Source organism: Cryptomeria japonica, chromosome 4 (assembly GCF_030272615.1).
Source record: "Cryptomeria japonica chromosome 4, Sugi_1.0, whole genome shotgun sequence".
Classification (NCBI taxonomy): domain Eukaryota; kingdom Viridiplantae; phylum Streptophyta; class Pinopsida; order Cupressales; family Cupressaceae; genus Cryptomeria; species Cryptomeria japonica.
In genome coordinates, this window is record NC_081408.1 from 137,740,417 (window position 1) to 137,812,505 (window position 72,089).

At 35.6% G+C, this 72,089-nt stretch overlaps 1 protein-coding gene across 2 annotated transcripts; it reads left to right on the forward strand.

Annotated features, from left to right (window-relative positions):
* Window positions 1-31,437: 31,437 nt before the first annotated feature.
* LOC131046673 (probable disease resistance protein At4g33300) lies at window positions 31,438-41,520 on the forward strand. 2 transcript variants are annotated; one of them, XM_057980455.2, is made up of 5 exons: window positions 31,438-31,725; window positions 38,897-39,303; window positions 39,605-39,960; window positions 40,042-40,253; window positions 40,468-41,520. In XM_057980455.2, exons 1-5 carry the CDS (start codon window positions 31,467-31,469, stop codon window positions 41,289-41,291), a joined length of 2,058 nt encoding a protein of 685 aa, XP_057836438.2. In that variant the 5' UTR covers window positions 31,438-31,466; the 3' UTR covers window positions 41,292-41,520. The 2 variants fall into 2 exon arrangements, with proteins under 2 accessions (XP_057836438.2, XP_057836439.1); XM_057980456.2 differs by lacking the exon at window positions 31,438-31,725 and adding an exon at window positions 36,983-37,529.
* Window positions 41,521-72,089: the final 30,569 nt, after the last annotated feature.

The following is a 72,089-nucleotide window of genomic DNA, read 5'->3' on the forward strand; positions in this document are numbered from 1 at the left end:
TCTGCATTGTGTTGTGCCAATAGTACACCCAATGTTGTACTTGTTGCTGATATATAGAGTAACAGAGGTCTACTTGGATCTGGGGGGATCAATAATGGTGTATTCATGAGATAGTCTTTAAGCATCTAGAATGCTTGTTGGCATCTGGTATCCCACTGAAAGTGGATGTTCTTGTGTAACAGATGTGTAAAAGGATGACACTTATCTACCAGTTGTGCAATGAATCTTCGGATGGATTGTAGCCATCCTTGTAATGTTCTTAGCTGACTGATATTCTTTGATGGTGGCATGTCCATGATTGCTTTTACCTTTGCTGGGTCGACCTCAATACCTTTACTTGAGACAATGTATCCTAGAAGCTTCTCGGAGGTTACTCCAAAGACACATTTCTTTGGGTTGAGTCGAACATGGTATTGTTCTAGTCTATCAAAGATTTTATCTAATATGTCGAGATGACCTTCTCTAGTGAGTGATTTTGCTAGTAAGTCATCAACATAATCTTCCATCATAGTATGCATCATGTCATGGAAGATGGTGGTCATTTCTCATTGATAGGTCACTCCTGCATTCTTTAGACCGAAAGGCATTACATTCCAACAATATGTGCCCCATGGACATGTGAAGGTTGTCTTATGTTGATCCTCTGGTGCGATCTTTATCTGATTGTATCCTGAAAAGCCATCCATGAGTGAAAGCCTGGCATGTCCTGCTGTTAGGTCCATTATGATGTCAATGTTTGGTAGGGGGAAGTCATCCTTAGGACATGCCTTATTTAGATCTCTGAAGTTGGTACAAATGCGGATGCCTCCTTTTGGTTTGCCGACAGGCACAATGTTGGATATCCAATCTACATAATCAATTAGTCTAATGAAACCAGCATCTAGGAGTTTCTTGAGTTTTGTTTTGACTAGTACTGCAATCTGAGGATGCATCTTACGAAGCTTCTACTTGACAAGTTTGGCGCCTTCTGCTATGATGAGGTGATGCATGACTAAATCAGGATCAAGCCTAGGCATGTCTACATATGACCATGCAAAGTTGATCTGATGCTTTTGGAAGAATTTGACAAACTTAGGTTGTTCCTCTGGAGTTAGAAGAGATGTCAGATGTATGAGGCGAGGAGTTTCAGGAGTCCCCACATTGTATTATTTGGTTTCCTTGATGAGAATCGTTGATCATTCCTATTGTGTACTAGCAGGGAGAATGTCAAACCCTTCATCCTCAAGCACCTCAAAGAGGTTTTCACCGTTGGATACGCTCTTTCTTTTTACTTTTATTGAATCAAACAGTGCCACGGTGTGGTTTTCACTAGAAGATCCATGTTTTATTGTTATATTTTTGCAACTAAAAGGTTTGGCATCCACCCCGAAGTATGTTGTGCTATTAAGTTCTATGGCAAATCCATCTTTGTGATCCCTGCTTGGTAGGTTATCCCTTAATTCCAAAAAGTCAATGATGGCCTCATCGTTTTGGAAGAGGTCAAGACATGGAGGATTTGGTTGGTTCCATTCGATGAGTTCAGGATGGATAATGGGCATTACTTCATCAATTAGGTTAAGTTCGTTAGATGTATCAGTGAGGGTTAAGACATTATGGTGAAGGTCATTGATGGTACTCTCCCTGTCAGGATCAGGTGTAGGATGGGATGTAGGGTCTGTGGAAGAAGTTTCCAGCTCAGGAACCCAAGAGGTCTTTATTTGTGCTTCTCTGTAAACAGGGATGTCTTTGCGAGGTGGAGGTGGTGATGTGTCTTCCTCATCTGAAGTGTTAAGCTGTATGGAATCAAATTCCCATTCATGTGAGTCAGTCTCTGAATCACTTTCCAGCATCTAATTACTATACCATACTGGGATGTCCATTGTGTTAAACATTGCAGGTGTGATCGGTTGATGTACCTTTGTAGATGAAATAATCAGAGTTGTAGGAAGGATGATAGGGATCAGGGAATCTAATACGAGTAGTATCGGTAGTGTTGACTTAGTTGCTTCTATTGGAACCGCTGGTGTTGTAGATGTTGTTGTGGGTTTTGATACAGTTGCTACTGCTAATGGTGCTTTTGATGTTATTGTTGTTGCCGATGGGATTACTGGTTTGTTTGGTGGGATGATTGGCATTGTAGATGGTTGTGTTGGGATTTCAAGCCTCGGTGGGGCAGTTGCGATGGTGTTTGATGTTGCTTTGATAATGAAAGGTGTCCTCTTTGTAATAGGCTGATATAGTGGTTTGCTAGGTTTTCCTTTGAATCGGAGCTTAGGAAAGATCTCCTTTTCAAAGCCTAGGCCTGTATTACCTTTGGGCTTTAATTCCGGCAGCAGAGGTTCATGTCTTCCTTGTTTGCAAGTTCCCAAAGCGCTCTAACCATCATACCCCATTCTTTGCATAATGAGGAGGCCTTTACCATATTGATCCATAGGAAGTGTAGCTTGTGGTATATCAGTGGTGATGGGATCTTTATAGATCCATTCCGCTAAGTCCTCAACTTGGGTTTCTTCTTCTTAACTCTTTCCAAGGATGAAAGGCATTAAAGCACATGCTGGCATGATCAGTGGTTGCTGGAGTAATTGTTGCGGTTTGCCATATGTTCTAGGAGAAGTGGGCATTTGTCCCACACAAAAGAGTTGACTCAAATTGTATTCCCCAGGACCTTCCTCTGCTATTTTCATCTTAAGATTTTCTTGCTTGGGTATAGTGGTGTTTGAACTGGTAAGAGAGGCTAAACTTATTTATGATGTGGAGGAAATGGCTTCTCTATTATTAGGAACGGTAATCTCTGGTTGATGACTGATGTTATGACAATATGCAAAGGGATTTGCATCGCCTAGGATTGTGATCTCTACACCATTATGTGGGAACTTGATACATTGATGGTAGGTAGATGGAATGGCTTGCAGGGCACATATCCAAGGTCTTCCCAACAATAGATTGTATGGCAGAGGAAGGTCCAGAACCTGACAGATGATGTGTTTCACCACAGGGCCCACTCGGATTGGTAGTACCACCGCTCCTTTGGATGAACGCTCTGCATCATCATAGGCTTTAATTGTGATCTTCTTATGGGGATCCATGGATTCAATGGCATATCCCAATGTTGTGACCAACTACAGTGTACAAATATTTAAGCCTGCTCCATTGTCAATCAAGACTCGCTTGATCCTATGTTGGTTGATAAAGCCTTCAATGTGTAGCGAAGCGTTATGAGGTTTCTGGAAGGAAGAGTTGTCACTTTTGGAAAAAGTGAGACAAGGTGATGACTTTAGACTTCCAACCATGGCTTGAAATTGGTCTATATTTAGGTTAGCAGGGACTGACGCCTCTTGGAGAGCTTGATCCAAGATTGTTTTATGAGATGGCGATAGGCGCAATAGCTCTAAAATGGATATAAGCGCGGGCGTTTTATCTAATTGTTCCACAAGATTGTACTACTTTGGTATGGAGGTGGTGCCTTGTGGAGCTGCCTTTATGGTAACCTTGCCGCGACATGTAACAACATTGCAATTTGAGTTGGGATTCTTGATGGTTATAGTTGCAATTTGTTCACTGGCATCATACAGGTAATTTACAGTATAATTATACGTAGCCTGCGTATAATCAGTGGTATCAGTGCCTCTCCTGGAAGTGGAAGGACCCCTTTTATCTTGTGATGGAAGTGGATTTTTGAACATCAGATGATCATTGTTTGTTGTTTTTGGGTCATGTCCTTCGATTTCAATTTCACCTCAGTCAATAAGATCCTGAATAAGATCTTTTAATCTGTGACAATTACTTGTCTTGTGTCCTCTCCCTTGGTGGAAATCACAGTGTTCAGTATCTCTCAACCATGCAAGTTTGACCTGAGGCTCATAATTTGATGTTTTAGGTAGAGTTACCAAATTTTGAGAAACTAGTTGTCACAACACTGTTTCGATGGGTTCCCCTAAGGGAGTGTATGTTCATTTTTGTTTTTGCTGATGAGGTCTAGGTTCATCGTGAGATGTGATGCGGCCTTGATTTGAAGGAACAATTGTGTTATTCTGAGGTGGAGGATTCTGTCCTGCAAACCAAACCACAGGTTGTGCAATTTTGATAGTTTTGGCATCCACAACCCCATCGTTGACGATATTCTTATTTTTGTACCAAAAGCTTGGTTTATCACTATTGAAGCATGGGCGAGGACCATCCTTTGGTTCATTATAGATTTTGATAAGTCCTTTCTTGATGAGGGCCCGCTCACATTTCAAACCCTTGGTGATCATGTCATTAAAAGAGTCTGTGTCTTTGACATCCAAGTGAAATTCCATTTCTTCGTTTAAGTTGGAAATGAATATTTCCACTAGTTCTCATTTAGGTAACTGAAGAGAATGTCTACTAGACATTTGATGCCATCATTGCAAGAATACTGAGAATAGTTCACCTGGTTTTTGTTTAGTGTTGCACAGATCAGCCATGGTGATGTCGCGTTCAATGTTATGAAAGTAATGCACCAAGAACTTTTGGATTAGTTCTTCAAAGGTCCTAATGCCACTTGGTAGCTAGGAAAACCATGATGTGGTCATTCCTCCCAAGCTTTGAGGAAAAAGGTGCATTAGGTATGTGTCTTCATATGCCATTTCGAGGCAAGCGGAATGAAATTCTCTGACATGATCACGAGGATCTCCCTTTCCTCTATATTTTTTGAATTTGGGTGTTTCGAATCCTCATGGAAAGGGTGGCATATAAATATTCCTATCAAAAGGATAGGGACAGATGTCATTGAGTGAGAATTGGTTAGTCTTGACACCACTATGAAGTTGTTGGGCGAGATTCTCGACTTGTTGCCACAACATCTCCATTTCATTTGGAGGAGGAGGTGGTGGGTTACCTCGAGGAATGTTATATCTAATGGGATCTCTACCTCTTTCCTCTTCATGGTGACTTTGTCATTCCGATGCTTGTCTTAATTGGGCAAGATCAAAGTCAGAGGGGAGTTTTGCTCCTTCTTGAGCGAGCTTTAAAAAGTGAGCATCTGCATTGCTCCTGAGTATTTTGTCAAAAAGTCTGTTAAAGAGAGGGTTATGTTGGGCCCTTTCAATTGTTGCAGGAGTAGGAGTACTTAGGTTTTCATCATTCGCATTTCCTCCAAGTGCTTCTTGAAATTCATTGATGTTTTCCTCCTCTTCTTCTTCAATTTCTGCTTCTCGTTGCCTTGAGTGTGATCGAGTGTGAGCCATTTTGTTTACAAGTTTTTGTTGAAGCTGAGCGAAAATGATGGTGAGCTGTTGATGAAATAAAAGATTGATGTTTGGTGAATTATGTTGTATGTGGATCTCTAGCACTTTTAAGGTAGATGTAACCGAAATTCCTTTTTTGAATTGCTTGTTTGTTTTTTATAAGGTTTGATGTGATAAGGTGTAAAGAAATCTGAGATGTGTTATAGATTTAACTACCTAGTAATGAGAGGATTCACTCATGAACTAGTTTTAACCTGCATAGATATGTCTCTTAGGATGAGCTTATCCTAGATGTAGAAACAATCTAAAAAGTGATGTGATGCGTTTGATTCAAGCAATATCTAAAAGAGAACTTAGGACAAGAACCTCTTAATGTTTTGAGAGTTGGAATGGATTGATGATGAAGTGATGATGTATGAATGAGGTAATGGATGAAATGTTTTAACTTCAATAAAAGCTTTGTGTCACAAAAGGGACAAACTCTACCTCTTCCCTTTCGGGTGTTGGTGGCGTTTCTCAAGTTATGTTGTATGTGATACAAACGTTTGGGAAGAAGTTGGGATTAATCTTGCCTCCTTGGTTTTTGTGATAACTCAAAGTTCTATATTGCATAAAAGCTCTACGGTTCAATGACTCTAAATCAAATTCATTCGTTTTGCCTTGAAGGTAGAGACGCATGTGACGTAGAAAAACTCTATGAGAGACAAAAATTTGTCTATTGAGATAGAAGAATTTCCTCGTTTTGATCAAAGCCTTTGACCTCAATGGTCTTCTTTTCAAGTTGATGTTCTGATGATGATTCTTCTTTCGCAAGATGTGAAGAATGGTCATAAAGTTTTGATACTTTGTTGTTTGCACTTTGTTTTTGTTTTTTTGTTTTTTTTGAAATTTTTGGTTGTTTTGAAAGATGTTTGGTTGGATGAATACTTGTTTTAGAATTGATTGTTGATTCTTATTTGAAAAGAAAACAAAGCAAGCACACAAACACAAGAATGTTGCCTTAAAAAGACACAAATGAGTATGGGTCTAGATCAACCCAATCTTTGGACTTTGTATGACTCTTTCCTTTAAGTGTATTTTAGGTGTTTTCTTTACAAAGCCTGAAGTCGGCTCAATTTGTACTTGGTCTTGACTAACACGAAGACACTTCAAACACTTTGTATCCCTGAGGTCAAATGGCCAGTTGTGATAAATTCAGCCCACATCTTGATATTTCTTTGACTTTGGTACTACATGTACCTTATGAATCCCGCCGTGGCAGGTAAGGATGTGATATACTAAGTCTTGCGCGAGTATAACAAATAGATGATCCCTATGAAGGGGGAGCCACCACTTTTATCAAGCCACAAGTGACTTTTCAAAAAGCTATGTTTCTGCTCAAGGAAATATGTATGGTGAGTATCTTGGGAGCAAAACCATCTATGCTCTTGCACTAAATTATATCTCAAATATTCTCAATCAATAGAATAGGTGGGATACTACTTAAAGGTGTTTAGTCATTTTCGATGTCTTTAGACATAAATTTATTCTACAGTGACTCACTTAAGAGCCTTATAACTTGTGGTGGGGCCCATTTGTCCTTTTGACAAGTTACACTGTAGGAACAGCTATACCCAAGGCTACAGCTTTCGCTCTCACCTGATTTCTATAGTGGCTCGAAAGATTTACCACGCGAGGTCGTTCCCAAGAGTGATGTGTCTCTTGGCAGACCTCTCTTAAAAAGATAAAAATTTGAGTGTTACTAACACTTTTCTCTTGCACCTAGGACCATGAAAGCCAAGGGAGAGGATAGTGTGTGTTAGAAGTAGGACCACTCAACCAACTTTTTGCACAAGTGTGCCAAGCACAAAAAACACTTGTTCTTTTTAACTTGTCATTGCAATGATTTTCTATCTACTTGGAGATGTTGCTCCAATCAACCATGATGTTCTTTTTAACTTCAAAGGCAATATGTTTAAGTAACTAGGAAAATGAAATCCTAGCCAACTTAACAAAAAGCATGTTTGCTTGAATTAAATCGCTTGCAAAAATTGAAACAAGTGGATTGTAAGTTTTAATTGCACCAAAATTTGAAGTGTGGCTTGTAAATTTTTGCTTAAGTTTGATGCTAGAAATGGATTTGTTTTTGTTGATTTTAAGCACCAAATGAAAATTGAAGCCTAAACTTGCAATAAACAAAAGTTGTTTTGTTCAATTTTATAGCACCAAACACAAATTTTGATCTTAAGCTTGCAAAAAAGAAAATTTTGTGGTGTTCAATTTTTAAAACACCAAAAGGAAGTTTTTGATTTTTTAAGAGGTTGGTTTTTAGACCTGCACAAGAGACAAATAGTTAGTAAAAATCGAACCTATGGTGGGCTTCCACAAGCCTAAAATTTTTTCTTTTTTTCGGTTACAAGGTCATTTTTACAAAATTTTGTTACAATAGCGCTACTCTATGTTTAAATAGAAGTGCTATTTAACACAAACACGCTAAAAGAAGAAAATGACAGAGAATCCAAACGCGCTCGAACATGCTCAATAGCGCCAAAGAAAGGTCAAAAGCACTCAAACAATGTCAATAGCACTAAACTTGGTACAATAGCGCTAGAACAACAAGTTGCAATAGCACTACAACGTGATCAATGGTGCTAAAGCGCAACCTATGTGTCAAGTTCAACAATCAAACATGTTAGTTGTCAAAAAAAATTATTTTTTTAGGTGTTTAGATTCACGTCGAGTTCACCAAATGATGCTCTACAAAAAGGGCAAAGGTTAGACTAAAACCTGTGATAGTATAAGACACAAACAACAAGAAACAAGTGTTAAGGTTAGTGTTATTCAACCAAAGATCAACCTAAGCAGGCATATCAAAAGAGACACCAAGAACAAAGTAAAACATTTAACTACGAATGTAAATGCAAGAAGACATCTCCAAATGCCTTCTACCATACTCTTGGCTCCTTCTCCTTTGTTCCTCTCCTCTCCAAGTTCCAAAATAGTGTAGCTCTCAGTAGCTTTTTGCACTATGGATGCTTATGGAGGTTTGAGATTGAAGTATTTGCTCTAAATGTGAATAAAAAGCTAATACTATGCTATTGATACTAAAATGATTTGTTTTAACCAAAATGACAATATTATTAGTTGATTATGCTAAAATGCTCTATAGAATTCACTATAGCTTAAATGCATACAAGTTTTCAAGATCTAGATTATGAAGAAATGGGCTCTATTTATAAGAAAAATGGAGCAATGGATGGTTGAGATTGAGCAATCTCAACAAGGGTCAGGATTGAATGATTTGAGATCCATGTGAGGGCTTTCAACCCAATCCCAGGATGACAAGTGTCAATGTGAGATAGGTTGAGAGGAGAGGGAATAAGCATTAAATGTTTGACATGACTTTGGGAGTTAAGGTTTAGGTTAGTTGAATGAATAAACTCTTTATTCAAAGAATAAAGCTTTTATCCAATAGATAAACTCTTGTGCAAAGGCAAGAGGGATAAATATGGTCAAAGCAATAAATGCTTGAGGAGACCCATGAGTGTAAGTTGAAATAACCATAAATGGTTATGTAAGAGCCATTAATGGTCATGTAAGAGCCATTAGTGGTTTTGAAGACTTTGGAGGTTAAATTGTTGAACACACAAAGCATTTAATGATTTTCAAAGACTTTGGAGTCTTTGAGAAGTGACTTAAAGTTGCTTAGGAATGTGACAATAATTAGGGGATGGATTAGGTTAATTAGGAAGGGGTTAGAAGAATCTAGAAGGGGTTAAGGAATGCAAGTGGGTTTGGTGGGTGAGGGAAAATAGGATTTTATTAAAATAAAAATTCATTTATTTCAATAAATGTGTGCAAGTTGCATTTGTAGGAAAATGCAAGTGGGGGGGGATAAATGATTTAAATAAATATTTTTATTTAATTTATTTAAAAGAGGAAAAGGGGGATTTAATTAAATAAATAGTTTTTATTTATTTAATTGATTTGAATTGGGTTCAATGAATTAATTAAAAAAAAATTGAATAATTTATTTAATTAATAGGAGAATGTTTGAAGATGAATTAATTAAATATTAATTTAATTAACTGATGGCTAGTGGATTTTTAATCAAATAAATAGCAATTATTTATTTAATTAAGCTGGATAGATTTGTGTGACTACAATTTTGATCATGTCATTTGCATTGTTATTATAGGCATCTAGCTTATAGTTTATCATTCTTAGCAATGTTATCATGCTCAATTTAGCTTAAATCTTAGCTTAATCATGCTAGATCAATCATTCATGTAGCTTAATCATGCTATTCTTGCTAGATCATGCATCTTAATCATTCAAATCCTCCATCTAGATGTAGTCAAGTCACTGGTATTTGCCTAATTAGATCTGAGAGCATTTTTCATACTTGCATTTACTAGGAGGCAATAAGTCGATTAGCTATGGTTTTGTCTTTCATTGTTTCAATTTACTAACCATTGCTTGTAATGATTTATTGAGTGCATTGTGGTTACAAGTACAGGTACACTTCATAGAGCATGACAGCAAGAAGGCCAATATCCTAGAGCGCACTGCTAATAAAAAAAGGAGCCTCACTGACTACAAAAGAAATCCTGACTACAATCAAAAAGAAGAGTGAACTGCAAAGATAGCATCTCCTATGTCTTAGTAGAGTTTCGGTTAAGCTCGGCACTAGAGGTCTTAAACCTCTCTTACCAGCCCAATTCGATCACCTATGATCGACCAAAACCTATACATATGATTACAACATTATTCGCACATAGATAATCTCATAACCATCCCATAACCATGATCTACAAAGAGATCTAACATCATATTTATACCACCTCAGGACCTAAACAATTAGGTTGGCCACCTAAAACATAATACAATAAATTCATAACATAAACCCACAATCCAATGATCAACCAAGTCGGCCTAAGACCGAAGCAACATAATCCAATCAATGAAACCAACAGGTAATGCATTGGGATCATCCACTAACACGTTACATAAACCAGTCCATAACCTAGCAGAATAAGACCGGACCAAAAATAGGTCACCATAAACCAAATCCAGAAACATTGATCAACAGGAACATGAACAAGATAACCAACAACATCCTAAAAGCCATCTAGAAGTCACACCACCACCACTTATCATGTGCATCAAAAGATCTTCAACAAAGCTCTATCGATAAAACCCTTACTAGTGACCAAAAGGCTTACTAGAGCAAATGATAGCATCTGAGTCATCAAATTCCGAACCAACTAATCATGATATGCATCAGGAACCCATGAATGACCAATCCAAACCAATTCCACAAACCAAAGCATACCGAATCAATACCATAATCCAACCACTCTACCAAAACCAACTGGAAACCAATAAACAACAAAAATAGTTGGTATTACCATCAATGACAAAACATCAATACAACACATAATCAATTCCTCCAAATTGCCAACAGTTGTGTCTACTGGTTACCAGTATCTTACATGGTGTTTTGTGTTATAGGCTACAAGGCGGGGATGTCCTTCATTGGATCTCCCTACTTTGGCTACATCAATAAAGAGTTTATGATTTACATTAAGGTGGTGCTTTTGTAATGTACCAAATCACATAGTGTTTTAATAAGTTCTCATTATATAATTTTGAGTAAAACTTTCTCCATTCATATTTTATGAGTAACAGTCCACAATAACTTATCTTCCATGAGTATGAATGGTCTATATGTGACTAATTTCATATAGGTGATGCTTATAGAGGCAAATCAACCATCCTAGTACTACTTTGACTCAAGTGCACTTCACCATGGATTTTTCCCAAAATCAAGGCCACATTACTTGCTAGGGTAAACCATGCTTGTCGGAGTAGTATTAGGATATGTTCGACCTCCCAAAAAATCCAATACTTCACCTATGTAAGCATCACATAAATGTAATGAGTGTTAAATAGACTAGGCATCCTCATGAAAGATAAATTCATATAAACCACTACTCATAAAATATAGATTAATAAAATTAAGTCAAACCTATGTAAGTACACTCTAATTAAATACATGATATAAATGTTTTTGACATTGAAACTTTTTTAGGAGATTCTTTGAAATTGAAATTGAAATTTCCAATAAAGATTTTAAAAGTAAAAAATAGATTAAAACATCAATCAAATATAAAAAAAAATGTCTACAAGTTATATCCACAAGCCTACTTTGGGGAAGATCAATCTCTTAATTGTAAAAATAAAACTAAACAAAAAGATGAGAGATATTCTAATGAAAACCTCCCTAATGCACTCTTAAATGCTACAAAAGTTAAAAATTAAAAAAGGGTGCATCTTTTCGTGAAAAACTTTCCAAGGTGCTAAACTATGGAGACATTCATCTCCCTTATGGGTAGCCACTAGCAAAACAAGTCTACAATTTTGATGAAAGAAACTAAAGAGATCAATCTAGGAACTAAAGTGATCAATCCATGAACTAAATCAACACAAAAGATCACTTGTGTAGTGGCTTCCCTATTAGTGAAGAGTATCAAACATTTGCTAATCTTCTCCAAAGAGAATCCATGAAATTTGCATGGTCAGTGTTGGTAGATATGTTTGGGTTAGACATTGCATTTATGGTTCATCATTTAGTTCTTGATGCAAGATAGTTAAGAAAAAGATTGTTAAAAAGCATCCCTGGGTAGCATTTGTAGTCAAAGTTGGGTTGGAGAAGCTACTTAATTTGGATTCATCCATCCAACAAATTGACTCCCTTGAGAGGATCTTTGATGTAGTTCTAGTTGCCAAGCCAACTAGGTGCATTCAAATTAGCACACACTTTAGATATTTGAATAAGGCTGGCTCGAAAGATTATTTCTTGCTTCTAAACATTGGCATTCGTATAGAACTTACAATTGGTAACACTATGTTGTCACTCATGGATGACTTTCCAGGCTACAATCAAATTTGAATTGCTACTAAAAACCAACATCATACCACATTAACCACTCCATGAGGTACCTTCTACTATTGAGTCATGCCATTTGGCCTTAAGAATGTCCAATGAGAGAAGCATATCCAATTCTCTTATTGACAATTTTTTTTAAATAAAGATTTTATGATTTACATTAAGGTGGTGTTTTTGTAATGTTTCAAATTACATAGTGTTTTAATAGGTTACAATTAGATATTTTTTAGTCAATCTTTCTCCATTCATCTTTTACGAGTCGTGGTTCACAATTATTTATCTTTCATGATTATGAACGATCTATTTGTGACTCATTTCATATAGGTGATGCTCATAGAGGTGAATCAACCATCCTAGTACTACTTTGACTCAAGTGCACTTCACCATGGATTTTTCCCAAAATCAAGGCCACATTACTTGCTAGGGTAAACCATGCTTATTGGAGTAGTCTTAGGATAAGTTCGACCTCCCAAAAAATCCAATGCTTCACGTATGTAAGCATCACATAAATGCAATGAGTGTTAAGTAGACTAGTCATCCTCATGAAATATAAATTCATATAAATCACTACTCATAAAATATACAATAATAAAATTACGTGAAAACTATGTACATACACTCTAATTATACATCATATAAATGTTTTTGATATCAAAACTTTTATAAGAGATCTTTTGAAATTAAAAATTCCAATAAAGATTTTAAAAGTAAAAAATAGAATAAAAAATCAATTGAATATAAAAAAAATTAAGAAAACTCATCGAATCTGATAAAATCATTCAAATGAAATCTGATGAAATCAATCAAATGAAATCACCAAAATGCATCTTCATTATCAAAAAAGAAGTCTAATAATTAAAATTTTAATCTTTTCTAAAAAAATTTATAAACAAATATGTATAATATAATGGGAAAAAAAAATTTAAAAATAAAGATTAAAGAAGCTTTTAGAAGAATAAAGTTAAATTAAGCTTTAGAAAAAGTTATAAACAAATCTCTATGGTGGAGTAGGAGAAATTTTAAAGATTAAAAAGCCCTTTTAAAGAATAAAGCTAAATTAAGCTTTTCCTGGAAAGTTATAAACACATCTGTATCGTGGAAAAGGAGAAACATATTGGAGGATATCGATGAAACTTCTTTGAAACAAAGTAGTTTAAAGCTTCCAAGTTCAAAGAAAAATCTAAGTCATTTTCCACGCGTAAAAACAGTAACGAGCATCTTCCCACGTAATAAAAGAGAATACATTTTGTACAGTTTGTTCATCGTACAGCTTCATTTACGGTCCGTAGTTTAAACGATACGACGGACCCAAAGGTTACGCTTTCCAGAAATCGATAGGCTCTGTTTCTTAACTATTAAAGAATTGTGTCATCATCCACCCCAAGTCCAATGTCCTTCATTGATACGTCAAGGTAATTTAGTAGCACTTAAGTCATTGTTGGAGAGCCACACGTCATCAGATAAGGAGGTCAGTAATGGAGGGAAACTACATAGGGTAGTGCTAATTGTAGTACATGGTGTCCCATTCAAATAAGTGGCTATTAGAATTACCTGGCCACTACTTATTTGTTGGCTATGGTGGTGATGGATGATTGGATTGCATGGTGCTCAAAGTCAATCATGAGTTATGATCATTGATAATGATTGGTTATTGACAAGTTTTATTTCTTGTGGCTAACCTAGACTACCAATGGATAACTCGATAAGATTAGTGGAGTTGTTCAAAAGGCAAGGGGTCTCGTTCAAGTGAACTAACCACTTGTAGAGAATCAACAAGGATTTATAACCCGAAGCACCCAAGGGCTACATGGTCACTTAAAGAGGTATGGTTTTGTGCTCCACCAAGGAAAAGATTTATGACCTTGCTTAAAGTGCTTTTGTTAGGATTTTTTACCCATAGAGTAGACTTAGTGCCCTCAAAGTATATAAGCTCTATTAAAATGCATAGTGGCCCCATTAAAATAGATGATGAAAAATCTTGACACATAAGACATGATGTTGATACACAAATAAAATTTTGACATGTAGGCCTAACTTCCCATACAATTACAAGAATCATATAACCATATTAGTCAACATTTTATACAACCTAATTGGGACACATGATATAATCAACACCAAATCATTTAGGCGGCAAACAAAAAGTTGCCAAGAAACTTCAAAATAATGGTTTCCCTAATGCTTTTATAAATTAGAGAGGGTATTGCAAATGCATAAACAAATGGCAACTCTCAAGTTAAAAAATTGTAAAATGTTAAGAATCCAAAATGTGAAAAATCTATTACAATTACTGATTATTATCATCCTATCTTTGATAGATTATTTGAGCAACAAATATTGGAAAATAACACAACTGCAATTTCACAAACTCATATAAATGTGCAACACAATGAACACAATATTTTCAGACAATTGTCCCTGGAAAAACCCCGAAGGGAAAACCAGTACTGCGGATGAGAACTATATTAAAACTTCAGCCAATTAAGAGATACAAATACGGCTTGCCTCTTACTAGCAGAGTTTCGATGATCTCCTAATCCTCCTACTGAGATTCCACCCCACTACTATCCCAACGCTATCACTGCGCCCTTGCTAACACTACAAGACTACTTGCTAACACTGCAAGTTCTTCACACAATTCATTGTTTACCAAATGCCCCCTAACCCCCTTATATATTACTCTCATTGGAAAACCAATGACCGAGATTAATTCTCAATCAACGACTGAGATTAAAAACAACTAAACAACCCTAACCAAATTGGTTGCTAGAAGTTTCTAAAAAGAGTCAAATAATTAATTAAAATTGTTTGAACTCTAACTACATTTGTTAGCAAACAATTATTTACTAATTATTTAGCAAATGGACAAACAGTTGTCCAAGCTACCAAACTAATACTCCCTCTTAGCGAGGAAGTTGTTTTGCATGACACCCAACTTCTTTCTGAAGAAGATGAATTTTGCCTTCCCCAATGCCTTTGTCAGAGTGTCTGCTACCTGGTGATCTGTAGGTATAAACTGTAGTTGAACAACTCCACGTTGTACACAATCTCTGATGAAGTGATACCTGATGTCTATATGTTTCGACCTATCATGAAACACCGGATTCTCAGTCAACTTAATGCAACTCTGATTGTCGTCGTGTATCATTGTAGTCTCCACCTTCTGACCAAACAAGGCTACTAGCAACTTTCAAAGTCATATGGCTTCACATGTCGCCATGCTAGCTGCTATGTATTATGACTCTACAGAACTCAGAGCCACAGACTTCTACTACTGAACCAAGAGACAACTCCTAATCCCAGACTGAAACAACACCCTGAAGTGCTCCTCTTGTCTATTGTACTGCCTGCCCAATCTGCGTCAGTATAGCCCATCAACCTGATTCCTTCACCTCGAGCATATCTAATCCCATACTTGATTGTACCTCGCAAATAACGCAACACATGCTTTATCGTTGTCCAATGCACTCCCTTTGGCTCAACCATGAACTGACTAAGAGAGTTAACTGTAAAAGCTATATCTAGCCTAGTGTTGACCAAATACATGAGAGAACCAATCAATTGCCTGAACAAATGTGGGATCTACATCCTTCTCCCTGGATGTATCTACCTTCCTCCAATTCATGATTATAGGTGTAGACATGGCTTTGCAATCTTCCATCCTGAACCTTTTCAAGATTTCAATGCAATATTTCCCTTGTCCAAGGAAAATCTCTCCATCTGTTTGCCATACTTCCATGCCTAGAAAGTAGTGCATAAGTCCCAAATCCTTCATCTTGAACTCTGCTGCAAGGTCCCTCTTGCACTCTTCTATGAGCCCTAGTGAACCTGTTACAAACAAGTCATCCACATATAGAACAAGAATGATAATCTCACCCCCAATCACCAAGTAGTAGAGATTAGCATCCGCCTCACTCTTCACAAAGCCCATTTCCTGCAAGTAACTATCAATGCGTTCATACCACACTCTAGGAGCCTGCTTGAGTCTGTACAAAGCTCTCTTTAATCTACACACATGGGTCCCTTTGTTGTGTGCTACAAAGCCTTCTGGTTGTTCTATGTATACCTCCTCTTTCAACTCACCATTGAGGAACGTTGTCTTGACATCCATTTGATGGATCTGCCATCCCATTTGTGCTGAAATTGAGATTACAGCTCATATAGAAGTATACCTGGCAACTGGGGCAAATGTCTCCTCATAGTCTATTCCCTCCTTCTGAGAGAACCCTTTTGCCACAAACCTTGCCTTGTATTTCTCGATGCTACCATCTGCATCATGCTTGATCTTATAGATCCAATGTGATCCAACCACAGCTCTATCCGTTGGTCTAGGCACTACCTCCCAAATATCATTCTACATAATTGAAGTATACTCCTCAACCATAGCATCTTGCCACACTTGATGTTGTGCAGCCTCCTAATAGCTAGAAGGTTCACTATCTACCAACTGACTAACTAATGCAACATAGTCATCAAACTTGGCTGGTTGTTTCTGTTGTCTACTCCTCCTCCTAGGAGTACCCACTAACTCCTGAGTATTTCTTTGTGTCTATTGAACCTCATGGTTGTTGCTGCCAACTGTAGAAGATGAAATATCAACCTCCATGTCTTCTTGATGCATCTCTTCTTGCACCTATTGCTCCATACTCTGAGAACTCTCACCACCTGAGCCTATGCTTGTACTAGTAACTGTACTAGAGCTTTGCTGACCTTGATTTGGTTGAGTGATCCTTGGAGCTTGTGTTGGTTGCTCACTCTGATCATCTACTAGCAAATCTTTGGACCTTCTAAATGCCTTGTCCTCCATGAACTTGACATCACGTCTAACAATAATCTACCTGGTCCCTAGAATGAATATCCGATATGCCTTTGAGGTTTCATTGTACCCCACAAAGTACCCTCTTTCTGTAGTCTGATCTAACTTGGTACATGTATCCTTTGGAATGTGACAATATGCCAAACTCCCAAAGATCCTGAAGTGACTAACATCTGGCTTCTTCCCAGTGAATGTGTCCTCTGGTGTCATCTTCCCTAGCACCTTATGTGGAACCCTATTCTGTATGTATACTGATGTACTACATGCCTCTACCCACAGATAACGAGGCATATCCTGGTCATGCAACATAGCCCTTGCTGCCTCTGATATAAACCGATTCTTCCTCTCAGCAACTCCATTTTGTTGCGGATTGTAAGGAATAGTCCACCCTCTCTTGATTCCTTCTCTGGTACAGAACTCCTGGAACTCATTGCCTTTATACTCGCCTCCATTCTCTGACCGAAGAACCTTTATCTTCTTTCCTGTTGAATTCTCTACAAGAGCTTTGAACTCTTGGAAGCGACTGAAAACTTCATCCTTGGTCTTTAAGAAGTATATCCAAGTCTTCCTGGAGAAATCATCAATAAAAGTAACAAAGTACTCATACCCTCTGAGAGATTTCATCGATATTGGTCCACATACATCTAAATGTGCTAGATCAAGAACACCCTTGGATCTAGTGTCACTCCTTGGAAAAGTTGCTTTCACAAACTTCCCCAACACACATCCCTTACATACATCATCATGCTTTGTGCTCACCTCTGCAACACCTGTCACTATCTCACGAAGCAAATTAAGTTCTCCATGATGTATAAGACCCATTCTCCTATGTCATAGCTCTCCTCGATCTCTAAGATTGTTACTACTCATGAGTGCCTTAGAAATATCAAACTGTAGCCTATAAAGTCAACCACTCCTAACTCCAATAGCTATGGGTGATTTCCAATCCTTATGCTTAATCAATACATGTGCCCCTCTAAAGAGTACATTGTACCCTTTGTCCTAAAGGATAGATACAGAAATCAAATTCATCCCTAAGCCTGGAACATGCAACACATCATGAAGAGGAATCATCTTACCATTCTCCCTCTGAAAGTGAATAGTCCCTTTCCCAACTGAGTTGAGTTTGGACATGTTTCCCATAGAGATCTGGATTCTGGTGCTCTCCTCCTTATAACTAGAGAAGTATTCTCTAACTCCTGTCATATGAAATGACACCCCACTATCTATGTACCAAACACTCTGTGAGGTTGAGCTAACCATACATGCTATGAGTGCAAACTCATCTTCCATTCTATTTGAGAGCTCATCTGAACTTGCTGAAGCTGCAACTTGCTTCTTTCCTTTCTTGTCATTATTCTTCCTTTCTGGGAAATCCCTAACATAGTGGCCAAACTCGTGATAGCCGTAGCACTTGATCTTCGACAAGTTTTTCTTCTTCTTCTCACCTTGTGGATTTGATCCTTTGCTGGACCCCTTCTTTGCTTTTCCTTTACTCGCTAGGGCAATGTTCTCCTGTTTTGCCTCACTTTTCTGACTCTTATTGTTGGCTCCATTGACAAGGCTTAGTCTAAGCTCCTCCTAAGTGAAGTCACTCCAAAGTCGATCCCAACTTGGTAAGGTGTCTCGTTCATTAACAACTTGAACAAAGACATCCCACTGCTTAGAAAACCCATTTAGGGCTATCCGTACCAACTCATCATCACTTGGTTTATCTCCAACAACCGCTAACTCATCCTTGACAAGTCTGAGTTTGGTGAGGTAACTCATCATGTCTTCTCCCTTATTCATTTGGGTATTCCTCAGCTTTTCTCTGAGAATCAGCTTCCGATTAGTGGTAGCATTCTGGTACAGATTTAGAATGGCATCCCACATCTTCTTTGCAGTATCTAACTCTGCAATATGTGGAACTATATGGTCCTTGACACCATCAAGGATTAGCCTCCTCACCTTGGAATCATCCTTCTTGTATGCTACAAGTTGTGTTGTATCTGTAGGTATAGTCACAACAATGGTAACATATTCCTTGATACCATTCTCTTCTAGCAATAAAGAAATTCTGGCTTTCCAGACACCAAAATTAGAGGCTCCATCCAATCTGTCCTGATCTCTTAAACCAACTGAGGCCATCTCAAAGGTTAAAGCAAATAAAAAATTCTAAAGGGGTTAAACTAGGTTTTATAAACCCTCAGTTTCCTTCGCCTAGGGTAAATTTCTTCTACCCTTAACAAAGCTCTAATACCATGTGAAAAATCTATTACAATTACTAATTATTATCCTCCTATCTTTGATAGATTATTTGAGCAACAAATATTGGAAAATAACACAACTGCAATTTCACAAACTCATATAAATGTGCAACACAATGAACACAATATTTTCGGACAATTGTCCCTAGAAAGACCTCGAAGGGAAAACCAGTATTGCGGATGAGAACTATATTAAAACTTCAACAAATTAAGAGATACAAATACTGCTTGCCTCTTACTGGTAGAGCTTCGATGATCTCCTAATCCTCCTACTAAGATTGCACCCCGCTACTATCCCAATGCTATCACTGTGCCCTTGCTAACACTACAAGACTACTTGCTAACACTGCAAGTTCTTCACACAATTCATTGTTTTCCAAATGCCCCTTGAACCCCTTATATACTACTATCGTTGGAAAACTAACAGCTGAGATTAAAAACAACTAAACAACCCTAACCAAATTGGTTGCTATAAGTTTCTAAAAAGAGTCAAATAATTAATAAAAATTGTTTGAACTCTAAGTACATTTGTTAGCAAACAATTATTTACTAATTATTTAGCAAATGGACAAACAATTGTCCAAGCTACCAAACTAACACAAAATCTCTAGCAAAAGAGATAAAATAAATAAGGTAAAATGATAACACAAGCTCTATTATGAGTATTTGAATTAAACCTAGACTTAAAGAAAGAGTACTCTAGGATCAATTTATCAAAACATGTATATGCATGAGTTTATTTACTACTTTCTAAGTCTATGAGAGTCATCATTATGATAAAGGAAATTATCAAGTGGATAAATGTAAATGGTCCAATGCATGTTGATTGTTGGCCTATTACTAGCCAAGTTTTCATAGCCTTGATCCAAAGTTATCTCTAATCTCATTCATGGAATAGATCTACTACTAGCTAGGCATCCATAGTTCTAGCAAGAATTCTATAATTACCTAGAGAAATTGAATTTCTATGATTTTCAAGATTATTTCTTTTTTCTCAATTTTGTATCTTTTGTTTTGACTTTTTCATTTTCACATTTTCTTCTTCATTTCATTGGCACTCAATCAACAAGCAATGAAGCTTGCTACCTAAATTGGGGACTCTAGCATTGACATGTGGGAGGATTGATTAGGAAAAGAAAACTTGTTGCATAAAACCATAATATACAAGTACAATACGTCCTTAAGTGATTTAGTAAAATGGTGGTTCATTGTTAACAATATAAGCTCAATTTGGATAGGCTTAATAAAGCATAAGAATTGGTTTTGTTTTTCTCAATTCTCCTTTATAAAATAGAAGGATAGATCATGAACATTTAGACATACTCTCTCTAAATTTTTCACATGGTAGCCTAGCAAAATAAAGTTAAAATAGGTGGAGAATCAAAACAAAATAACCTCAAACTAGAAAATCAATCTAGACTACCCAAAATTGCTTAGATGTAATAACAAGAACTTCTACACTCAATGACGTAGGGTTATGAGTTCTAAAGCTACATTTGCTCCATCTTTTCCAAGCATGAAGAATAATTAGCTGGATCATTTGAGTATAGAGGTATGTTAGAACACCTTTTAACTCAAAGATAAGGTCTAGGAACAATGAACACTCCTAAAAACAATATAGATAAAAAAAATAAAAAACTTGTGGTAGTTATTCATGGCCATACTCTACTCATTTAATGTTTAATTTCCTATGTTGTCATATTCAAAATAGAAATCATGATATAATAGGGGTAATGACAAAGAAATAACCTAGCTTAAGAAGCAACTAATTGGATGTATAATTTATTCATCATATAGCATACCATCTCCAATATTTTTTCTCCCCGAGGACTTTTCCATGATCCTCATGTCCATGCATGCCATAAGAAAAAATATATGTTACAAAATATTAAGAAATATCATCAATTAATATCTCTTTTATATTAAAAGAACATTCATGATAATTCAAATTGCACTAGCAAGTCTAAAGTATTCATCATCATACTCAAAAAACTTAAGATATTGGTTGTGTTGGATTGCATTAGTTTTGACCTAAAATATTTCTTTTTATGCACCCTTTCTTGTAATATGGTTTGAACTCCGTATCAGGATGAGTTTTTCTCATAAAGCTCCATTTTTATTCTTTTCATGCTCAATTTTCATCCATTTTTGCTCATGTGTCATTATAAGAGTGAGCTCTCCCAATCTTTGTTGTTGATTTCCTTTAAATTTTAGTGTAGTGTCATAAATTGCACCCTAAGTAATTCCATGCTACGTAAACACCTCTACTTTACGTTGATTGGAGAATTCATTCATCACCTTATCTTTTTGTCCATTTGGCTTGCCCTAACATCCTTTGTTTTGTCCTTTTCTCGACTCTACTAAATGGTTGACTCGCAAATGAATGCATTCCATAGACATGTCCACATGTTGTGCTAGTGTCCTATGAATCTATAATCTAAAGGTGATTGTAGAAGCGTTACACCTACACATAACGAATCTCATTATGAGTCCTTCTCCGTCCACCAATGTTGGTTCCCAGGCTTCATATCTTGCCTTTGGAGCTTCATTTTGGTTCTCTGGACTCTCTCTATTCACTCTAGTTCACTCTTTATTTATTTTATGCTCTCTGGATGATCTTTGTTGACACTTTCTCTTGTATCCTCTTGCATTCTTATTATTCTTGGTTCTCTCTCGCATTTTGGACACCGTGGCTATGCTTTGAGGACTTCATGCTTCATCTTCTTCATCCAGTGAGCTCTTTGCCTTAGGTGTGGAAGGGGAGTTCTCATCTCACTTTTATCTCCATAGCATTATTATTATCTTGTTTAATATTTTATCTATAAATCTATGTTGGTTTTCCATTGAGGTGGAAAACACCAAAATAGGGGTCTAATTGTGGAAAGCCTTCAAAACAAAGCCCCAACATTTTCTTCTCTAGTTTGTGTGCAGGTTGTTGAGAAGAGTATAGTATTGGAGGCTTCATTCATGGATTTGTTGTGAGATCTCTCTTATTTTCTCTTGGGTTTTTTGTTCCACTTTGATAGTCATTTTACCTTCTATTACACCTTTATTGTATTTAAAAAATCTTTAAGCACATATCTATCTCATTGAGTTTTCTATGTGGAACACTATACTCTATCTGTATGGAATGCCAACGTGCTACACTATCATCTAAGACCTACACATTTGTCCCTGGGAAGAGAGTTGGTGGAGGTTATCAAAAAACATTTTTGACCCATACCATATTATCTCTAGGGTACTTGACAAGATTAGGCTTTGTACTCATCGTGAGTGGAAAGTTCGATTAGTAAATCCTCAAGAAATTATCATCTATCTATCAGAGTGGTTCATTTTTTCCCCTCTACATTTTGGTGAACTTGATGTGAATAATTTTCTTGTCTTTGTGTTTCTTTAGCAGCTTCTTTAACTTTTATTTTAATATCCCACCTCATTCATCGAACTTCATCTCTACATCATCGGACCATAAGCCAAGTTGTAGCATGTTTATTAAAATAGTTACCATCACTTTGATCATGCCCCCCTAGTAAGAGGTTGATTAGATAATAATTCAAGAGAACTTTGATAGTATTGACACAAGTAAGAATGGAAAATATCAAAAATCTAATTTTTGGATATTTTCTAGGTTTGAGTAAATTGCATTTCTGGAGGCCTTTGGAGTGGAATTTGGGGTCAAAAGTGTTGTCGGTCACTTAACTTGATAAGACAAAGGCCATGGTGTTAAGGGAATGAAATCAGTTCTCTTGGAGACCATTCCAATGATGTAAATGGTTCCAGATTTTGAGCAACGAGTGAAAAGTTATGACCTTGTGAAGTTGGACTAGTAAAAATATGTAGTTTTTTTTAAAAAGTTTAGTTTTATTGTAATAAATATTATTTAGACTATTCATTTCGAATTTCAAGATATTCTTGTGACTCTTGGGACCAATTAAAAACTTTATAAACTCAAATTCAAAATGGAAGATGATACCTTTTTGAGTTGCATTCATCTCTTTACAAGTTTGTTGTCAAATCTTTTGTTGTCAAAGGTCTACAATATTGCAGTTTATAGACTAGGTGTTGTAAAAAAATGACATATCTTTCACACCTCTAGATGGTCCTTATAGTGGAGAGCTATCCCTATTATACATCCCAGCTAAGATAAATAGCCAAACTATCATAGGTGTGATGGTAGATCTCACATGCCTTGTCAATGTCCTTTCACGGGAAGCCCTATTTATCAATGGTTTGCATAGGGAAATATATGACAAGTGTTGTACCTTTGTTTGTACACATGACATGCTATCCATTCCTTCTCTAGGAAACACCACTTTAACAATCTTTATGGGACCCAAGGCGATGTTGTCTACCTTTGTTGTTATTGTGGAATCAAACTTTTTCCAAGTTAAGCTAGGTGCTCCCCAACTGATCACCATGGAAGCAATTTCTTCAGCCATTGACAAATGTTTAAAGTTCCCTCATGAGGGAGCAATGCATGTTATCTAGGACATTGGATTTCAATCACTAATCACCCATGGGGGGTTTTCTTGGGTCACTTCTGGCTTGCTCCAATTGAGCTTATGCTTCTTTGTGGGGAATTGTTATATAAATCTCACTATAAGTATAAAATGGGGGAGTTGGCCTCTACATTGGTTCAACCTATATTTTCTTTATCTCCCCTTGCATTAGTTTTTTCTCCTCCTTCCTTGTTCACTTCTATGCTAGAACAAGTTGTATCTTCAATCCCTTCTTCATTAGAGGCTAAGGATAGATTTGTTCCTTATGGTAGACCTCCTCACCTACCTAGGACAACATAACCTCTTGTGATGTCTATTGTTCTTCCAATTACAACTAGTGTAGGAAAGGGAAAGACACCTACACTATCCAAGTCCACAACTTGCACTCCATTCGAGCTTTTGATCATGATCGATATCCCTCATCCTGCTTAATACATGATAAAAACACAAAAATGTGTCATGTTTCAGGCCAATTTAGCAACACAAGTGAATTTTAAGTAATTCTAACTAAAAATTAATTTTAGTCAAACATATGCTCTATAGAGAAATTCATTATAGCTATCTTATTTATGGGCCACAAATTTTCCAATTGGAATGGTCTACTAAATGTATATTTATACCACTTTAGGTCTAATTACCTTTTTTTATTTTTTTATTTTTGAAAATCTCGATGTTTCAACAACTCCTACTCTTATTAAAAAAAAAAATTTGAAACATAAAAATACCATTTTATAGATCTATAAGTGAATTCTCCAAAATATATATCTTTTAATATTTTAATTATATTTTATATTTTATTGAAAGTAGGTCATCAACACTAAAATATAAGGTTGATTATCTTTTAAAAGAAAAATACTTAATATTTATTTTTAAAATTTTTTAAAAAAATGCACTAGAGAAAAGAGTCTATGTCAAGATGGTATAATTCTTTTCTAATTTTGATAAATAATTAAGAAAAAAGGTGACACCAAAAGGTAAGAGTTATATATTAGTACACACAACTTTTAAAATATATTGTCTATATATATATATATTTGCACAAAAGTTTCAAGTTATCAATATATGTTAAAAATTTGAAGAAAAAAAGGTAAAATTTACTATATAAAATGTGGTGCCTCGTGTAACTTCAATTTCAATATATTATCAACGACTAAATTAAAGTGTTTACTTTATAAGAAAGCATATTCAAATAATTCTTTAATTTTTTTTTAAAATTACAAATATAAAAGATGCAAAAAAATATATATTTTATTAGTATACATCATTTCAAAATTCAAAACATATATTTCACTTTCTATTGATTCAATTTAAAAATTTGAATCAGAATTGGTCATTTTCTTTATAAAAATGTGACACAATTTTGTGCTTTTACCCTACAATAAGTGTAGGCATTCACCTTGAGCTTGTCCATCAACTCTAGCTCCCTCATTACAAACTCTTAGGGTACCCCCTATTCCTCTAACTATTCCTAGAGAAAAACAAGAAAGGATTCTCATGACTATGTTTGCAAGACCTTTATAGTAGCACCTCCTACTCCATCAATTGGGCCTTCCCCTTTATCAAGAGTGGATTTGGAGGCCTCTCCCATGGAGTGTGATGTCGTTGAGCCTTCTCAAACTTTCAATCCTAGTCCCCATTTGTATCAAAACCAACTTGTGCATGAGTGTAAGTTTTTCCAATGGACAATGGCCCAAAGTGTGAGGCTTCTTTGAAGGCTATGGATGGTTCATCAGCGTCTTTCCCTATTCTTGTTGTTATTGAGCCTGCACTTGCTCTATCCCATGTGCTACTTCTTGTGACTCCACGGACTACCGATGAGCCTTGCCCTAAAATGGTATAGGTTTTCATTGCTCCCTCATTGTAGATGCCCCTCATCACCACCTTGCTTGATGTTCCTCTATTTTCTGAACCCATTGACATGTTGCATACACAAATTTTATCCAGTGTAACATTGTATACCTTACCTTCTTTATAGCTTCTCGACATCAAATTTTTCCCAGGGTACTTAGACCTACTACAGCTGATCAGAGGCCTTTACCTTTGTGGAAACCTGAGTAGAAGTTTGAGTAGGGCCTTGAGCCTGAGTTGTATTGTTGGAAGCCACCTCCAATGACATTTGTTTCCATTTCATTATCTGTTTCGATTCTTGTCTCTTTAAGTGTATCTATTTGTATTGTTGAGAAGGGCCTACCTTCTTTAGAGTTTATCTCTATCCCTCTTCCAAAGGTCGGTGGTCTGACTCCTATTTCATTGCCTTGGGCTGAATCACCTCCCTCTTCTACTGAGGGGAATTTGTTTGACTCTTTAGAGGATATCACAACATTGTCTGTGATCTTCATGCGATCATTGTCTCTCACCTCTTAGGATCTCTGTGATGACGATGTGGAAGATGCAAAATCCCTATCCCTTGTCATTGGTGAAGCACCTGGTGTTTCCCTTATGTTTTTCCCTCTTCGGTCTTGTCCTCCCTCACCATATAATTAAGATTAGGAGGATGATGACCTGATGGTGGAAAACTTATAACATAATACCTCCTTTTCTTTATATTGTAGATTAGGATGTGTCTATTTGTGCTCCCTCTTACTTTCTTTATGTGTTTTGTGCCCCTCTAAAGGACCCAAGTTAGTTTGTTAGTACTTGGAAACAGAGGGTTATGACTACCTTTATATGTTTGTGCTCCTTTGAAGGACCCAAGTCACTCTATAAATGCTTGAAAATAGGGGATTTTCTTTCGTATCTTTCTTCTATTTGTTAATCACACTTCTTCTCTTTTTTGTATCTTGATTTTCAACATTAATAGATGATGCAAAGTGTTCGGGGAATTTAGGCTCTCTTCCAGGTTGACCCAAATTTTTATTTTATCTTTGTTTTAATGTGCCTTCTTCAAATCTGTAAACTCCAAGATTATGATTAGTAACTCATATGCAGCCATATGCAAATTATTTAATTTTACTATTGTGGGTTCTTATGGCACTAAATCAGTGAATCCCCCTATCTCTTTGTGTTTAATTGATGGTGTGGGTGTTTTGTGTCATATGTTGCAAGGTGACATTCCACATAAACATCTTGTTATGTTGAAGTGACACGACATCTCTTCTCTGTAGAATGACATGCATTTCATGTATACCATTCTTAGGGGGAGCTATCATATCTCTGCATTTTGCCATATCTTCATTAACACCTTAGTAGCTATTTATTTAAATGATCATGTTATATGTTGCCTTTGTGGGGGCCAAACCACTTGATCTTATTATCAATTGACTTTGTGGGGATCAAACCACTTGATCTTATTATTTGTCGCCTTTGTGGGAGCCAAACCACTTGATCTTGATTTTATCACCTTTGTGGGGACCAAACCACTATTAATCAAATCAATCTACAATCACCCTATCATATGGCTATCTAGCATAACACAAATTGATATCCATACCAAAAAAAAAAATCAACCTCAAGTGGTCACTATCTTTTCGTATTTGTGTTTGATCTTGTTGTTTTATCAGGTTCTTTTCTCTTTTCTATCTAACATTTTTATTTGTAGTTGACATGTTTGATGGAATATCCTTGCAACATCTCATGAAGCTTTAGGTCTCTTCCCTAGGGGCAACTCTGCATGGTTAGAGGATTATTCTTCCCCTTTGTATTTTGGTAAAATATTTCTAACTCTTTCTACTTTATCTTGTACCTTGTGATAATAACATGCTCGCTAAAGAGGGGGAGAAATGTAGTGTCATAAATTACACCCCATTTAATTCTATGATACGTAAGAACCTTTGCTTTATAATAATTGAAGAATTCCTTCACTTCATTATCCTTTTGTCAATTTGGCTTGTCCCAACATCCTTTGTTTTGTCCTTTTCCCAACTCTACTGACTAGTTGACTCACGGATGAATGCACACTAGAGAGACATCTGCGGGTAGCGCTAGAACCCTACAAATATGTAGTCTAAAGGTGGTCATTGGAATGTTATTCTTGCACTAGGTAGAGCTTGTAATGTTTCCTCCCATGTCCAATATAAATTTTGTTCTTGGGCCTCATATCTTGCCTTGGGAGCTTCATTTTGGCTCTCTAGACTCTCTCTATTCACTCTACTTTACTCTCTATTTATTTTATGCTCTCTAGTCCATTGACACTTTATCTTGCAACCTCTAGCATTCTTAGTATTCTTGGCTCTCTCTTGCATTCTAGACACTGTGGTCATGCTTTGAGGAGGACTTTGTTCTTTGTCTTCTTCATTTGGTAAGCTCTTTTCCTTGGGTGTGGAAGGTAAGTTCTTCTCTTCTTTTTTTTATCTCCATAGCATAAATATTATTATCTTGTTTACTCTTTTATCTATCTTGGTTGTCCATGGAGGTAGAAACACCAAAACATGGGTTTGAAAGTGGCAAGCCTCTAAATACAACCCTAATATTTTCTTCTCTAGTTCGTGTGTAGGTTGTTGAGAAGAGGATATTGCTAGAGGCTTCATTCATGGATTTGTTGTGAGATCACTATTCTTTTCTCTTATGTTTTTCATTCTACTTTGATAGTCATTTTACCTTCGGTTACACCTTTATCGTGTTTAAAACATCTTTAAGTCACAACTGTCTCATTGAGTTTTTTGTACAAAACTCTATACATATAGGATGCCAATGCATTGTGCTGACATCTAAGATGTGCACGTGCATCCTCAAGTAGAGAATTGGTGGAGTTTGTCAAAAGACCTCTATGAGCCATCCCATGCTATCTTTGAGATACTTGATAGACTATGGCTTAGTACTCATCCTAAGTGGAGAGGTCAATTGGTGAATCCCTAGTAATTTATCATCCACCTATTGAAGTGGTTCAATTTTCCCCCTTTATAGCTAGCATGCCTTATTTTTCTTTGTGGTTTACTTATTGCAATCATTTTATCATATAATGCATGATTTTATTGGCTACAAGAACAAGGTATTTAGTTAGATATTAATTGCAAGAGCAAAGAAATGTGCATCAATTTTGGTATCATATCATTTAAATAACTCATGGTTTCTAGGGTTTATGATTGATGATGGAGGTTTGAGGATCTACCTCTCCCTCCCTCCCTCCTCACCCCCCTCTCTCACCTCACCTTCTCCTCATCCCCCCTCTCTCTCTCTCCTCCGCCCACTAGGGTTCAAGGTTTTCTTGTTTTTATGGTCAACAAACCATAACACAAGTGTTCTATAATGCAAGTGTGTTATAATATGTGAATGTTATAATGTGAACGCGTTATAAAATAAGTGAATTAATGCGAGCACATTATAATACACTCATGTTATGGTCTCTAGGGGACCAAGAAGTGGAGTGACCAGTTTTTGGTCCCCTATCTTTGTGTTCTTACCCCTTAAGAAACATTCAACATCATCATAAACCATAACATTGCAACATATTGCTGCCAATAAACACACATACATGTAAATATTCATCATTCAATTAATAACTATGTTATAGTGCTTAATAATGGTCATTAATTTGGAAAAAGCATTATGCTAGTCCATATAAAATTTATGCAAACTTGGAGGATTAAAAGATAAACATTGTAATTAAAAGGTCTCATAAATAGGTTTCAATTTGATCTTTAAGGATAAAAATATCACCTATTAATAAGATATTTTGAAAAAAAAGACTTGAAACCACAATGTGGCAACTTTATGAATCTAAGTGAACATTCAAAGACACCATGCACAAACATGAAAAATTGGCACATGTTTTGGTACTCTTTGAATTGTAAGTTAGGAAGCAAATTGTTGCCTCTCATGAGCTTCCACATATGCTAACCCATTTTGACTATTCTCGTTGTATTAGACTTATGATGATAGCATTATAACCTTGTGCCAATCATTCTAATTAATCATGGTAGTTATTGCTACTAGCTAACAAAATAATGTAGGTTTTGACAATTCATAAATCTCAAGGTATAACACTTGAAATTGTACCAATTAAAAATTATAGGCATTGATCATTAAGGGTTGCCCATTTAGTACAATCTCATAGGTGTAGCATTTGGTAGATCCATATATCTTCCTAAGGTTTTGATACTAGTGATATGTCTATATGCAAGATATTGCATGTGTCTCTCTTTTGTAGAAAGGAGTATTGGCTACATATGATATCAACCTCAAATTACTAGATGGTTAAATCAATAATTTACTCCACTTGTGGGCACTATAAACTTTGTAGATTTTGGCTTCCATTATTGTTAAAAAATTACATTTCTTTGTAGTATTTCAATTAATTAAGAAAAATTATTGCAAATACCTATCAATGTGCTCTTGATGTACATAAAGTGTAATTGCTAGTTATTACCATTACCCAACAAATAACATATAAGTATCGAATTGGTAGCAAGTAATAACTTTAGATATGTTATTTTTGTTGTAATTTTGATCAATTTGATGACATTAGGTTTTCATTTGATTAGTAGCTTTGGTGGGTATTACATACACCTACGTGTCAACTATTGGTCTTTACAAAGAGGATGTTAAATAAATTGTCATGTATCTTTTTATCAAACCACTAATTACTAAGTGGTGCATATTATTAGACTAACTATGATTCTCCTTTAAAGAAAAAGATTGTAAAAATTAGATTAAAGGGTTTATCATATTCAAATTTAAGTCTTGCCAAGTCCACGTGTGAAGAGGCCAACTCCTCTTAATAGCTATATTCAGGACTATCAAGATGTTAAAATTGTGGCAAATATTTTTTATTCTTTTTCCAATTCTCTTATTAATAATTTTTAAACAAAATTTTTACGATTTACATTTATGTGGTGTTTTTGTAGTGTACCAAATTATATAGTGTTTTATAAGGTTTCAATTGCATAGTTTTGAGTCAATTGTTTTTAATCCATATTTTATGAGTAGTGTTTCACAACAATGTATCTCTCATGAGTATGAATGATCCTTTTAGCACTCATTACATTTAGGTGTTGTTCACATGGGTGAATCAACCATCCCGGTGTTACTTTGACTTAAGCACGCTTCACCATCGAGTTTCCCCAAGATCAAGTCCACATTACTAGCTACAATTAAACATGCTTATTGAAATAGTATTAAGATAAATAACCTTCCAAATTTTTTGAATGCTTCACCTATATAAGTGCCACACAAATACACTGAGAACCAAATACTATACATCCTTACGAAAGATAAATCCATATAAGCCACTAGTCATGAAATATAAACAAATCAAAATCAACTCAAAAATGGATAATTAAATTCTAATCAAACGTTGTATAAATATTTTTTACATCAAAATCTTTCTAAGAAATTCATTGAAAGTGAAACTTCCCCTAACATTTAAAAAAATTAAAAAATCAAACGAAAGTGTAGCTTTTGGGGAAGTTCGTGGAGATTGATCAAGCTTCTTTCCAAATGATGTCACTATGATACGTCTTCATGAAATTTCATTGATTAATAAAGCTTCTAAAATAATTTAAAGTCAAATTAACCTTTCTACAAGTCTAAACAAATATTTATCAAGCTTAAACAAATGTTTATGCTGGGAAAAGGGAAACCACGAAACTCCTTAAAGTCGTTCGAATTCTGACTTCGCAAGAAAACTCTTCTCTTTTTCCACGCATATGACCTAAAAGGGTATTTTCCACGCAAGAAGATTCTTGACTCTTCTTCGTTTACGCAATTGGACCAGAAGATTCCAGAAGATCAATGGCGTGTGTTCGAAGCAAACAAATGAACATACCACTCTATAAATATCACAAGCCGTACTTCTGAATGCTTCAACCAGAGAAGTTATAAGCTTGCAATTTTTTAGAATTAGTGAAATAAATGACTAACAAAAATAGAATGGATAGCTTCAATTGCGAGGCTGTATGGCCTACAACTCCAAGGGGAGAGGTGAACGAATATTCTTTTCATGATACTTTTCCCCGGAAATCTAAGAGTTATGTAGGGTTAGGGAAGTTAATAGGGGATTTCAAGAACCTCTTGTTCCAAACCGACGTCTCTGTCGTTGGTGTTCATTGTATGGGCGGTGGAGGCAAGACAACTTTGGCCTTCACATTATGTGATGATTCTGAAATCAAAGGTCAGATTTCTTTTCCATCATTTTTCTGATAGTTTTTCCTGCAATTTATCTTTCAAGGTTGATTTAGTTTGTACCATATATATATAATATTATATTATATTGAACAATGTTTTTTGAGATTTGAATACAATCTATATATTTTTTACTGTTCACTGTTATTTGAGTATAAATGAGTGTTAAATTTTAAAATAAGTTCTCTACAGTCGGCTTGTCCAAATTACTTTTTATATCAGTTGTTTAAATTTTTAGAGTTGTTCATTTTTATAAAAAATAGATTATAGTTCAATTTTTTTTATTTAAGATTTCAGATGGGTATGTTGTAAACATCAAAGGTAGGATACTTGTGTATCTATTGCATTCAATTTTTTAATTAATTTAGCCGATCATATTATATGATTAAAATATTTGAATGAAATTTTTAATTTTTATATTTATTTTCTATTTTACATAATTATATGAATATCATTTTCCTTTTTTAATTGATCCATATTTATTTTCTATTTTACATAATTATATGAATATCATTTTCCTTTTTTAAATAAGTGTGATTCAATCACTTTTCTTTTCATAGCTTTTGTACTTGACAATTTAATTGATTTTTATTAATTTTTTTGAGCCACACATTTTAGTGAGTAGCTTATAAATATTTAATTTATAATTATTTTCTATAGAAATTTATATAAATAATAATAATAAATTTATAAATGTAAATTTGAATATACAAATAGCTTCAAAAGTATGAAAGCTACATATTAATTTTTAGATTTTTTCAAAAAATGGAGGTCTTAATTTATAATTGTATTATTCTTTGATTATCAAGAAAATCAAGCTTTTATGGTAAAATTTTTCAAATATTATAAATTGTTCATCTATTTTCCAAGTTTTATGATGAAGTATTAGATTTATGATCTAAAGCATTAATTTATAGTTTAATAGTGCATTTATTTTATTGGGTAGTTACTCTTTGGGTCTTATGAGAAAAGTGAGTACGAAATTTAAAAGAGTAAAGACCCTTATAAATTTTAATAAGTATTGTAATAATATAGAATACTCAAACATAATTAAACATATAATTTTCATATTCTTTTCTCATTTGCAAATTTTTTTCTTATTTTATTTACTTTTTAAAAATATTTAATTTTATTTTCAACTAACAATTTTTGTATCTCTTATCTTTATTTTAATACTTTATTTGATGTATTATTTTACTTTTAAAATTTTTATTTATTTATTTTAATATTTTTCTATTTTTAATATCGAGTTTATGTCTCTTAATATTGTTTGCAATATATTAATTATACTCTATCTACTTAATATTTTAATTTTCATTAATTTAAAAAAATATTTTTTATTTTTTTATTTAATTATTAATTAACTTAATTGGTTTAATATATGTTGTTAATTTTTTAAAATTATTATTTAGATAAATTTAATTTATTCTATTTTAACTTTTAATATATATTTAATTAAAAAATATATTTTAATTATCATCCACTATATCTCTATAAAAATAATATGTTTGATTTCTTGTAAATTTGAGTAAATTATAAAATTGACATTCATTTTTTACCATTACACAATTTAATATTTAAGTTGACAAGATTATCCTTGCTTAAATAATTGTATTTTTTTTTATAAATGATTATAGTTTGAATATGTTAGATTTAAATGTTTATTAGTATGATATCACCTCCTTTATCTCTCACTCTTGCCCCCTCTATCTCTAACTTCCAATCTTTCACAAACTCCCTCTTTATCTATATATCCCTCTCGATATCTCTTTATATATCATTTTTTATATCGTTATCTATCTCTCCAACTCCTCTCCTCTCTCTATACATCACTACCTCTATCTCTCTATATCTCCGCAATCTATAAATTTCCTTCTCTCCCTATCTATCTATTGAGCTATATATCCCTATTCCTCTCCTCCCTTATATCTTCTTATATATTGATCTCTCAGTCTCTCCATCCCATCATTTCTATATATTTGTATCTCTCACTCTCCCTCCTCAATATCTCCACATCATTATCTTTATCCATTCATCTAACTCTCTCTATCTCTCTATCTATTTTTCTCCCTCTTCCTCTCTATCTCCATCTTTCTCTCTCCCCATCTATCTCTAGACATGACTCCCTCTATATAGAAATCCAACATTCTCTCTCTGCCTCTTCCTCAAACTCTATATCTATATCTCTTTGCCACTCTATCTCGATCCCTCCATGTTTCTTCTTTAATCTCTTCCCCTATCTCTATCTCGTTATCTTTGCATTTGTCTACCCCTATATCTATCTATCTCCATATTTTAATTCTCATTTGTATCTTTTTACCTACTCTTAACTAACTACACTATTGGCATGAACTTGACACATTGTGTCTCTTGTTAAAATTGGAGATATAATTGAAGTTGTTGAGCACTATCTATCTAAATTAAATGTGAAAAAGAAAATCAATACAATTTTTAAATATGTTTTGAGGATTATGAGAATTGTCACGCAACATGATTAATTTTATTTTTTTATCTTTTATATACTTTTGTTGTCAAGGTGATTTTGGTGTAGGGTTTTCTACTATTTCTAGTGTCAACTTTATAAGATATTAATTCTAGAGTTTTGATTTTTTATTTATTTTTAATTTAAAAAATGAGGGTAATTGCCAATAGAGGTGGTGCTCTACTTAGGTGCTTTATACTTTGGTTTACAACTTAATGAGCATGAGTAAATTTGTTGGCAACATCTTTTCAAGAGATCAACTTCTAAAGATGAAAAATTACTAATGGGCCCTTATTTGAATCTCATCAATGATAGTTGATTCTAGATCTTTTATACCTAGTTCAAAGTTTTAAAAAAATATTTGCAACTCATATGTATCTTTAATACTTGTGTCTATTCCAACTTTAACTAAGACAAAAAGAAGGCAAATGTGCATGTAGCAAGTTGATTGCTTTAACTATTTATTGTGATGATGAAATAGGCATTCATTGAAAGCTACTTTGAATGAGTGCACTATGTTACTAAAGAAAAATTTAAAAGAAAAAATGACTATGTTACAATTTGGCAATATAAAATAGTGTAGAGGGTGTAGTTAGTAAGGTCTTGGATTATATTGTTGATTAAAATGTCATGAGTAATAGTTGTGATTGTGTATATGGTCCTCTTTTATTGTCCTAAAGGAGACACATGCATTATCTTACATATGGGCATATTATTAGTAGCTAAAGGTTGGGTAGATATAGATCTACTAAGTGTTGAACCCAGAAGACATAAGACATTAATTATTAATGATTAATGACTTTGATGTCTATCATCACACTTTCAAGTCTAAGAACATGGGAATTATAAATTGCTAAATCTCATGCCATTTTTAGTGGGAGTTATCAATGACAAGCATGATTAACTGAAATAATGGGCACAAGGGGTAGATCATAGATATCCAAAAGTGGTCTCACATAATATTCAAATTTGACTACAATAAACATTGAAAATATGAGGGCTTTAAGTTATCATTTTTTTAGATAAGAGCACCATCCTTCCCTAGTCCTTCATTGATAGGATCCGCAACAACCCATAAATTTGAATTAAGGATAACCTATTGGCCAATACTTAGGAACCCTATGTGATATAGTTTCTTTTCTTTTAAAGTAGAAGCATATATCACCCTTCTTTCTTAACATGACACTACTCATCTAGCACTCATAAAGACTTTAGCATGTGTTTCTTATAATGAACAACAAACTCATTTGTCATAAACAAATGTATAGAGGACCACAATGCAAAATGTCATATGCTATGAATAAAATGATTAAATGTGGATAATGTATGCTATCTAATTAGTTTGAGTCTTATCTATTATTCACACTAATTTTACTTAAGCGTTTTTCAAGGAATTATCAATTTATGCCATAAATTTCTATGTAAATATTCAATGTTGATAATGTTTCTAGGACCTATATTCTTTATTGTTCTCTATTTGTTATTTGAGTGTGAGTGTTGAAGTTTTAAAATTAATTCTTTCTAATCTACTTGTCTAAATGATTTTTTCTCTTTGTTATTTAAGTTTCCAAGATGTTCAATTTTAAAATAAATTATTTATGGTTGAATTATTTTTCTCGATTTAAGATTTTAGGAAGGGTATGTTGTAAAGGCTAAGTGTTGCCATAATTATTAAAATTAGGGTGGCTATCATTATAGCCAACTCTACCACGGTTTATAGCATTCTATGCCGACTCTTACACATTGCACAAATAGATTCTAATTAAAAAATGTCTCTACATCTCTTATATTAACAAGAAGGATACACAATTTAATTGATATTGTGTACCACCTTCTTGATGTTAAATATCATTAATTTAATATAACTATGTTAAATTTTTGTCATATGAAGCTCAAACATACACAAGAATGTTTAAATGACAAGTGAGAATCAATTCAAATGACAAATAAGGATGATGAAGTGACTACCAAAAGAAGCTTAATTATCCAAGAAAAATAGAAAAATGGATTTGTAGCAACTAACAAGGACTAAATACACTATTCATCTCTATGAAAGATAAATTTATATAAACTACTAATCATGAAAATAAAAATTAATAAAAAGTAACTTTAAACTAGATAACTTTTTAAAAATATTCTTTGGAAATTGAAACTTAATGTAAAATTAATAAATTTAAAACTCAATCGAATATGAAACTTTTGAACAAAGCTAGTGGACGCTGACGAGGCTTTTCAATTGAATTCACTAGAATAAATCTTGATTATTATTAAAGAGATCAATGAACTGAAACTTTAATGAAGCTTAGAATTATCAGATTTCTACAATCCATAATGATAAATCTATTGTTGCTTCTGGATTTGATTGTGTAACTTTATTTGCATCAACATTTCGGATCACACTCTGTGATCCATAATGATAAATCTATTGTTGCTTTTGGATTTGATTGTGTGACTTTATTTGTATCAACATTTCGGATCACACTCTGTGATCCATCATCACGATGTTTAGAGAATGCCAAGATAAGAATGAATGTGAATTGAAGCTTTTAATGAAGCTTTTAAATGAATAAAGTCAAATCATACTTTTCTAACAAGTTTAGAAAATCTCCATTCTGGATAACGGGGAACATGTTGGTGTACCTCGATGAAACTTCTTAAAAAAGTCGATGTAAGTTTGACTAAGTTTCCAAGAAAATTCTTGAATCGCGTTTTCCAACGCATAAAGACAACAACGATTTCGAAGGAGATTTGCATTGAACCTCCTTTCCGCTATTCGATAATAGTTTAAAACGAAAATCACTCACAATCTTGGGGCCGGTCGTAGAACTGTTACCATGGATTCCATGCTCAAAGAATAGTATGCTTCTCAGAAACTCATCACTGGTTCATAGGAACTTGCTCTTCATTGTGTATAAAGACCACAAGCTCTATTTCTTAACTCTTCAATCAGATATTGTAAGCTTGCAATTTTTAACTAGTAGTGAAATTTCAAAAGACGAATTCCAACGCTTCAAAAGGTTTAGAGTGGGCAGAGAATTTTTGAAATCTATGACTACCAGTTTAGTTTGAGCAGTATAGGATGAATAGTTTCAATTGGAAGACTGTGTCCCCTCGAACTGGAAAGGGAGAGGCAAAATTTTATAGTAGTTTTCCTGGGAAATCAAAGTTTAATGTAGGGTTAGGGAAGTCTGTAGAGGATTTGAAGGAGCGTTTGTTGAAGAATCTGGTCTCTGCTGTTGGTGTGCATTGTATAGGCGGTGGTGGGAAGACAACTCTGGCCATCGCTATATGTGATGATTTTGATATCAAAGGTGACATTTCTTTTCCACAATGTTTAGAGTTGCTTTTCCAGTTGTTTTCATCCTTATAATTGGAAAGCACTATGAAATTTCTGGCCCCTCTTGTCAATAACTGAGAATTTAGGCAGGACTTTGGTCTGTAGGGTATTAAGGTTAAACTGGTCTGTAAATATTTAAGGCTAATTTTGTTTCTAGGATCTATATTTGTCAGTGTCCCTTGTTTGTTATTTGAGTTTCATTGAGTATTAAGTTTTAAAATAGATTTTTTACAGTCTTTTGTAGGACCTATATATTTTTTTACTGTCCCCTGTTTGTTATTTGAATTTCAATGAGTATTTAAGTTTTAAAATAGATTTTTTACAGTCTTTTGTAGGACCTATCTATTTTTTACTGTCCCCAGTTTGTTATTTGAGTTTCAATGAGTATTTAAGTTTTAAAATAGATTTTTTACAGTCTTTTGTAGGACCTATCTATTTTTGACTGTCCCCAGTTTGTTATTTGAGTTTCAATAAGTATTCAGTTTTAAAATAGATTTTATACAGTCTTTTGTAGGACCTAAATTCTTTATTGCCCCCTGTTTGTTATTTGAGTTTCAATGAGTGTCAGGTTTTAAAATAGATTTTCTACAGTTCATTTGTACAACCTATGTTCTTGACTGTTCCCTGTTTGTTATTTGAGTTTCAGTTGGTTTTAAGTTTCTATAGTACACATGTTTAGATGACTCTTTTTCTGATGGATGTTTAAGTTTCTACAGGTGTTTTTTTCAAATAAATTCTCTATGAAGCAAATTTTAAAGAAAAAATTATGAAATTTAAGAATGATAATAATTTTGATAAATATAAAGTGTTCAAGTTTATGAAATGATTGTACTTTGTCTCTTTCAGCCTTCTTGTTACTGGTTTTTGATTCTTAAATTTTTTGCTGATAACTTATATTCTTTGTAATTTATTTTATTCAACATAAAAAAACATATAGATTTTTTTTATATAATTTAAAATATATGTATTCTAATTGTCAGATTTATGAAAATTACTGTTATAAATAGAAATTGTTGAGCACTGTCTAAATCAAATGTGAAAATAAAAATTCATGCAATTTAAAGTTAAGGAAAGATATAGGAGAGTGAGGGTTAAACAGAATTACCATGCATCTTGATTAACTTTTCGTTTATTGCCTTACTTATCTTTGTTGTCAAGATGATTTGTGTGTGGCTTTGTCTACTATTTCTGGTGTCAACTTTGTAGGCTCTTAGTTCTGTAGTCATGATTTTTTCATAAATGAGGGTAACTTCTTGCAGACTGCAGAGGCAGTGCTCTGCTTAAGCATTTTGTGGTTCTTTTGCAGCTTAATAATAGCACAATTGTTTTTGTGGACACCAGGTTGTTTTGGAAATATAGTTTTCATCACTGTTTCGCAATCCCCAAATCTGAAAGGAATTTTCGAGACCATATGGCAGAAGATAGTTGGGAAGAAGGTACCCGAGTTTCAGAATGTGGAAGATGCACATATACAGCTTCAGCAGCAACTTTTAAGGCAGTCTAAGACAACTTTGGTGGTGTTGGATGATGTTTGGTCCAGGGCTAGTTTGGAGAAATTACTATTTGAAGCTCCAGGGTACAAAACCCTTATCACAACCAGAGACGCTTCTACCATCCCCAGAAACGCATCTACGATAGTGTATCAGTTGCCATTGTTGAACAAAGAGGATGCTCTCTCACTTTTCTGTTTGTCAGCATTTGGACAGACATCAATGCCAAGTACGGCAGATGCAAATCTAGTCATAGAGGTATACTCTTTTCTTACCATGAAAACAGAAAATGTAATAAACCCAAAGCCTCTTATCAAATCAAAAAGAACAAAAGTAAAGAAATTTTTGTGCTTATTTGGGTTTTTGGCTTTGGGAAATTGCAATTACTAGATGTTCTGGTACTTCAAAGTAGTAATTTTAGATAAACCATAACTTTAAAGTTGAAAGTACTTAAATCAACAAAAGTTATAGCTCAAATTGTATAATACAATTTTGTTGCTTTTAGATCATACAGGGCTTCCTTAGACATTAATAAAAATATCGATATGGTGAATGATAGGTGCAAGCCGAGTGCAAGGGTTTACCTCTTGCTCTTAAAGTGGTTGGAAGCTCTTTGTACGGGGAACCTCATGTGGCCTGGGAGAATGCAAAGAAAAAACTTTCCCAGGGGCAGTCCATATCCATTTATCACAAAGAAGGGCTTTTTAGATGCTTGAAGACCAGCATTGATTGCTTGGATGATGTTGCGAGGAAATGTTTCTTAGACACAGCCTCATTTCCAGAGGACAAGAAAATTTCTGCTGATGCACTGCTCAACATTTGGGTTTATGTTCGGAAGATGGAGTGGCAGGATGCCTATATTATGTTACTGGAACTTGCAAGGAGGAATCTCCTAAATCTAATAAGCAATCAAGGGTAAATTTCTTTCCTTGCATATAAATTTCCCTGTTTTCATTTTTTAAAACATTGGGCTGACTTGGTTATTGCAATTATCAGAAGCCGAGCAACAATCTCGTACGAATGTGCCTCTGAGCTGTTTTTCTCGCAGCATGATGTCATGCGAGACTTAGCCTTGTATTTGGGATGCCAGGGCAGTATGGTCGACAGAAAGAGATTACTCATGCCCAGGCAGGAGCATAGCCTACCAGGGGAATGGGAGTCGTGTAGAGATAGACAGTATAAAGCTCAAATTGTCTCTATTCACACAGGTGGGATATTGCTCAAATACTTATTTAGTAAAAAAAATTGTAGGCCTTGTGAACTATTAAAGATATTAAGATTCACTATGTGTTTTTGCCCTACTTTCTCTTATATAGGATCGAAGCAAACTACCTTTGATGTCAAAATTTAAATGATCTACTAGTATATTTGTCCACTGAAAAATATTCTAATTCAATTGCATAGCTGATTGATTTTATGCAGGTTCTATGACTGAGAATGAGTGGAAATGGAATGAGATGAATCTTCCAGAAACAGAAGCTCTGGTGTTACTCTTTTCTGCTAGTGAATACTTTCTTCCCCCATTTTTGAAAACCATGAAAAAACTGAAATTTTTGATGGTATGTAATTTGAGTTCAAAGAGGGCTACAATAAAAGGTCTAGATACCTTATCTTCACTCACTCAACTCAGAAGTGTTCGCTTGGAGAGGGTGGTTGCACCCACCATTCCCAAACAGAGCAAAGTAATACAAAACCTAGATAAACTTTCTTTAAGCTTATGCGAAGGGTTTGTAAATATGTCCACATTCAATGACACCAATCTGCAAGAATTAAACTTGGACCACTGCAGCGACTTGGAGGAGTTGCCACTTGCCATGTGTCATATGCCTTCTGCTCAGAGATGGTCTGTTACCAACTGCCATCTTGTTGAAAAGTTGCCATATAATCTCGGAAGTCTGAGCTCTATTAGGATGTTAAGATTATCAGCATTACCAGCCCTGAAAGAACTTCCAGCATCAATTGGTAAACTTGAGCAGCTGGAATATTTAGACATTTCACTTTGTGAGGGTTTGAAAGATCTTCCAGACGAAGTAGGACAACTAAAGAAATTAAAAGAATTTGATATGAGAGAGTGTTCTCGTTTGAGGAGGTTGCCTAAAAGTGTATGTGGACTAAGCTCTCTGAAGCATGTTATCTGTGATGAGAAGATTGGGAATCAGTGGTTAAAAGCTAAGGCCATTTCTATCCCTGAACTTAGAGTTGAAATTGTGGAACCACAATTTACTTTGGATTGGCTTGACGACTGACTTCTTTTCCCTTATGCTATCCTCTGCTTATGTACATAAGAAAGGAGTTAATTTGTTATTTTGTCTGTCACATCCCTTATTTTCTTGTGAGACCCCTCTAGTCCCGTTGTAATTTGGACTAGGGTGGAACTGATCATAATATGTTATTGGACCTATGTGTGCGTATAAGCTGTATTTTGTTCTATTATTAACTACTATTAATGACTATCACTAAAATTGTTAATGAATATGATTGAGTAGTTGTGTTTAAAATTGTGGTATGCATTGTTGATGATTATTATTAATGAATATGACTAAGTCTTTGTGTTATATATTAAATTTGATGTATTGATTATGTTTTTCAACTAATTTGAATTAAAGTTGGATGGTGGAATTCTGCAAGGATTATGGTTTAATTGTAAGTACCCAAAATGCAATGTGAGATGGGTTTTGTTGTTGTTTTAGAGAGAGAAAGGGAGAGAGAGATCGAAATGTCAATCTTTGTGTCAAGACCTTTCTAGTAACATTTCACCAAACATAGGTTCATATAACTTGATAGAAATATGTAAAATGATATTTAAATAATTATGTTAGCAAATCAAGTCTACTTTAACTTGTTTTAAGTTCTTATGCCTAATCCTAGGAACTTGGGCACTTATTCTGTCATATGCCCAAATTTTACATAGTATTTTATTTTAATTAGAAACTTTACTTTTCACTATCATGTTAATTGATTAGTAAATTGCTATGAATGTGAACATAGATTGTTAATGACAAGTTGAGATGTTGATTGAAACTCTATTTTGTTCTTGAAGTTGCAATGGCATAGTTTTGAAATGCTTATTGAATGTATATTTGATTATGCATGATGAATTTTACTTATCATACTTTGAAATTGAATATGGTCTAATCACGTGTTTGAATTGACCAAGTGCTATCTAGGAGAAGAGGTTGTTAAGCCTACATCATTGAAAGTACAAGGAGAGCATCATCTGTGAGAGGAATATAAACAAGTGGGAATTATGTCAATACCATCTCGAGTCTTTTGTGCATTGAAATTCTAGTGAGTTTGAGTGAGTATATTGGTCTTTAGTTTTAGGTCTTTATCCTTGTTTTGGTTAAAGTCGTCATAAAATCCTAATGTCAGTCTACCGTCAAGTAATGCATAAGACATGAGATCGTCATTATAATTTTGATTATTTCATCAAGTGCATGTTTCTATTATAAGAGCAATGCTTATATGTTCATGTGCAAATAAATACAACTATAGATATGTGTATATGTATTTATGAATGTGTTAGTTCTTTTTGTACAAATATAAATAGACATGACACTTACATACGTAAGAAAACCTAAATATATGCATGCATGTTTATATATTTGTTATGTAATTATGAATAAATAATTAATAATATAATTATTGTTTACTTTGCATGCATATAAATTTATAAATACAAAGAGACACACAAACACACATATTTTCTTATCATTAATAAAATGTAAACTAGTATACTTATATTCTAAAAAAATATACGTAAAATGATGCTGAGAGATATCACATAGTTTTCTTGCATGTTTATTAGTTGTCAAGAAGGACATGGAACTAAATAATGCTGCACTCTTTCACTCTCATTAAAGATGTAACAGTTTCATATACTTAGAGACAAGTGCCAATGATTTTATTTTATTCAGAATAATAAAATAATACTTATTGAGAAACTAAAACATACATGCATTTACTTGTCATCTACACATAAATTTATTCAAATTCATTTTTTTGTTTACGGATATGTGTATGTCATTGTAGATGCCTCTCAGCATAATAAACTAGTATACCTATATTTAAAAAATATATGTAAAATATGCCGAGAGATATCTTATAATAGAAGAGAATCATCTATAAAATAAATGTTCTTCTAAAATACTAAACAACAAGAATACAAATCCATTAAAGTCTTGCATGCAAAAAGTTGTGAATCTAGCTGGAGACAAGTGGCAAGGGTTCTATTTTATGTGGAGTAATAAAATAACACCTCCACAAAAGCTGAAACATGGCATATTTCATGCATTTACTCATCATTTGCATGTCAAATTATTTCAAAAATGGATTTTTGTTTACGGGCATTTTGATGTCATTATAGATGCCTCTCGACATAACTACTATACCTATATTTGTTAAAAGAATATATGTAAAATAATGTCGAGAGATATCACATAATTGTCTTGCATGTTTATTAGTTGTTGAGAAGGACATAGAGCTGAATAATGTTGCACTCTTTCACTCTCATTAAAGATGTAACAATTTCATATACTTAGAGACAAGTGGAAATGATTCTATTTTATTCGGAGTAATAAAATAATACTTATAGAGAAATTGAAACATGCATGCATTTACTTGTCATCTACACATCAAATGTATTCAAAATCATTTTTTTGTTTACGGATATTTGTATGTCATTGTAGATGCCTCTCAACATAATTAACATAATGAACTAGTCTACCTATTTTTAAAAAATATATGTAAAATATGTCGAGAGATATCTTATAAAAGAAGAGAATCATCTGTAAAATAAATGTTCTTCTAAAATACTAAACACCAAGAATACAAATCCATTAAAGTCCTACATGCAAAAAGTTGTGAATCTCGCTGGAGACAAGTGACAAGGGTTCTATTTTATTTGAAGTAATAAAATAACACCTCCACAAAAGCTCAAAGATGGCATATTTCATGCATTTACCCGTCATTTGCATGTCAAATTATTTCAAAAATGGTTTTTTGTTTACAAACATTTTGATGTCATTGTAGATACCTCTTGGCATAATTAGACCGCATATGGTTTGAAGATAAATAACCTTCCAAAAAATTTGAATGCTTCAACTATATAAGTACCACACAAATACAATGAGTACCAAATACTATACATCCTTACGAAAGATAAATCCATATAAGCCACTAGTCATGAAATATAAACAAATCAAAATCTACTAAAAAAATGGATAATTAAATTGTAATCAAACATTGTATAAATATTTTTTTGCAAGAAAACTCTTCTCTTTTTCCACGCATATGACCAAAAAGGAGTATTTTCCATGCAAGAAGATTCTTGACTCTTCTTCGTTTACACAATTGGACCAGAAGATTCCAGAAGATCAATCATGTGTTTGAAGCAAACAAATGAACATACCACTCTATAAATATCACAAGCCATACTTCTGAATGCTTCAACCAAAAGTTATAAGCACCTAATTAGTCTATGTTAATTTTAGCAAAATAACAATGCAAATGCTTCTAAATGCTCTCCTAAAAATGACTATAAGTTTGATGCACAAAGGTTTCTGATCTTTGAAATGAAGAATAAGAGCTCTATTTATAGGGAAAATAGAGCAATGAATGGTCAAGATTGAGTAATCTTAGCAAGGGATGGGATTGAAAGTTAACCAATCCATGTGAGGGATTTCAACCCAATCCCATGATGACAAATTTCAACATGAGATGGCTTGAGAGGAGAGGGAAGAAGTATTAAATGTTTGAGATGACATGAAGGTTACTTTGGGAGGGTTTAGTTAGGCTTGAGTTAGTGAATAAAACTTTTATCCAATGAATCATTTCTTTATCCAATGGACAAACTCTTGTGCAAGAGTTAATGGGGATAGCCATGGTCAAAGAAATAAATGCTTGAAGAGACCCGTGAGTTAAATAGGGGTAACCATGTGGGCAAGTTGAGCTAACCATTAATGGTTATGTAAGAGCCATAAATGGTTTGGAAGACTTTAAGGGTTAACTTGTTGAAGGATAAAAAGCGTTTAATGCATTTCAAAGACTTTGGAGGCTTTGAGAAGTGACTTCTCTTTGCTTAGGAATGTGACAATAATTAGGGAGGGGGATTAGGCTAATTATGAATGGATTAGAAGAATCTAGAAGGGGATTTAGGATGCAAGTGGGTTTGGTGGGTGAGACAAAATAGGATTTTAATTAAAAAAAAAATCATTTATTTCAACTAAAATTGTGCAACTTGCATTTGTAGGAGAATGCAAGTGGGAGGGTTTAGAAATTTAAATAAATATTTATTTAAATGAGGAAAGGGGATTTTAATTAAACAAATATGTTTTATTCATTTAATTGATTATGAATTTGGTTTAATGAATTAATTTAAATAAATTCAATAATATATTTAATTAATAGGAGAAGAGCTTCTAGATGAATTAATTAAATATTAATTTAATTAATTGATGATTGATAGTTTAAATAAATACTAAATATTCATTTTATTAAGTGGACAGATTTATGTGTCTACATTTGCCCCTCATTGAGATGGTGCGGTTTATCATGTCGTTTCAAAGAAAGAAAGATAGGTATGAGGAATATGCCCCAAAAATATTAATTTAGTGGGTGGTATTCCCCTCAAGAGATGGGCCGATTTTTTTTGAAAAATCGGGTGATCTCTCGAAAAAAAGAGAAAGAAGTTGAGGGGAGATAGAATGAAAGAATGGGAGAAGATGAAGTGAATATGGAGAAACTGGAAGCTTTCAAAGTGCACAAGGACCATGGCGGTGAATGGGGTGAAGTAGGGTTAGGGCTGGGGGTGTATATTTGGAGGGGAATGGGTAAAACTATCTCATTTGCACCTATCTCCTTGGCAGTTTGGAGCTCTGATAGCGATCTTAGGCGAAGGAGTGAGCAACAATCATCATGGTCATGCCTATAATAGATCATCGGCTAAAGCGGATTCGTCGATACTAGCGGCCAGAGGACTACGGACCAGTGATATGTAAATGCTAGATTTTGCTTTTGTTGCATTTTAGCATGTTTTTTGAAGCGTCAAATTCCAAGGAAGACAATAGCGCTAAACCTGTGTTTTAGCGCTTTTGTCTCCTAAAGTAGTGCTACTGTGTTGCAATGGTGCTTTTTCATATTCATTTTAGCACTTTTGTTAGTTTCGCGTGTTTGTGTCCTAGTTAGAGCATTTTTCTAGTTCTAATGCATTTGTGTGCTTGTTGTGGCGCTATTGAAATAAAATAGTGCAATTGTATAGTAGTTGTAGGGCTATTATTGTTTTAGCACATTTGTGCTTCAGGTGTAGCGTTATTGTCAGCAGAGTGGCGCTATTGTGATAGATGCCCCAGTGTTAGATAAAATATCCTTTGATGCGTATGTTGATTGATTGATTAGTTGTTTTGGTGAATCATAGCAGCCCTGTCGAGACTAGGTCATTATGATAAATGCTTGTTGTAGTCTAGGATTGCCATAATCGATTACCTATTGAGACTCGAAGATACTTGATTAGAAAGTATCTATTGATAGTCTAGGTTGAAATTTAAGAAATTTTGTAGCAAAACAACTGATGTTTGTTGATATGTGTAGGAGGACCTTCCTGTCTTACAGACGTGGGAGCAACATCCCACCACACAGAAGTTGCATGAGTAGTTGACGGAGGCAGAGATAGATTGTATATGTGTGACTGTGTTATATGATATGATGCACCTACCCATGATTTGGACAAATCGCGGACTACTGACAACATTGGTTGAGTGATGGCACAACGGTACATGCTCCTTTCATTTGGTGATGGGAGAGATGATTGTGGCATTGGAGGATGTTTGGAGGATACTGCATATCCCGATTAGAGGGGAGCTCGTGACATATGATCACCACTTGGGGATGGTAGCCGTACAAAGGATATTTGTCAAGGATGTATACATTGAGGATGGCCCCATGGCGTGGGAGGATATAGCAACACTTTATGAGCCCCTACCATCAGTACTAGCTGGTATCGTTGGGGGTTTTCTTTTCCCCGATCGATGTTCGCATGGATTGGTCATTGGGTGGGGCTAGGTGATAGAGAAGATAGTGACAGAGGGGACCCGCTATGCATGGGGGCCATGTGTGTTGGCACACCTCTACGGGGATTTGTATGAGGCAGTGTATCAAGAGAGTAGATCACTAGGTGTAGGGATCACTTTGTTACATATCTAGGCTTGGGAGCACTTGCTAGTTACACGGTCGATATGTTTGAGATTTAGGGTGATAGATCAACCCTATGCATGTATGTATGGAGGCATGATGACCCAGCCCCATTAAGGGAAGTTGGAGTTTTGGCAACGGGCATTAGATGACTTAGATAGTTTCATAGGAAGGCCTTATACTAATTGTGAGCCCTGGAAGGATGATGGAGAGGCCCTATTGTATGTATATATGACCCAATTTTTGATTGGTCACACATCCTACGTTGTGGAGAGATAGTTGCCAAGGAGAGTGATGAGATAGTTTGGACGAAAGTAGAGTATGTCGACGGGTTCAGGGGAGTATGCACAGGTAGTGTAGGAGAGATTTCAGTGGTGGCTAGTTTTGCCCTATGATCAGGCCCTTGCGAAGTTCCAGACATTATAGGAGATACCATGGTAGATGCCAAAGATTGTAGATGCGAGGGTGACAGAGGAGTATACATAATATCGTGCCGCTCATCTGATTCCACGGATTTTAGATCCTGTAGAGCCCATACCACCATTTGAGGATGATAGAGGATGACGACAGAGGAGGAGAGTAGGCAGGGGTGGAGGAGGAGGAGATGGAGGTGGTGGAGGAGGTTTTGGTGGAGCAGGAGGAGGGGGAGGAGGTGGGGGAGATGGATTTGGGGGTGGAGGTGGTGGAGGAGGATGGTTACAGAGGAGAGGCAGAGATGGGAAACCTTTGTGACTGTCACAGGGTCCGCTGATACAAGGAGCAGTGAGAGCAAGAGGGAGAGATGTCAGTGGTGGAGAGGGTGGTGATGAGGCGATGGAGATGGGACGAGAGATGTAGGTGGTGGAGAGGAGCCTATGGAGATGGGATAGGGAGTCGTAGGTGGCAGACAGGGAGACCTGTGAAAGTTTATGATATTACGGTTGCAGACTCGGCTAACAGTAGCCGAGGCACGCATCTGAGATTTAGAGGCACAACTGGAGGACATAGATGCAAAGATTGTAGCTGGGGATGTCCAGTGTTTTGCATGGGAGGCTAAGTTAACTACAGTTGTGTGAGAGAGATGATGCAGTGGATATATTGATGGAGCTACAAGAGAGAGGGCGAGTTATGGTGGGAGAACAGGGACAAGGTCCAACTGGGGAGATGTTGAGGGAGATGTGGTGAGCGGGGGAAGAAATTGATTACTGGCGGGGATTATATGATCAAGTGGTACCGAGTAGTCAACGAGCGATGAGCTTTTCCCTCATGCGGCAGGCAAGATCAGAGCAGTCTCAAAGGGGTCAGAGCAATGATGGTGTGATGGGTCCTCCTTGGTGAGATGGTGAGGGTGGTGGGGGAGTAGCATTTGGCCAGAGTGTCATTTGAGAGGTTTTTGTACATTGTTGCATTGTTATAAGACTTATACTTGGATGGCTAGCTCTTTGGTATCCGATATTTTTGGACATTGTTGTATTCTGATACATGTATTCTTTTTTATGTGATATATGATGAGTTGTCATTTGTGTGGTGATGATATGATATGGATCCATGTAATGATATGTATAATTTTATGCAGGATGGTGATATGAGTTACGCTTAGATACATGATATAGAGATGTTTTACTTTCTAGATGTACATGTTGATGATATGATTTCTATATGCATGCTATGGATGATTTGTTAACATGTGAATACTGGTTAATAGATGGATGATGCTTTTGTAATGATATTAATGTGATGAAATGATGATGATTCATGCTAAATGATGAGTTTAGATAATAAATAATGATATTATGATAGATAATATTGTATTTGTTGAAATGATGAGATAATTATATGGATGACATGAGTAACTATGTATTTTTTTAGATGGATCTAAATGAATGAAAATGTTTATACAAATGTCATGTATGTTTCTAGATGAATGCACTTAAATGGATGAACAAATGCACTTAATGAACGAATGAATGTACTTTAATGAATAAATGCATGCGCTTAACTGAGTAAATGAATGCAATTAATGGATCTAAATGAATAAAATGATTTGAAATGCAACTAAATGATAATGAAATGAATGCATTTAATGTAACTAAATGAATGAAATTATTTGCAATGCAACTAATGGATAATGAATAACTGCACCTAATGCATGTAAATGATAATCAATGCATCTTAATGAATCTAAATGAATGAAATGATTTGAAATGCATCTAAATGATAATGTCATTCCTACATGATATATGAATGTCTAGTTGGTGAGAAAATGCAGATGTAGAATGGAGATGTGAGATGATGTATCATAGAACTCTGTCATGATTGTACCCAAGACAAATTTATATTAGGCTTAGATTTCTCATAGAAACCTGAATTAATTGCATGCAAACAACAGATATGAACAATGCATGAGCAAATGGATGGGTGATATGCAATGAAATGCAACATAAATAGATGAGATGAAATGACGATCCATAGATTATTCATAGTGCTTAATTTTCATCATCGAGCATGGTAGTATCGATCTTGGCTGAGGTAGTAGAAACCAAGGTTGAACATTTCACCTATAAGAAAACATCATAGACAAGGAAAGTTCCCTTCCATTCTGGTTCATGTACAAATGGTTGAGGTATACACTGTAGTCAGTAAGCCATATTGATCCATGACTGTATTTTTGCATTTTATCACATAACTTAGTGAACTTCCCACATAGACACCACTAGTATATGCCCCAGAACTTCATTGGAACAATCCACAGATAGCAAACAAAGAAAAAGATATCAGGAACCATCTCAGCTACTCTAATCACTTGTGGATATCCTAGAGTAGCATACGAACCTCATATAAATAAATAAATAACAAATCGACCAAGTGCTTATTAGCTAAACAAAATTTTCTTGTCAAATAAAATGTTACCATGTCTTTGTTTTCTGAGGAAGAATGCATCCTTGCAAAGATGATTGTGTGCAAATTTTTTGGTTGGGTGGTTGATTTGATAGGTGGTCATCGTTTGAGTAGCTCAAAAATGTTGTTTGGTGTCTATTGCGATGTGTATGTACAAGGAATAATATATGTTGCAATTTTTTTGATTGAATTTGATATTTTTGTCATGGTTTTTGATTTTTTGAATGTTGTGAATGTTTTTGGTATTATTTTTAGGATATTTTGCAAATGTTTTTGGGATTTTTTGTGTTTTTATCAATGTTTACGGTATTATTTCAAGACATTTTGAATAAGAAACTCAATGAATCACAATCAATGGAGAATCCACTCCCATCGATAGGTTTTAAGAGCATTTGCCCCTAGTTGGATGTTGGTATGAAAGCATGATGCGGGACCCATGAAGTAAATAACCTTGATTACAGATCAATAATAAGTCATGGTTTGAATGATGGATGAATGGATGCAATGGGTGTGATCACAAAAAGTTTGAAAGACAATGGATCCATAGCCTTTATGAATGGTGCATTTTTCCTAGGTTATCACCACTGTACTTACCCAAGGCGCCACTGGAGTGGTTTTCACTGTTTGGATGAATGATTTTTCTTTACTATTTTCTTGATTTTTTGTATTTTTGTATTTTGTTCAAGACTGTTTTCTAAATGTTTTTAGTATTTTCTGATATATTGGAGGAGCCTGATGCTCTGCATAGCTTATGTATGAAGCCATTTGAGATGCATGTTGTTGATCGGATCTACTAGTGGTTCTCCTTCTGAAGTTGCTAACTGATATGCCCCAGACCCAAAGATGATAGTGATGACATATAGACCCACCCAATTGGATTCAAATTTTCCCCAATGTTCTCTATTCGGTTGGTTGTGAAAATTCTCCCTGAGAACAAGATCTCCTACTTGAAATGTGTGAGGTTTGACCCTATGATTGTAGCTTCTTCTCATGTGCTGCTAACAATCTTTTAGGTGGTTGTAGGCAGCTTGTCATTTTTCATCAAGCAAATCCAAGTCCTGAAGATGTGAGACTCGGTATTCTTCATCATTTATCAAATTGTTCAAGGAGACTCGTAGAGATGGTAATTCAACCTCAATAGGCAAGATGGTTGTTGCTCCATAAACCAGTGAGGAAGGGATTGCGCCTATAGGGGTTCGAATGCTAGTTCGATATGCCCATAGCACTGGATTCAAACGAATGTGTCAATCACGACCAACATCATTGACTGTCTTTTTTAAGATCTTAAATATATTCTTGTTAGATGCTTCGGATTGACCATTGCCTTGTGGGTAATATGGGGTGGAAAAGCGGTGTTGGATATAAAACTTCTCATAGAGTTCACAGACATCTTGATTTTTGAAAGGGAGCTCATTATCTGTGATGACAGACATGGGTACACTATACCAGCAGATGATGTAATTAAGGATGAATGAGGTAATCTTCTTGTCGGTGACTTGGGTGAGTGGAACGACTTTGATCCACTTTGTGAAGTACTCTATGGCAGTAATGATAAATTTTTGACTGTTGCAAAGGAAATAGCTAATGCATGGGACATATTCCTTGTAGAGAAGGAAAATCAGGAAGAATATAGAAACCCTAAACCCATCAAAGTATATCAAAAGGATAAGGATAAGGGAAAAGGCAAGGTTGGTGGACCACCTAGCATAAAAATAATAGACAACTTATCCCCACTGCCTTTGAATACTCCACCGGTAGTTACCACTCACAATCAACCGGCTAGTGATAGTATGGACATACCACAAGAGGACACAAATCCTAATTCTGAGGTGTTATATACAGTGGACATTGACACTCAGAAAGTCAATATTGTGGTGGACAAGGATTCAATAGAGAAAACAAATATGGCTAATGAGCCATCGGTAACAGATAGTATAAAAGGTAAACTAGCAGATGACAACACAGAGAAACAAATAGAGCAACAGGATCACACAGAGCAATGAGCTCCCTCTCAGCAACAGGTTCATATAGAGACAGTGCCGCCGACATCAGCTAAGAAATCCAAACCTTTGCTTAAAGAAATGGAAACACAAACTGACCTACCAGAGGTCACCATAAGCAAGGAAATTGCTCCCATCGACAGAATACAGATTGTTGGTTCATCAAATACACAATTCAAACCAACTAATGTGACAGAATTTCTTCTGGATTCTATCAAAAGGATAACAAAGTGTAGCTCGCAAGCATACAAAGCAATAGATGATACCATTCCAATTTTGAAAATGATAGCACCTAAGTGTAATATAGATAATAAAGATTATTTAGTTCAACTTGACACTTTGTCTAAGTATATTACTGACAACACTATGACAGTTGAACAAATAAAAGAGGAAGCATTCAAGGAGAGACTAGAGAAGGAAAAACACAAATTATTTGAGGAGGAAATAAAGAAGTGACACTCTTTTATCAAAACTGTGTAGTACACTAAAGGAATTTAAAACTTTGTACAAGGATACATGTAAAACTAACTTTTTGACAGTTGATATAGACCAAAAGATCAGCAAGATATAGGAACAAATAAATCAACTAGCTGATAATTTCATTAATTCATCTGATTCATTATTAGTTTTTGAGCAGAAAATAACAGGTTTTGAGGAAGAACTACTAAAATTAGAAAGAGAGAAGGAAAGAATAAAAGGAAAGGCTAAAGATCTAAAATGGAGACTTAGTCCAAAATTGGACTACCTCGCCTCCTTAAGAAAAGAAATATCTAATGCTTTGATTCAAGGATAGAAAACACTGCCAGAGAAAATGCAACACCTCACCGGTACAGTTTAGAGGACTGAGGTTGCAATAAAAGACAACAAAAAGTTCCTTGAGAGGCTGAATATGGTTTTGGCAGATCTTTTTCAGATTGTAACCAACCGGTTACAAGGATGAAACAGGAAACCACACTCATTGACACTTTGACAACCTTTGTCATTGATGCCAAAGGGGGAGTAGTGGTATGAGAAAAATAATCAGATGGCTCATCAACTCAGGGGGAGCACACATTCTTTTGGTACACAATTTTGGTAATTCTGGCAGATTCTTTTTGGATGACATTTTTGGATTTTTCTCATGAGTGTTGCCATCAATGCCAAAGGGGGAGATTGTTGGCAAATGCACACTCCAATGAGATATTGTAGGTGATTGAAGGTTTTTTCATTGATGGCAACCTTGCAATCCTATGACACCGGCAAGACAATTTACCGGCACCAACAAAGACAGACTCTACACCGACACACAGACCACCGACAGTAAAAGGAAGCATACCGACACCCATGCCGACAGGAATTTTGTTTATAATATATTTTGTAATGTATTGTAAAATCATTGTAAGCCAACTTGGCAAGTTGTAAAATGATTCATATAGGTATGAGATCATTATAGAACATTTGTAAGCAAGAAGATAGGTGAAATAAGGCAAACCTATTATGCGAATTATAGGTTAAGGGTTTATGTATGATGCAAAGATAAAACCAGTACTGGATCTGGCATAGTAGATTCTATTTTGAAGCAGTACAAGACATTGGATTTATATAATCCATTTTGTAAGTCAGTGAGACTTCCCATTTCATAATTGAGCAGTGAGCTCTAGGCACTTGGCCTTCCTGCATGTGCAGGACGCTCTGGTAGCAGTAATATTCTCTTATTGGCTAGTAAGTGAATATTGTGGGTCACAAATCCCACCGAGGTTTTTCCCACACCGGTTTTCCTCATTAAACTACTATGTTATGGTGTGATTTCTTGTGGATGTTGTTATTCTTGTTTATTGCTTTATTTCTGGTTTACCGATATACAGTATTGATATGCTTTACATGTTTTAAGTTAAGAGAATCTTATAACCGGTTAGATATTGATTCACCCCTCCCTCCCTCTTAGTATCTATGGGAATCCTAACAGGATGAAGATGGATGAATTTACCCACAAGGTCAAGTCCCCATTGACAAAAGGGCCATGGTGTTGTGATAGGTTGTAATTATTGTGCAGGGGCAAGTATCAGATCTCCATGAACTTGGCACTTCTTGCACTTTCTGGCAAAGTAGTAGGAGTCTTTTTCCATGGAAGGCCAATAGTATCCAGCTCGCATGATTTTCTTTTCTATTGAAGGACCGCTTGAGTGAGCCCCACAAATTCCTTCATGTACCTCTTCCAAAGCTTTTGTTATCTCATCTTGTTCCAAACATCAAAGGAGAGTATCATCAAGATTTCATCTGTATAGGGTTTTGACAATGATGGTGTATTGAGTGGTTTGGTGGATAAAAGTTTTTCATTGGTTGTTTGATTGGTTAGGGGGAAGTGTATGGTCATGGAGGTAAGTGAAAAACTCATTCTACCATGGGGAGTCAAACTGGTAAGATGACATATCATTTCAGATTCAGGGATATCATAAGTGGGGATCCAAAGATGTTTTACCAAGAACTCATAGCGTGTTGAATTTTGTGGAAGATCCAGGAGAGATGCAATTGTAGCCATTGCATCGGCAACTCAATTCTGATCTCTTGGTACTTGCTCAAATGTGATAGTTGTAAATGAGCCTTTGAAACTATCCATCATGCTTTTGTACGACATGAGCTTATCATCCTTTGTTCGGTATTCATCAGTGACTTGCCGGATGACCAGCTAGGAATCTGCATACACTCGCAGCTCTTTTAGATTCCATTGTATGGCCAATCTGAGTCCTGTGATCAAGGCCTCATATTTTGCTATATTATTTATGCATGGAAAAGTGAGTCTATATGACTTCGGGATGCTATCACCTTGAGGTGTGATAAAAAGAATACCAACCCCCAAGCCATGTTTGGTGTATGAGACATCGAAATATAGCTTCCAGAGTTGTGTAGCTATGATCATGAAAATCTCCTCATCTGAGACGTTAGAAATAAGAGGATGGTCGCCTTTGAGTGATGCATCAGCCAACTGATCTGCAATAACCTATCCCTTGATATCTTTGTGGTCCACGTACTCAATATCAAATTCACTCAGGATCATAACCCATTTGGCCAAGCGACCTATCAAATATGCCTTGCTGAGTAGGTACTTGAGTGGATCTATCTTGGCAATAAGCTGTATTTTGTGTGTTAACATGTAGTGCCTTAATTTGGTGGTTGTCAAGATAACTACTAGGCAAGCTTGCTCAATAGGCGTGTAATTGAGTTCATAACCTACAAATGTTCAAGAGATGTAGTAGACAACACATTCTTTTCCTTCCATATTATGTTGTGCAAGCAATACTCTTAATGTCGTGGTTGTAGCTGAAATCTATAACAATAGAGGTCTGCTTGGATCAGGTGGAATCAATAATGGCATATTCATTAGGTAGTCTTTAAGCATTTGGAATGCTTGCTGGCATTTTGTATCCCATTGAAAGCAGATATTTTTATGTAACAGATGGGTGAAGGGATGACATTTATCAACCAATTGTGCAATGAACCACCTAATGGATTATAGCCACCCTTGTAATTTCCTAAACTAACTGATATTCTTTGGAGGTGTCATGTCCATGATTTCCTTGACTTTCATAGGATCTACCTCAATGCCTTTAATTCAGACAATGTATCCTAAGAGCTTCCCAGAAGTTACTCCAAAGACACATTTATTTGGATTGAGACGGGTGTGGTATTGTTCTAATTTGTTGAAGATTTTATCTAGTACTACAAGATGACCCTCTCTTGTTAATGATTTATCTAGTAAATCATCCACACAATCTTCCATTGTGGTGTGCATCATATCGTGAAAGGTGGTAGTCAAGGCTCTTTGATATGCTGCCCCTACATTCTTTAGACCGTAAGGCATTGCATTCCAATAGTATGTTCCCCATGGACATGTGAAAGCAGTTTTGTGTTGATCCTTTAGAGCAATTTTAATTTGGTTGTATTCTGAAAAGCCATCCATAAGAGAAAGCATTGCATGACCTGTTGTTAGATCGACAATCATGTTGATGTCTGGTAATGGAAAGTAATCTTTAGGACATGCTTTGTTTAAATATTTGAAATCTATATAGATATAGATGTTCCCATTAGGTTTACCAACTGGTACAATATTGGAGATCTACTCTGCATAATCAAATGGTCTTATGAAACCATCATCCAAGAGCTTTTTAAGTTCAGCCTTGATGAGAACAACAATCTGTGGGTGTTTTGTTTGACAGGTTTAGCTCCTTCTTCTATAGTTAGGTGATGCATGACCAAATTTGGATCTAAGTCAGGCATGTCTGCATAAGACCATGAAAAGTTGATTTGGTGTTTCTGGAAGAATTCCACAAATTTTGGTTGTTCGAAGGAGTTAATAGAGATGCCAAATGTACTTTGTGAGGAGTCTCGGTAGTCCCCACATTGAATTCTTTTATTTCTTCTATTAAGATGGTTGATCTCTCCTGATTCGTACTAATGGGGAGGATTTCAAACCTTTCATCCTTAGGTGCCTCGAAGAGGTTGTCACCTTTGGATACGCTCTTTGTTTTTACTTTTTTGGGATGAAAAAGTGCCACTGTGTGGTTTTCACTAGAAGATCCACGCTTTATTGTAATATTTTTGCAACTGAAAGGTTTGACATCTTCTCCAAAGTATGTTGTGTTGTTAAGTTCAATGGAAAACCTAGCTTTATGATCCCCGCTTGGTATGTTATCCCGTAATTCTAGAAAGTCTATGAGTGCCTCATCATTTTGGAAATGGTCAAGGTATGGGGGATTTGGCTACTTCCATTCAATGAGTTTGGGATGAATGATAGGCATTACTTCATTGATTAAGTGGAGTTCATAGGAGGCATCAAAGAGGGTTAATATGGAGGAGTGAAGTTCATCGATGGTACTCTCCTTGTCAGCTTTGGGCATAGGATTTGGAGTAGAGCTTGTGGAAGTTTCTTCTAACTCAAGAACCTAAAAAAATTTTATCCATGCTTCTTCATAAGCTAGTATATCTTTACGAGGTGGTGGAGGTGATGTGTCTTCCTCATCTGAAGTATTTAGATACACTAAATCCCATTCCCACTCATGTGATTCTATCTCAGAATCACTCTCTAGCATCTAAAAATTGTACCAGGCTGGGATGTCTTTTGAATTGAATAGTGCATTAGTTACGGGTTTATGTACTATGGAGGTGGGGTTGTTGGTGTTGTTGGTGTTGTTCATGCTACTTGTGTTGCTGGTGTTACTGGTGTTTCTAGTGTTACAGATATAATCAAGGATTGCATCCTTGGAGCAATTGGCTGATACACAGTTTTGTTGGGTTTTCCTTTGAATCGAAGCTTAGGAAGATATTCTTTTTGAAAACCTACTCTAGTTTTATCTCTTGGCTTCAACTCAGGTTGTAAGGGCTCTTGTCATCCTTGTTTGCAATTTCCCAAAGCACTATGGCCATCTAGCCCATTCTTTGCATTATAGTGAAGCCTTTGCCATATTTTTTAGTGGGGAGCTTAGCCTTTGGGATTTATTTGTTGATAGGGTTTGTGTAAATCCATTTTGCCAGGTCTTCATCCATGGTTTCCTCCTCTTGACTTTTACCAAGGGTGGATTGCACCAAAGTGCAAGTTCTTTTGGCCAGTGGTGTTTGAAGTAAACCTTGGGGTTTGCCATGAGTTCTAGGGGATGTGAGTAACTGTCCAACATAAAAGAGTTGGCTAAGATTATATTCACCAAGACCTTCTTCAGCCATTTTCATTTTTAATTTTTCCTGTTTTGGTGTAGGGGTTGTTAAGCTAGAAAGAGAGGTTGGATTGACATATGATGAGGAAGGGATAGCTTCTCTCTTGTTAGGTATAATGATATATGGCTGATGGTGAATATTATTACAATATGCAAATGGACTAGCATCACCAAGGATTGTAATTTCTACCCCATTATGTGGAAACTTGATACATTGGTGATAGGTTGATGGGATTGCTTGCATAGCATGTATCCAAGGTCTTCCTAACAAGAGATTGTATGGAAAAGGAAGGTCTAATACTTGGCAGACTATATGCTTCACTACTAGCCCAACTCTGATGGGTAATACAAAAGCTCCTCTGGAAGAACGTTCTGCATCATCATATGCTTTGATGGTTATTTTCTTATTGACATCCACTAATTCTACATCATAACCCAATGTTGTGACTAACTGCATGGTGCATATGTTTAATCTTGCTCCATTGTCAATCAAGACTCACTTGATCCTGTGTTGGTTTACGAATCCTTCAATATGGAGCGATAAATTTTTGGACTAGTTCTTCAAAGGTTCTAATACCACCTGGCAGTTGTGAAAACCATTGTGTGGTTGTGCCTCCTAAACTTTTGAGGAAAGAGGCACATCAGATATGTGTCCTCATAGGCCACCTCTAAGCAAGTGGAGTGAAATTCTCACACATGGTCCCTAGGATCTCCTTTGCTTCTATTTTTTTAAAATTTGGGTGTTTTGAACCTTCATGGAAAAGGTGGCATAAGCATGTTCCTATCAAATGGATATGGACAAATGTCATTAAGTGATAATCAATTGGTTTTCACACCACTATTCATTTGTTGGGCAATATTTTCTACTTGTTGCCTCAACATGTTTATTGTCTGAAGGGGGAGGAGGAGGTGGAGGATTCCCTTGATGATTAGGGTCATAGCGGAAGTAGTCTCTACCTCCTCCACCATCGTGATGTCTATGTTGCTCGAATGTTTGTTATAATTGTGTTGTTCAAAGTTGGAGGGAATTTTGGTACCCACTTGAGCAAGTTTTAAGAAATGAGCATTGACATTGTTTCTAAGAATTTCATCAAAGAGTGTTGAATTTTGGATTATGTTGTGCTCTTTCTATATCTTTTGGTGTTGGAATGCTAGGTTCTTCATCATTAGTGCCTCCTCCAAAGGCCTTATGATAAATGTAGCATGCTCAAATACACCATTGTTAAATAGGAAATAAGGATGATCATGAATCCTCAACTATCTAAGCAATTCAAACATAAAACCAATAGAATAAATGCAAAATGGAATTAAACTAAGAAATATGAAACTCCCTATTATGCATCGTGGCTTTCATTGTCCTTCTTCTCTCTGTGGTATGATGACTCTCAAATATTGCACTGGCAACCTACAATTGACACGAAGATTCAAAGTTCATGATCTAGAGAAATTGTGAGGATTGAATGCTCAATTTATAGATTTTTGTAGAAGATTGATTGAAAGGTGGAACAAAATGATCAAGAGGTGGAACTCAGGTGAGCTCACAAGTTGATTGATAGTTGAACTGCTGACTTGGAGGTGAAACAAAATAGATTGAATAGATTAATTGAGTCAACTGATTGAGAAAAAGCTAACTGAAAGAAGAAAAAGAATGATTGGAGGAAATAAAGAAGATGACAAAGAGAACTAGAAGATGGAAATAGAGATTGGAGAGATAAATGATTTAATTAATTAATTGATTAAATTAATTAATTTAGCATGTGCTTGCACTTTGACTTAGATTTTCAATTTAATCTTTGCATGAAATTTATTCAAATAATTGAATTTATTTTAATTCAATTTAGTATTTGAATATATTTAGAACTTGACTTTGATTTTCAATTTGATTTTTGAAATCATGCACATGTATTTGAATTTGGAAGAAATTAGAAGAATATGAAATTAAATGAAATTAGAATTTAAAGATTTGGAAATGGAATTAGAAGAATTAATTAGTTAATTAAATAATTTAAAGAAACTATTTAATTATGCTAGAAATGGAACTTAATTAAATAATAAAGATTATTTAATTTAAAGGATTAAATCATAATTACTTAAATAATAAATATCGAATTAATATTTAGAAAAGGGTTAAATGATTAGATGATTTAGAGATAGAAATTGAATAAATTTTTTTTAAAACAAAAGTGGCAAGCCACTGATATATACGTTAATAAGATAACTGATTCAAGAGCTCAATAGGGAAAGAATCAGGAAGAAAACCCTATATCCTTGCTCAGATACAATGAACAAAGAGGAAAAGAGGCTATGAGAAGGAGCCCCCCAAATATCCGAAGAGAGAGATAGAACCTGCCCATAGAACAAGCCTCTTAGAGGCCAAATTTAGAGTAGTGGGCTGGGACAAGTCTGGAAGAAACCTTAAAAAAACAACCCCCACAACCAGTTGTCATGAAGACTTGGAAAGCAGAATTCTGGTTGTCGGAACACTGTAGAGATGCCACGACTAGTTACTGGTTGTGTTATACTAGAACTTTGATACCGGTATGTTGTCCTCTTGACCAGTTCATAAAAAAGCCTCCATTATTGGTACTAGCTGGCAGGATAAGAAGATGACGTTGCTACCGGTTGTATTATACCGGTGGGAGTAAATGAATAATCCAACACCAGTAATAATAAGGAGCAGTCAAATTTTTTTGGGTCATATCTGTTGCCATCAGATTTTCTTACACATCAAAATGGAGCATATTCTAAGTAGCAAAAAATAGAGCCAGAATTACATTACTCGTCCATGGCTGCATCCTCCTGGGTTTGAATTTTAGGGGCATCAAAAGTGGGCTGAGAGGAGGTAGTCCATCCCAAGGCCACATCCTACATCGGTGCGTTGAGGTCTGGCACCCTATCTATAGCCCATCCCCTTTCGACCGGTTGCAAAATTGGTAGACTAGGATCAACATTTTCTATTTCTAGGATCACCATGAGAGCCCCAACTTTGATTCTGACTTTGTGCAGAATATGCTCGTCCAATTGTTTGCCAAATTGTTGCAGGTCGTTATTCACATGCCGAAAGTTTTGCCATTTGAGGGCATTCTTTATTCGGTCATAAAGCACCATGTAAGAATGGCTAGATTGAATAAAGTGTCATGGAAAAAGGCCCCCAAGGAGAGCCGACCCCTGCCATAGATTATAATTTACCAGGGCTTCATGGAACGAGGTCGGTGCAAGCACATCCTGTCTTACCAACTTAAAGAACACTAGTTCAAGCAGAGGAATCAATTACAAGAGATCCAGAGCGTTGGACAGAAAAAGAACTGAGAAGTTGATAGGGATAAAGAATTCTTTTGGCTTGAGGGGACAAAATATCCTCACCAATGAAATCTTTGACAGCTCTTCTCAGTTGTGGGTTGTGCAGAAGAAAATGTTGGTCAAGGTCCCTGTCATTGATGTGTCCATGAAAAGCCACTAAGGGTTCTGAAATTCGCACTGGAACTTGGTCATTCCATGGCATATACTCCCAATGCATTTGCCTCCACCCTTCGCAAGAGTCGTTCTCCATATTGCAAAGCACTGAGATACTTCAAAAATAAAAAAACTTCAAAAATTTTCACTGAGAGTTGTGTATATAAAAGCAGGTAGGTTTCCATTTATAAACAAAAATTAACATCTTGAAGTGCAATAATTAATCGGACTTTAAAATCAAGTTTGTGATTTCTTGCATTAATTTGTGACCGTAATGTAGTCGGGAGGATGTGTAAGAGGCCAAAATCTATTTTTCCCCGTGTGAAGTGACATCATGAAAATCCAAGAGTACTCGCACTAATCTTTCATTCATACCATCCACAAACTACATTTAAATGCATAAATGCTAGTGTCCTATCAGTCATCATGTTCGCAAGCTTCAGGTTAAATGCCTACATGCGAGTACTTATTAAGTAGTAATTTGTGATTAGAGTGTTGTACTTTCCTTTTGAACCAATTCAAGCAATTTGGGAAAAGAAGATAGTTTAGTGGGGAATACAACTGACTCAACTGAAATGCTATCGTAGCCCATATTTGCTAACATGTCAGTAGTGGAGTTGCCCTCTCTTAATGTGTGGTTAACAATCTAATCCGAAAATGTGTCAAGTAAATCCAAGGTATGCTTCAAAACATACGATAGGTACCAAGTCTTAGATCTTTTCGAGGTAATTGAATTGATAATAACTAATGAATCCCCTTCTATATGTATATTGGAGAAACCATACTTCCTTCCTAACACCAGGCCAACTAGTAAGGCATTTGCCTCCGCCATGTTATTTGTACTCGGATTGATGGGTGAAGCTTGGAAAGAACACATTTTGCCAAATTTATCTTGAATGCAAACTCCAATTCCCGACTTCCCTGGGTTCCAATGGGAAGAGCCATCGAAGTTGATCTTAAAGAAATTAGGTGTTGTGGGTGCCCATTTTATGGAAGACCTATCTCTCACATGAGTTGAGGACCGATTCGGGGGAATCCCTATTGGCAAAATAATACCATTCCATGATTTTGCAACTACCTTATCCCACTGGGTGAATGACTGGATGTCCTTGGAATTAGTGAGAGAAGAATTTATAATTTCTGCAATCAAATTTTCCAAATTGATCAAAACTTGATCCAAAGAGGAGGATGTTTTTGTGAAAATTCTTTTGTTCCTCTCCCACCAAATGGCCCAAATAATGTGAGTAGAAGCACATTTCCAAATGTCTAAGAAGGTTGATGAAAAAAATAAAAGAGGCCAAGAGTTAAACATATCCCAAAGTGATTTTGGGAAGGGCATTAAAACTTGGAGTTTATTCATGATGAAGAACCAACATTGGGAGGCAAAGGTGCAGTGTAAAAATAAATGATCAACTGTTTCTTCCTCTAAGCCACAAAATACACAATTAAAAGCTTGTGAAATGCCCAATTTTACTAGTCTATCTGCTATTAGGATTATTTTGTTCAACGTTAACCATGCAAAACAACCTTCTTTTGGTAGAACAATGTCATTCCAACAGAATGAGTATGCCCGACTACTTACCTTACTACTACAACCCTGTTGTAAGGCTTTGTAACCTTCTTTAATTGAATATTGCCCTGATTTAGAAGCTGCCCAAATTAACACATCTTCTTTGTTAGACATGAGAACTGTTCTATTCAATAAGATAGTTGCCAAGGAGGAAGATTGTTGGGTGGATATTGGGAGAAGAGTGGGATCTTTCCAGATTATTTTTCCTAAAAATATTTCTACAACAGACACATAGTCACTCAATTTTGTACCCCAATGAGCTATAGCTATATTCATAGTATCTTCCATATTATCCATTTGAGCAATTCGAGGATGCCCACACCATGAGTCTGTCTAGAAGTTGGCACTGAGACCATTATTGATTTCCCATGAAACATACTTAGATATTAGATTTATTGAATCCATCATAAAATTCCAAATAGCACACCCCTTTGGAGGATCCAAAATTGTCAATACTCTAGATGGTTGAGTGTTGTCCAAATATTTAGCTTGCATAATCTGGCACAATTTGGAAACAAGATTAGTGTACATTTTCCAAATCAGTTTCCCTCCAAAAGCCTTGTTGCGATGCTTTAGATTGTGAAGACCAACTCCACCTTGGGATTTTTGACATGACATATTTTCCAGAGAGGCTAAGGGGATTTTCCTTTCATTTGTCATATTACTATTCCATAGAAAATCTCTAACAAGTTTCTAAAATTGTTGAATGACATATGAGGGAGCTTTAAGAACAGACATGTAATAGTTCGGTATTGTTGTTAACACTAACTTAATAAGAAGAATTCTACCTGATAGTGAAAGCCACCTTACTTTCCAAGCTGAAATTTGCGCCTTGATTCTACCAATAACAAAAGACCAATAAGAAGATTTGTTTGTTCACATAAAAAAGGGGATGCCAAGGTAAGAAGATGGCAATTGATCCATTAGGAAGCCCAAAGTCTTGGATATTCTTAGTGACAAGATTGAAGGTGTGTTGAAGATGAAAATCTTAGACTTAGCAACATTAATTTTCTGGTTCGAAGCAAAAAAATAGATTTCCAATGTTTGCTTGATGAGCCTGGCTTCTTTTAGAGAAGACTTACCAAATAACAATGTATCATCAGCAAAAAGAGAGTGAGTTACTGCTATTGAAGTACCTAGCAGTGATAACTTTAAGAAAGCTCCCCTCAAAAATAGATATAAAATCTTGGCGAATTTTTATTTATTTTGGACAAAAATAATATTTTTTCTTGGCGAATCTCTCATTTTTTAAAAGAAAAATATTAATTTTATTGGTGAATTTTTTTACATAATTTTTTTTTGATAGAAAATATTGGCGAATCTTAGAAAATAATATGAGTATTCATTAATTACTATTGCAAATTTAATTTTATTAAAAAAAAAAATTCTTATAGAAAAGTAGAGGCCTAAGGTGGAAAGCATTAATACGTTTAAAGGGTAGGTACTACTTAATTTAGTTACTACCATTAATTTAAATTAATCTAACAACTTTGTTTGTATTTTGTTAGATAAAATGTACTTAAAATTTGCAATACTCATGGGGCCTAATGCTATTTTTATATCATTGATTTATATTGAGCTCAACAATTGAAAAGAAACTCAACCCCCATGAGCATTACAACTTGTAGGTATAATTTACCTCATAGAATGCAATGATGGTCATTAGATTATATTTTGATCAATGGTGGCAACTAAATATTGTTTAGAAAACCCTAAAGTAACTAATAATAATGATGTATTATTGTCAAATTAATTATTTTTTTTATAATAAATTCTAAAATTTTGGCAAATCTGATCCAATCATGTATTGAATATTTCGGTGAATCTTTGAGTTCAAAAATTTAATAAAATAAACTCTTTGGCGATTTAAATAAGACAAATAAGATTTTGTAAAAATGTGGTGATTTAGGTCGCCTTAAAACTTGAACTATTAGCCAAATTTTGATTTCCAAATTTTAAAAAATAGCCAATTGGCAAATATTAGCCACTAAAAAAATCACAGGTACCTGGAAGAATGACACCAAGCCAAAGCCCTTTTGAGGATTGAAAATTGATGTATCTGCTAAAGGCATCTGCCATGAGAATGAAGAGAAAAGGTGATAAAGGGTTGCCTTGTCTTATTCCCTGTGTACCCTGAAAAAACCCTGAGGGATGTCCATTTATTAGAATAGAAAAATGTGCACCCAAGACACAAGTTTTGATCCATTTGCACCATTTGCCTAAGAAGCCAAATTTAGATAATACCTTAAAGAGAAAATCCCACTTAACCCAGTCGTATGCTTTCATCATATCAAGTTTGACAACAAAATTTGCTTGTTGGTTTTCATGGATAGAGTGTAAAATCTCATGTGCTAATAGGGATCCTTCCATAGTCTCCCTACCTGGGACAAAGCCCTCCTGTTCTTGTGAGATGATCTTAGGTATGAGATAATGCATTATGAGGTAAATGGCCTTAGTTACGATCTTATAGATTGTGTTACAGTGTGAAATAGGTCTGAACTCTGTGAATGTTGATGGAGAAGGTGTTTTTGGGATGAGAACAATATTTGTTGTATTAAATTTTTTTAGCATTGCTCCCCTTTTCCTAGATTCTTCCATTACCGCTAAGAGGTCAAAACCAATCACATCCCAACACTTTTGGAAAAAGAGGGCGGTGAACCCATCTGTACCTGGCACTTTATTTGGGGAAAGGGAGAATACCACTTTGTGGACTTCCTCCAGAGTGAAAGGAGCCAATGGGACTCTATTATCCTGGTCGGAGATCAGAGGAGGGATAGATTACAGTAGAAGCTCAACGTTATCCATCCAAGAAGGATCTAAATTAGAAGGTGTAAGGGCTAATATATTCATGAAGAACTTTACTCCATCTTGAATGTTTGCTAAATTTTTAATCAATACCCCTATGTCCACATGCTTGATTGAGAATATAACATTTGATGCTTTTCTTTGTTTTGTGGATGCATGAAAGAATTTTGTGCTCTTATCTCCTTGCTTCAGCCAGAGCTCTCTTGATTTCTATCTCTAGTATTCTTCGTCTCTCTTACAAGCTTCTTCCCACTAACTTTGAAGACCCTTCTGTATAGAATGCAGGAGTTGATCCAGTCCCTTGGAAATTATATTTTGGTTAACTTCTTCCAATTGTTGATGATTTTTTTTTGAGAAAAAACATTCTTAAAGACCTTTATGTTCCACTCCTTAGCCTAAACCTTAATAAACTGAAGTTTCTTAAAAATTTGGAACATCTTTGTTCCACTAGCAAGGGCAGATACCCACCATTGTCTTAATAAAGCTTGAAAGTGTGGATGTCTAAACCACATGCACTCAAACTTGAAAGAAGAACTAAAACATGGCATGGGGTTCTGTTTTTGCCATTCAAGGATAATTTGAACTGGGAAATGGTCTGATTCTGAAATAGGAAGAATGTCTAAATAATAACTGACCTGATTAAGGCACCATTCCAAGGGAATGAAAAACTTGTCGAGTCTCTCTGCAATTTGAAGGAAGCCTGATCTCCTGTTAGTCCAAGTGAAGAGACCATTATTGGGAATCACATCCAATAAGTTGTTTTCTATGGTGAAACTTAGAAAATCCTGCATAGTTCGTGGGGGTGGGTAGATTCTTCCTTATTTCTCCTTATGAGACAAGATTGCATTAAAGTCTCCCCCAATGATAAAATCTTGTGCTTCTTCTTGTTGGAGTAAAAGAGTGAGTTTGTCCCATAGGTCTTTCTTTTCCTAAGTGGGGATAGGGCCATAAAGATTGAATACCGTTAAGGTCATGTCATAGCATACTACTTTCAACACTTGCCAATTATGATCTTGATCCAATAGGTGAGCTTGAACTTTTTTTGGATTCCATAATGTAAGCAATCCTCCTGAGGCCCCAAAACCTTGCATATGAGCATATCCAAATTGTTTCCATTTAGCCACTGTTTTGTGATACATTTCATGTGATAACTTCATTTCTTGGAGTATAAAGATGTCATCCTTTGAATAATCAAGATGTGATTTGATTCTCCCTCTTTTGTCAGGAGCATTAATGCACTTGACATTCCAAGAAATCATTTTCATTGTGAACAGGGAGTGCCTTTTGCACTCCTTGTAATTATTTTTGATACCTTGAATTTTCCGTCTAAAGTACTCTGCACACCTACCTCTATTTCTTCTCAAATCTTCACAGAGTTAGGTTTTCTACCTCTCTTTTTTGGGGTTGTAAACACTTATGATTTCAAACTAGGGCTTTGCTCAACTGATAAGGACTGTGCATAGTCAAAAATAATTTTGCTTGTCTCACCATCTTATGGAGGGGCTTCCATTTCTTCCTACCTAATTTCCTGCGAATGGAGATCTAAGTGAGGGGAGATAGGAGAGAAATTTTGGTGGATTTTGTTTGGTGGATTTAATTTAACAGGTTTACACAAAACAAGAAATTCGTTCACCAAGGGAAGTTCCTCTTTATCCGAGGGGTCAATAGTTGAACAACAACACCTTGCCTTTCGTAAGGGACACATTACATTTGTCATACTAACACCTTCCACCTCTATGATTTCCTCAATCATAGTGGCAGCTAAAGTGGATAGGATATCATCTGCTACTTCTTGAATATGACCTTCCTTATTTGAGACAACTACCTCTAAAACTAATAAATTATGCATTAAACTATGAATATCAATCGAGGATTCGTTAAACATTAGGTCTCGAAATATAGCTTCTCTATCATTAGATGTTTTGTCACATAATTAGAGAACCGGTGTGGGCGTGAAGGAAGATTTATAGCTATAGAGAATCCAGATATACATGATAAAGAAATTGGTCAACTGATCAATCCACTGAACGTAGGATGGCTCAAGATTTAAGTCATCTTGAGGTTCAGAGGGGTCATTACATGGTTGTAAAGGATCAGAAGGCAAAACTGCCTCGTGCTAGTGGGCAGTGCATAGTAGAGGGTCTGAGTAGTAATTTTTATAGACTAAAAGCTCTGAGCACTCAAGACCACTACAGGCATTAGTGAAATTCCCTAGTTGGTGCTGATATTTGCAAATGACCTCTGTGTTATCCAAAACAATGTCTTGATACCATGAACCCCATTTTGATGTGATAGTGAAGTGCCTTGGCAGGGTTTTATCTGAGGCAAGAAGAAGGCAAACTCTAACATCTCTTTTGATTATTTCAAAGGGTATAAGATCATGAGAAACAAAGATTCTTAGTTGATTGGCCATGGTCTCAACAATATCTATATCTCTATATTCCAAGGCAAACTCGGTAAAGAGATCCAGTGGGGGTAAAATCTACATAGATTAGCATCTGGTTTAAAGTTTGGAATCTAGGACAAGGTAAAAAAGACTAGCCACTTGACAAAACTAGCCTTTGTTTTTATGAACTGCATCTCTATGTTCAGATGAAGAAAATAGAGCAATAAAAAACCTCAAATTGCTATCAATGAAGAAAATGTCACAAAGACCCGACCAGTGACTATTAGCCCATGAAATCAAAGTTTGAAGAGGGATTGAAGAACTAAGCTTACCGATGAGAGCTGACTTTTATAGAAAGGAGACCGACTGGGAGAGAATGTGATCAGGAAAGGTTAGCTTGCTAGCAAAAGAATTCTCTACCGGAGCCCGATCCAGAATGGGAAAAGAGGTATCCGCCTCTTTGAAATTTACCTATTTTATTTCCCACACAAAGTGCGCTGGTTTTGACTTGAGGGGGTCTCCATGGTCACCTTGTTGATCTGCTCCATTTTCCCCTTCAGCGAGACAATCCTTGAAAAAATATTGTTTACATAAGGATGGAGATGCTTTACAGATATCAAAAATCGGTTATTTTTCTTGGTGTTTTGACTGAAACGCTGTCAAAAGTGGAAGATTTTCGGCAGGATTTTGAAAAAAAATTTCCTGCCCAAATGATTTTTGAAATGATGGGCCAGGGTTAAAACAATTTTTTTTCCCGCCCGAATGGTTTTTGAAAAGATGGGCAGTGGCATAAGTGTCCTTTGGAATCCTTACGAGCCCCTTAGTTGTGTGAAGCTCCCCAATTGTAGTTGTTGAAGTTCAAATAATTCTGTAGATTTCCTTTTTCTTTGTGGGGTTGAAAATGAAATGAGCAGGCTGGTTGAGCAAGAGGACGATTGAAAAAAGTGTTAGGGTTATCTAACTGATCTTGGAGACATGTGAAACGATTCAACCATCGGTTCCCTAAAGGTAAGTCTGAAACCGGTTTGATAAAAGGTTTGTCCCTAAAGATTTTGGTGACGGGATTGATATCAAAATTTGAATATTGGGTGAATCGGAGGGCATCCTTAGTTTGTCCTTGACGAGCCTGGTGAGGGTCACCGAAACCTTGTCGCCATCTTCCATTTCCTACAACCTTGCTTTGAAGCCTTGCTACGCCCTGCACTAGCATCATGCCACCATCTTCCTTTCCCTGTAACCTTGTTTTGAAGCCCTACTAAACCCTACGACCCTCCTCCCATGGCTGGTCTATTACGCAACATTTTTTAAATTGGGGAATTAATCAGAATTAATTAAATAATAAATATTTAATTAACATTTAGAAAATGATTAAAATGATTAAATAATGATAGAATAGGAAATAGAATAATTAGTAAGATGATGAGGAAATATGAAACTAGAAGAATAAGATTAATTAACTTAATTAAATAATTAAATAATTATTTCATCAATTAGAGGAATAATTAGTACATGATCAATGAGACATTTTTAGGTGTCTACATTTTCCCCTCTTTGAGACAATGTCGAAACAATTTTGTTTCAAAGAAAATGAACATTTTTGCCCCAGTATGCCCTAGTACCACTATATAGCATAAATATGCCCCCTCGGAAAAGGTGGTTGGACTATTTTTCGCTATTTTCCAAAAAAAAATTTAGTGATCAATTTTTCCTTTGCATCATGCATTAGCATATCGATTTTCATGCATTTGCCTTAACTGTACCGCAAACGCCATAACTGTTACGCAATCGCGCATAACAGTACCACATTCATTCATATCATCATGCATAAGTGTTTAATGTTACCGATGTGCTCATATCATTACACATTAGCTCTAAATGGCACGCAAAAGCTATAAGTGTACCGCATTAGTAGTAATATCACGCATTCGTTGTATGTGTAAATTTTTGTCATGCGTCTAATTTTTCTTAAAATTTTTAGTGATTTGATATCTGATACTTTCAACATTTTCTCGTTGCAGGAGAAAATTGGAGTGCTATACTGCTGACAGCGCAGACCCAGTGGACTTGATCTTCATGCTAACTTACTTGATGAGAAGATTGAGCATATTCAACAGCTCGGTTTATATCATGTATTACACTTACCAGAGGTTATAGCCAACAGGGCCATGATTATAGCTTTGATAGAGCAGTGGCATTCTGAGACGTGTTCATTCCATCTTCTGACTGGGGAGGCATCCATTACGTTAGAGGATGTATGGCGTATATTGCATATTCTGATTTATGGTGAGAGAGATGTGTACGACCATGACAATGGCATTGCTAGATTGTGTGCACTATTCAAGTGTGAGATATAGGATTTGTAGATCAGTGGCCGATATGACATCCCTTGGGCCCGATTAGATTATAATGACATGACTATTGTACTATGCGGTGTTGTTGGCAGTTTGTTGATACCTGACAGATGAGGTCACGGTTTTCCAGTGAGATGGGGCAAAGTGATCCATGATATGATTGTTCATTGACAAGTATATGCATGGGATCCATGTCTACTGACCATGTTGTATTATTAGATGCATGGGATTGTATATCTTGGATATCGGTCTATCAGTCATGGTGTGACACAGCTCCAGACTTGGGCATTGAAGCATATTTCTATTTTGAGACCTGTCATTCATGTTGATTTGCAGCTTGGTGAGCCTTATGCTTTTAGGTATATAGCAGGTATCAGACATAGGGGTTCAGGTAACACCTTGTATTGGAGACATCAGTTTGACATACTACAACATTTTATTTGGAGACCATACTTAGATTGCCCCAGTTGGGTGGATGACGTAGTACACTTGCCTTTCTATCGACATCAGAGGTATCTGATTAGTAGGACTTTTGAGAGGCAGCGGATTAAAGAGATTTATCTCCCAGGTCGAGTATTGAGACAATTTGGAGAGGTACATGTGACACCAGTTGTGACTGCTTACTTTGCTCATGTATCTCAGGAGGTATATGATTGGGGGGTGTGCATACAGCTGCATGTTGCTTCTGCTGAGTTTGATGCTCTTCAGTTGTTACTCTGGGGTTGGGGTAGAGGTGCAGTGGATCCAGGGACGACGACGGAGTATGATGCATGGTTTTCTAGACACAGGCCAATTCCACTTACTAATTTTGTTGTTCTAATTACAACACAGAAGATTCGCCATTCTAAGCTAAGATTGAGGCTATAGTTGGGGGAGAGAGCCAGAGGAGGAGAGGAAGGTGGAGTGGAGGGAGGAGTGGAAGGTGTAGTAGAGGGTAGAGACGAGGAGGGAGAGGATGAGATAGGAGATGAGGGAGGTGGAGATGAGGATGTAGACATTGGTGGGGATACCGAGTCTATCAGTAGCGAGGATAACGATGATTCTTTAGTCATTGAGCAGCAAGGATTGAGACGATGATGATGATGATATGTCGGAGCTAGATGACATGCCTATTGCAGAGGGTGGGAGAGGACAGGTGGGCTATGAGGACAATCCACAGATTCTTAGAGCGCAGATTCAGAACTTGGAGGAGGAGGTCCCTAGATGAGATGTCGAGCGAGAGGCCTACAGTGTAGACTATGGTACTTTAAAGGTTGAGAGGGATCATCTCTAGAGGGAGAGAGATGATGCAATTAGGAGAGCTCAGATCGCCATGGATGCATATGATCAACTATTCGGACCAGCGATAGAGGCACACGACCAGGCAGATAGATATTTTGTTGTTGCACAGGAGGCTATTTATTATCGCCAAGCTTATGAGAGAGCTATCCCTAAGGGTCATAGAGAGCCTAGTTACAATGCCTTCATGGGGAGGAGATCGAGTTGATCTACTTCTCGACGGACTAGTAGTAGTGGTGTTATGGGACCACCTCGGCATCCTGGGACAAGACATAGTGGACAGGATCCACCTACTGATAGAGGCAGTGTTGGTTGAGACATTTTTTATCATGTTATCTGAGCCTTTGGGCTTGTTTATTGTATTCATACATATTATCATTTTTGAGTTATATATATATGATATGCAGTTTTTGGCAGTGCTCTATTTATGTTTTTCTTTATATGTATGCTTAT

Bases quoted from the DNA above. Each gene is read 5' to 3' on its own strand.
- LOC131046673 (XM_057980455.2), top strand. From the start codon at position 31,467: ATGACTAACAAAAATAGAATGGATAGCTTCAATTGCGAGGCTGTATGG. The intron at 31,726-38,896 runs GTCAGATTTCTT...TGTGGACACCAG, and splicing joins TGATGATTCTGAAATCAAAG to GTTGTTTTGGAAATATAGTT. The intron at 40,254-40,467 runs GTGGGATATTGC...GATTTTATGCAG, and splicing joins AATTGTCTCTATTCACACAG to GTTCTATGACTGAGAATGAG.